General features: G+C 25.2%; 2 protein-coding genes across 2 annotated transcripts; one reads left to right on the top strand and one right to left on the bottom strand.

Annotated features, from left to right (window-relative positions):
* Positions 1-13,472: 13,472 nt before the first annotated feature.
* LOC112598892 (26S proteasome non-ATPase regulatory subunit 4) lies at positions 13,473-16,812 on the bottom strand. Its single transcript, XM_025345556.1, has 7 exons — positions 16,651-16,812; positions 16,037-16,177; positions 15,857-15,968; positions 15,023-15,178; positions 14,733-14,951; positions 14,551-14,668; positions 13,473-13,945 (listed from the first exon to the last, which is right to left on the bottom strand). The coding sequence occupies exons 1-7, from the start codon at positions 16,674-16,676 to the stop codon at positions 13,515-13,517; spliced, it is 1,203 nt and encodes a 400-aa protein (XP_025201341.1). The 5' UTR covers positions 16,677-16,812; the 3' UTR covers positions 13,473-13,514.
* Positions 16,813-19,719: 2,907 nt separating this feature from the next.
* On the top strand, positions 19,720-36,651 carry LOC112599219 (cilia- and flagella-associated protein 43-like). The gene is given in 25 exon segments (XM_025346037.1): positions 19,720-19,804; positions 22,026-22,144; positions 23,092-23,384; positions 24,350-24,515; positions 26,939-27,314; positions 30,072-30,182; positions 30,277-30,435; positions 30,501-30,746; positions 30,979-31,296; positions 31,356-31,624; positions 31,684-31,784; positions 31,860-31,978; positions 32,139-32,369; positions 32,424-32,572; positions 32,626-32,809; positions 32,922-33,063; positions 33,131-33,423; positions 34,024-34,325; positions 34,407-34,610; positions 34,678-35,077; positions 35,142-35,261; positions 35,486-35,575; positions 35,577-35,738; positions 36,092-36,279; positions 36,495-36,651. Coding segments are annotated over 25 exon segments (4,905 nt in total). The 5' UTR covers positions 19,720-19,798.
* The last annotated feature ends 32,781 nt before the right edge of the window (positions 36,652-69,432 follow it).

Raw genomic sequence — 69,432 nt, 5'->3', positions numbered from 1 at the left:
AAATTGTTAAATCTACAGCCTTAATTACAGGAACAATAATAATTTGTAGTAAATATTGCAAAGGTATATTATTGATAATTAGTCTTTCGAAAAAAACTAAATACTGCAATTTAATAACTTTTAATAACCAATTTCATTGAAATATGAATTAGGAAAAAACGCATATTTAAGTTTGTGAATATAAAATTTATATTTATTACTATTTATTGATAAATAGTTGCAATTATATTTTTTTGATTATTGTACAAGTATCTAATATATCTAAATGCATGTTTATCTATAGAATATTCGCTTTATAATCAATTGTAAATACAATTAAAATATTGATTCAAATTATTTTCGAATATACCTAACAATATAGTTTATAAGATATGATTAGTGTATAAAATACAATTAATTTAATGAATGTAAAAAAAATATATATGTTATAATAGTATTGACTATGACTGTCGTTTAATCTACCGAAACAAATTAATAATGCACTCTAGAATGTTTTTGCTAATAGAACGCCCTTCGATTGGGTTTCATGTCGTCGTTAGAACGTGCCCGAATATTGATGGTAGACACGAGACCATTTATATAAATCGGATTGCGTGTACCTGTGTATACCTGTGGAAATTTACTTATATAATAATATTATAATATAGTTATGTAATGTGCTCATGTATAACGATATTCAAATTCACCGAATTGTGATCGATAAATTATGTGTATACAATATTTTATGTTCGCACTTCAAAGTTGACGTCGGAACAGTGCTACAGGCACAATATAATATGTATAGGTAGCATGGGTTTTCGTCGCAAATCGCGATGAATCTAGCAAAACACCTAAATAATATAATATTATATACACTTATTCAGCGTATATATACTCACACGACGACGACGAGCCTCGTCCCAACTCCCGATATATCACACGAGACAGGTACAGCCACACCGCGGGCGGAAATCCATTAAAATTTCACGGAGAGAGGGTCTGATAATAATATGTTTAACACTGAGGTTAGCGGCCCGAAAAATCCGAAAGAATAAATTGCCTTGTATTATACCTACGCGTAAACACGAAAAAAAGAAGTATTTCACTATTTCACATAAGTATATTACTCCCTCGATATGCACTTTTATATATATATATATTTAGTTACGAGCACCACTGCGTATAAACCACGCCGTGCTATCAGTGGTTAAATTTGTGGCGTGGTATGGAACGAAAGGGAATTCATTCCCACACACCTTTTCCTGCTCTTAAGTGGCATCCACTGAAATTTATTTTTAAAAGGCATATACTGATGCCATAAATTTTGAATCAAAAAAAAAAAAAAAATTATTTCGTTTAAAATAGCTAATTATTTATTTTTGAAAATATATCATTTTAGATTTATCAGTATTTATTACAGTAGATATATATATTTTTAGTTTAATAAAAATAATCGGGCTAGCTATTGAGCCTAGCTATTCACGTGCCACGCCCCATATAATATAACATGTATTTCACGTTCGGGTATTGGTGTGTTTATTGCGTTGTTATTAAAGCAAGCAATTTAAGTTTTCAGACGAAGCGAAAAGATTGTTTTTATTTGACAAATTAATGAATGAACTATTCCTTAAACCTAATGAATTGTTGTGCGATATAAAACCGCATGCGTACCGCACCAAATGAAATATATTTTCTGTCATTTTATTTCACTTTAAAATTTAAACTCCGTGTGAATAGTTGCACGTATATAAATCACCATATTGGTCCCAAACAGTAAGATAAAAATATAAAACCAACTTGATATTATTATTTGTTTCGTAGGTTTTCAGACTAATGCAATAACAACGAAAAATCGAAATATTTCAAGATATCGCTGCGTACATGAACATTACAATATACGAGTTATATATTATGAGATGTGTACAATACGACACGACGCGACAAACCCGCCGTGCATGTCCCCTGCATAAATGTATTTTATCTGCGTCGAGATGGTTTAGATCAAAATTTGATATAATATAATTGCTTCGGAGACGAAAACACGTGGGAAATAATACATTCCTCTATTCCGGTATCTGTGGACTTAGATACAGAGTGATTCACCGAACATGCTCTGCAATCCCTTCTTTCTACAATAATCCAGTTATTCAAAATGCGATTTTAAAAATGTTCAAATACACTTTTATACCATTTTTTTGAAACTTTTGAAATTTTATCACGTACTACTTAAGGAGTTACTTTTAAAAATACAAATTTTTGTCTTTCAAACGACAACTAACATTTTCTTAAAAATGTTGACATATCAAAATCAAATTTCCAACGAGTAGTTCTGGAGTTATTTAACTTTGTGTATTATAGATTATAAATCCATGTTGATAGATTTAGAAAATATTTTGAGGAAATGGTAATCTGAACATTTCAGTAGTGAATATTAATCTATCAACATTTATAATTTATAAAAATGGTCTAAGTATAATAAATCCAAAATCCAATATTATGCATCATATTTATAATTTCATAAGATTATTTTTATAGACTATTTAAACTCTGAATTTAAATATATGTTATCATAAAAATTATTTACAAAATTATTTACATTAGAGAGAGGGGAAAGGGTCCTTTAGAAAAATAAATAAAATGTTATCGCTAAAAGATATTTCTTAAATAGTATAAAAATTCTTAAGAATTAGAAAAATTTGTCTTTATAAAAGTATGTTAAATATTTTTTTAAAAAAGAATTTAAATAAACATATTATCAAAGAAAAAATAAGATTAAGTATGTTGATGAATCACCCTGTATAGTTTATATATGCGCCTTAACGCGCAGTCGTTAATATGTGCGTATACCCTTTTGTACCTGTGTATATACATGCACACAATATATGCGTTATATATCTACTTTTATGCCGCACTGTTTTCAAATATTTGTTAAATCGATTTCATGATATATCTCTTTAACAGTAAAATGTTTAATAAGAGCGTTGCAGTATGGAACGCGATTTTTGTCGTAAAAAATAAAAACAAATTAGTCCCAAGTCTGCAACTATAACCATGGACACCACAAATGCTACTTTGGCTCATTGTTGTTATAATATATTCAGTCGCGTAATGTATAAAAAACGCCAAGTATAACAATTTTCAATTAAATGTTTATTTAATTATTATAAACGTTATACGGCGAAAAAAAATATAATTTAATTAATTTTTTTTTTTTTTCATAATTTCTAGCTGTACCGTGCAATTTTATGTTATATGTACGTATATAGCCGCTGTACTGTAGGTCAAGTGGTAATTAAAAATAAAAAAATCCAGAATATATAAAATTTATAATTTTTTCCTGGTTTTTAAATAATTAACACTTTACGGCTTGTATAATATGTACAATTCTTGTAAATTACAAGCGTGTGCCTAGTGTGGGAAGCACCAGTCGACATTTTAAAATCTGACCCCAAAACAGTTCAAAGCCCACGGGACTTATAGTTTCATGTTCTCTCATATAATATCGCTCGATAAAAAGAAAAAAAAACACTATAGTGGACAAAAATATAAGAACAAAGTTGTCAAAATTATCTATTTGAGAAATATATAAAACATTTACATTTGTATGTGTTCAGTTGTGTAGCTATAATTTTATTAAATTTCACCTGCAGAAAATTAAAAAATTATTTATCAAAAGCATTTAAATTATACGGTATCTAAAAAGCCACTTATAATTGTATGCGATTTCTTTACGACAGTCTTATGTCTTTTATCTCCATGATGGCGCAATCGATATTTTATTAATTTATAAAAATGGTACATAATAATAAGCTTAAACTGCCTAATTTAACGCAGAAGCTTATAGTTTACAGCGTTGTTTACTGATTGAGTCTCAATAGCTGTACGGAAAAAAATATACTAACTGAGCCCCGGGTATAAACGAAAAATATACTTATTAAGTCAGAGGATTATTTTGAGTAAAATGTAACATTAACGATAATATATGTATATATAGAGATGGCTATACGTGATATCGTTCATTTCATTTTTATGACTTTTGTCAGATAACATAATATTTAGACCGGGAATTTTGGATTTTATTTCTACCGTAGCTAATATAATGTAATTATAATCTACCTACATCATTATATTATACACTCTTGTTTGCGAGATACGCCAAGCACCATAAAATAACTGTAAGCTGTTTTTAAAATTAAATTAATTGAATACTATACTTGAGAAATCTATAAATCATAATCATGAAAATAGAGAAAACTATTAATAAATAGGCAGAAAATTATCAATTTTCTAAAACGCAAAGCATTAGTTGATCCACTTAAGAGACCTTCAAAATTATTCATCAAGATCTTAGAGAGAATGACACAAATATATTAAATACCTATAACTTAAAATTATTTTGAAAAAATATACATCATAATAGAACATTGATAATACCCAAAATTCAAAATAATATTATTATAATTACATAGGTACAGCTCTTTTTATTTTTAACACTAAGACAAATAAAAATTAATTATTTATATTGATCAATGACGAAACTAAAAATATTATGTTTTTATGTGCTATTAATTTAAAAAATGCAATTACGTATCATACAATATATATTGACGGAACCTTTAAAAGCTATCCAATACAATTTACTCAACTGATTACTGTCCACGGAATGAAAATTAATAATAACATATCTTAAGCATTTTGTTAATTTCAGATTAAAGCTTCAACAATTTATGAGGCTTCTTTTCCATTAATAATAACAGAATGTCAAAAACTTAATTTATGTTTTAATTCTAAGACTGTGTATGCTGATTTTTAAAAGGCAATTCATGTTGATGTAAATAAATTTCAGCCATCAGCTTAAATTAGGAAATGTCGATTTAATTTGGAGCAAGCGTGGTTTAAAAAAATCCAATAAATGGGGCTAGTTAATGAATACAAAGTCCTGAAGTTGGTAAATATTTAAAAAAATATTTTTGGCTTTCATTTTTAAACCCACTATATGTCAATGATTGCTTCACTAATAACTTAACTTCTATTTTATCTTCAGATTATCGAGTAGAATGCTTTACTGGTTATATTTAAAAAAAAGAACTTATCTGAAAGCTTATATTATATTCTAGAAATGTGGGCTTCATTTACATATTCTTTGGCAAAAACACTAATAATTATGAATCCTTCAATTCAAAATACAATACTATTCAGCCCATCCAAACATTTATGAATTTATAAACAATTTATCAAATGTACAATGCAAAACATTTATCAAAATCAGAAGTACTCAAATTATCATTACAAGAAATTAATTTAAAAACAAAGAAAAAGAAATCGAAGAACAAATGCAGCTATTACAATCAAAGAAAATAACACGATGTTTATTACATACATTTTTACCGATATAAAAAATTTAATTTTACTATCGCCAATATTCATTTAATTATAAACAAGCGTAAAACCTAACGTTTTTATAAAAAAAATTTAAAAAAAAACATCGTTTAACTTTTAGCATTTGTTGTTATAAACATTCTGTAAAAATGGTAAGGAAAATTGTTTTCATTAAGTTTAACGGGACTCAGTATTAAAACATAGATTCAATTAGTATAATACTTAAAATTCCATGGAATTCAATTTAAATATTATAAAACAATCCGGGAATCAATTCGTTCTAAAAGGTTTTATGGGACTCAGTTTATATGCAGCTGTTTACAAGTATTTCCTAATCTGCCGAGTCCAACAATGGACGATAGTCGAGCGTGTTGTCATTACATTATGTCGGAGAAACGAACCATTTTATACCTAATGCAAAGTGTTTCTGGTAAAACGGACAACGGTGTGGTAAAATATGATAATATTATTGTAGACCTGAGATATTTCGTGAACAATTTCGAAGGCCTTGTACCCTCCCTAGAATATAGGCCCACGTTAAGAAGTTAAGCCATATTTTACAACAACGTCGACAGGTTAGGCGTGTAGCGAAATTGCATACATATGTCGCCGTGTCATTAAAATGGTCGGGGCTCACTAATTAAATATTTTCAAAACAATTTATTTTCCATTAAGCAGAAACATCATAGATATATTAAACATCAGTGATATATTATTAACTCGTTATCAATATCCTCAAAATATCTCTAATAACTATTCCCAAAAATATTAATTAATTAACCGTATACGAGTATGTTATACAAATATTTTTTGAAACCAACTTTATTTTGATATATTTTATCAGAAAGAAATATCTAATTTACATAAACACCTATAACTCATACATCTATAGAAACATTGACTTGTACAGATTATAAACTATAAAAAAATAAACTTAGAAAATCCACTAAATTTAGACCAATAATATTCACGAAGGTTAATTAATGGACTTTTAAATTTATCCAATATTCCTGATTTCTGACTAATGTATACAGTTGATTTTCGTGATCCTCAGATTGAAATAAATCTTCTTGAGTAATGTTTTATTTAATTTAAATAATTTAACCATAGATCATCATTATAAATACAATTATCATTATGAGCCTGCTTAATTTTCAATATTTTTTTTATCTTTTACACAGTGATTATGTTATGAAAATCTATTTCATAATAGTAACATTATAGAATATCATATGATTTACATTTAGAAGTTGAATATTATTTATTTAAGCTTTCGGCCAGCTATATCCTTCTTCCTTTTCACTACTATGATAAACAGATTAAAGGCATATTGTATCCGAGACCTAAAAAACTAACAATGTAAGTGATAGTCACAATAATATAGATTTATGAAAACTAAATAAATGAATTACAAATCGATTGGTTCATCTCGTCAAACTTTTACTTGTTCAAAACTTATTCAGTTATCGTGAAACTTCATGACTTCGTAATCCATAGTAGTATATATAGCAATATAAAAATTTTAATTTTTTATTATCACTATTATTTTATTGTGTTTATTATTTCTTTTATTGTTTTTACTTGTGTATTACTTTTACTATTAATATAAATATAAGTAAAGTAATTGAGCTTTTTGCAATTAATTTAAAATGATATGTCACTATCCAATCATGTGCTTATTGATATAACAACATTTGAATATAATACATAGAATCATAGGAATTAAAAAATATAGAATACTAAAACTAAGTTATATGTATGATTTACTAAATAAGCTAATTTTTTAGTGGTAGGTAGTAAATAATTTAATGACTGAACTGCGTAACTCTCGTATTTCAAATTATGCATTTACGTGTAAGCGAGTCAACTTAATTGAGATCAAATCGCTTTTATTTTTTAGATTCATACTACATTATTCATGTATAGAAGACCAAAATGTGTATTTGATTGTTACTGTACCATCCAAAAGTATTTTATTTTTTCATTATTTAGTTAAATGGTTTAAAATAATTTTAAATCAGACAGTTGTGCATATTATATTGTTTTTTAAAATTATTTCAAAATAATAGTTACATTATATTATGGTCCTAATTATACGATTATTTATTTTTAAATAGTAAACCATGCTTATTCTAAATACCTACATATGTATTAATTATTTAAGAAGTATTCGCTATTTCTTTATTTTTAAAAGTATTTTACTGTTGTCTGTTTTTTAACAGATTAAATCTCGTCGTGTTCATAAAACTCATTTCAATACCCACTTTACTTATGTATTTTGTATTTTTGTAATCTGATGACAATGTTTTGTTACGTACAAAATTATTTTCGCAATCTGCATCATCGCATCTTATTATTTTCTTAATAAAATTGGGAACACAATTTTATTTATTTAAAATAATAAACTCCGTATAGCTTTTGTTAACACTAGCTATACATTTCGTGCATAAAAAGGACAATTCAAAAACCACAGCCGATCCTGCATGTTACCCCGCTCAGTCCAAACTCCACAGCCTCGCAGCTGCTGAACTCATCGTCTCAAGTCTCACCTACTCACCATCGACCGCCCCCACCACAACCTCCGCCCTTCAAAATCACGTAACCCACACGAACATTGCGTCGCTGCCACCGACCACAGCATCCTCTATTCATAAACGGTCCTAAATTATTATTACTATACTGCATAGAACATAAATTCTATTGTATTTTTGATTAAATTTATCATCTTTTACCATAAATTAATTTAGTTTGGATACACGATTAAAGAGTAAAAACCATGGACGGATACGAAAAAATACTAGGAGGGAGTATGTTTTATTGCACTTTAAAATTATATTATATATTATGTAGTTCAATAGTTCAACGTTCAGTTCATTACAAAACATTTATGTTATGTTGCCTGAAAAATTGAATAATTTCATAATTCAATAAAATTTAAAAAGCTAATCATGGGCTACTAAGCTATGTGTAAGGGACGAGTGATTTATTAAACGATTAATTAGTAAATGTTCATGGTATCCGGCAAAGGGTGCAATACTGTATTTATTTTGTCATGTTTTATTCGGTCACAATTGTCACATGAAAAATGTTCATGATATGTATCAACTATGTACATATATTATTTATTGAATGTTTTATTTATACATTTTTTATTTCCAATAGCTAATTTATTCCACGACGTCCACATCCAAGTGCCCTAGAACATAACATGTCATGAAAAATAAAGGTTGACATTTTTCCGCAAATAGTTATGCCAGATGGGCAAACTGAATTATCAAACCAGCGCTCATAAAGTTTATGAGATAATATCTTCAACTACACGACAGAAATGATTTGGACGGGTAATAATTATAAAAAAAAAACAACGAATCTAAAAAAATCTAGAAAAATAAATACGTGATAATGAATACACTACCTCAGTGATGGTTACTTTAGTATTTAACGGTTGGTGTAAAAATTATTATAGTAAAGTATTACTTAAAAAATACAAATTTTCAACTGAACCATTAATATTTAGAAGAAACTTGAGTCGAGGATACGTTGCATGAACTTTGTGAATAGTATTGTAGAATTTTCAGAAACATTGAAAAATTATAAAATTAATCGAGCCATTTTTAATAAGTGTAAATAACTAAGGATAATAATAAAACACATAGAGAAATCAACAATCGAGACGAAGACGTGCAGGTTGATCGAAATTATTACTATACTGAGACTGGAGTTTAATTTGGTTGTTTGTTCTAATATATTAAGATGAAGTTAGAACTTTGTCTGATTATAAGAAAAAAAAAAATGTTGATGTTTAAACAAGGCATGTACAGTTTTTTCGATTTGTTTACAAGTTCTATCATCAAAATTGCTATGTATAGGTACGCCAGAAGGCAGAAATGTAACAACGGGATGGCAAGACTCGGTAATGCTCCAGGGCCCACGACCCTCGTAAATACAATTTGTATAATATACAGTAAGTCCTCGTTTAACGTCAAGGTTAGGTTACTAGAAGACACGACGTTAACCAAAAAAACGTTAATCGAAACACTTTTTACATAGGTACACTTCATTAATATGGGCTCCTGCCAATGAATAACGATGTACCTACATATTTATTATAATTACACGATCTAATTGTCTGTGTTAAATTATATTAAATTACATAGCATTATATTAAAAATTAACGAACACTTATAATCAAATTTACGTATGTATATACAATTTATTCCTAAAAAAATGAAAAATGATTACGTTGTAACCTGAATTAATAAAAATAGTATCTACTTATGGTAGATGTGTCAATCAAAACGATGACAGACGACAGTATTATCTAGTTAAGATCGATGAAATTAAATTACTCATTATAACGAATTATGCAAAATATATATAAATATAAACAACAAAAATTTGTTGAACACACGTGTTACAATTTACAAACAATGTTAATTGTTATACGGAAATTATTGCATTGCTAAACGAAACACAAAGACCTAAATTTCTACGACCCAAAAGCGAAACCTAACGCTAAATGAGGTGACGTCAAACGAAATCTTACTGTATACAATTTTGAATTTTATTTTAAAGTTTACGACACATATATATGTTATTCCCCGGTAAATTACATAATTTACCTAAAAATTGGTAAACGTTGTAAATGCAGACATTCCCCGGTTATTGTTGTCAATCACCAGTTTAATTGGAGAATGATGTTTAATACTTTTATGTCGGTGTGAACGATCAGTGATAACTGATAAGCGTGTAGGTACCGAATAAGCTTCGTTAATTAAAAATATCATGACGGAAGTAGATAGTTAAACGAAAATCCCAACTAGCAATAACGTCAATTCTTTTAGTTTATTAGTTAGTATAGACGGGCATATTATAGCGAATTGTATTTGCTACAAATGTGTGTTAATATTATTTGTAAACATTTGTGTACTAGTTGTGGTACTAAAAAATGTGCTTGAAATGCAGCGGAAATGTTGTACAGTTAAAAATGTCATGGTAACTAAAATTATTGTACAAATATATAATTTGTAACATGCATGTATTTTAATATTTTTAATTAACCTATTATATCCTTCAAATAAATGCCTAAAATAAAAAATGAAACATTCACCAACACTAAGTCATTATTATAAATAGTACCTATAGAAAAAAAATCAGTGTATTATTTGAGATTTATCATCATTTACCATTAGTTTTGGTAAATGACATCAATGAGCGGTGAAAGATGTACATTTGAATTTAAAATCTGGTTTTTTACATCATTTACCTACAAAATCGAATCATTTTGGTAAAAGATGTCATTTACCGGAGAATGACGACATTCACCAATATTCATCTTTCACCGTAACATATACATACTGCAAAACGAACAGAAAAAAAGAGTAAAACATTTCATATTTTATAAAGAAGTATTGATCGACCTTTTATATTATTAAATAAAATAATTGTTGACAACGAAAAAATTAAGAAAGTGAGGAAAAAGAATAAACATTATGTGAACTAAATTGAGTTATTGGAAATGTCTATACAGCATATTAAAATCGTCATTGTCGATTATCGTATACTACACACATAAGATTTGATTTTTTTTTTTTGTGAGGGGGTCATAAGAATCCACAACGCACATTTTTTTTAAATTTATTCAAATACTTAAAAATCAATGTCACATACAAGTAATCCACATTAGCCGTTAGTACAAAGTATTATACAAAATAGTATATACAAGTCAATAAGATAAAAAATTGTAAAAAAATACGTACCTAAAAGGTTATCTTCAAAAAAACACTTTTCATGCAAAATTTAAGTAAAGGAATAAGTTTTGAATTTCGAAAATGCATATCCATCATAAGATATGATGTCAGAAAATAATGGGTACAAAAGAAAAAAAAGGAAACTATGCAGGTTTTTTTTATGGCCCACAGCTACCTGTTGATTTTATTTTGTTAAAAAACTAATATTACAACTTTTTTAGAGTCTAAAGTATTTTTAAATTTGTTTAAAACAAGGTAGAACGTTTGATGAAGTGTCGCTCTACCTTTTTATATAATTATTAATATTATTTTCGAAAATTTTACAGCCAAAGGCCTCGAAAAACCATTTTTCATGAAATCCACATTTGATGTGAAATCTAAGTGAAGGAATAAGTTTTGAATTTCGATACTTCATACTCACCATATGTTGAGATACCAAACAACGATGGGCACAAAAAAAGAAGAGAAAAAATAAACAATTTTTTTTCGAAATGACCCAATGTTGCTTTTTGTCAGTTTTGATTTTCTTAAATTAAATATTACAATTTTTTAGGTAGTAGAATGTTTAAAAAGCCGTAATATATGGGGCTAGAACGTTTGATGCAGTGTCGCTCTACTTTTTTATGTAATCATTATTATGATTTTCGAAAAATTTACAACCAAAATACCCGAAAAAAAGTTTAAAAAAAAATAAATACTTTTCATGCAAAATTTAAGTGAAAAATATGTTTAGAATTTTGAAACTTCATAATCGCCATTAGATTAAGGGTATAATTTCAACTTCTTTTGGGGTGTTCTAGGATTCAAGCATTTTGAAATTTCACCAAGCCATATAAAAACAGATATAAGATTTACATATATCTTACATGTTTTCAATTATTTCCATACATTGCATTTACGATTTACCGAATTATTTCATCAATATAAATAAAAAAAATCAATTTAAAAACTTACAATATAATAAAAAATTAACAATCATAATAATTAACAGTTAATCAATATTGATTAATGTCAAAATTAAAATTCCATTTAAGAAGATTTATTATTGAACATTATCTTAGCAGAGCGCAGTCCAATTAGTACTATTTTAACAGTAAAGGATGCTACCGTACACTATGTTCCCTCCCCTCAAATTATGCGCCTGAATGAACTAATTTACATTAATATAGTTATTGTCAGCATGTAATAATTATATTTTTCATATTTATAAAGTAAACACTATATTAGATTCACAAGATTCATTTAAACATTAATTTAAGACTCAATACTTTTAAGCTAATTTAATTTATGAACAATTTAAACAGTTTGAATTGACAGGGTTCACTTAGACAACAAGCCAATAGGTAGGTATACTATATAGGTACCTTACTTAAATATTTAAGTGCTATTTAAATGGTTTTAATTAGATCTATTATAGATAATGGTTCAAATACTAAGAGCCGTTATTCTAATTCACAATGAAAATTAAAATCAATTTTAAACTAAATTTTCTCTTAAAATTCCAAAGCCATGGTCCAAATTGTACGCGACGTTATTTGCCCACCATTGTCACTTGAAGCATATTAATGTATATATAATTCTTTATACAGTCTTATCAATGGTTACATTAACTCTTAATATATTTGATCATGACCAGTTTAAAGTCACTTTTTATCATCACATCTATTACTTTTGTAAATCCCAACTCAAAATACTAATTTCACAAAAACTAACCTTTATCTAAATCTATATCTTGTGCAATAATTACTTTGACTGATCTCTTCTTTGCCCCATTAAATATGATAAGTAATTGTCACTTTAGATTCTTATGAACTATGTTTCTTTCTATAATATTACCATTATGTTGTATGTTATTATTTTATAAATAATATTACAAATTAACTATTGTTGTTTTTTTTTTTTCATATACTATATTTTCTTTTTAATCCATTTTGTTTATTAACCTGTTTTATGTAGTTTAAAGACATTATCTTTTATTTCAAATTAAGTACATTATCCTTCATTTTAAATTAGATTTCTGTTCATTTTATTCAAATTAATAAATTATTTTACTATACTAAGATTTCTTAAAAAAAAAAAAAATAATAAAACAAATTATTGCTTAAACTTGAATTATATTTCATAAATAAATGAAATGCAACTTTATTAAATTTAAAGAATTAAAAACTTCAAATATATTTTTATAGATAAGATTTATTGTATTATTATACTAACTAAACATTTTTTAAATTTATATAAACATCAGAAAATTCTAAAATGGATGATTTGATTTAATAATATTTTAATGATTTATGGACTCTGAAAAATTATTTAATTAGGTTTGTTAATAAAAAAAAAGTATATGTAATAATAATAAGAAATATATAAAGTATAATAAAATATATTATCCAATTTGTCTTTCACTTTTTATTTCTTATTGCTTTTATCCTTTTCGTTTTTTTGGTCTTTATCCTTTGAATCTTTACTAACAAGACCAACAGCTTGGCGTACAGCATCACTTTGAGAATCAACACCCGGTAAATTTTCCAACACACTTTGAATAAATTCAGGATCAATCACTTCTGAGTAGTCTTCTTCTACTTCCATAGCTTCTTCTTTAGATTTAGCACTTGATGAAGATGCTTTTTCTTCAGCTGCTGAGTCCTGCATAGACATTTGCATAGCAAATGCTATCTGCTCTTCTTCAGTCATGTTATTGAAGTCCACTTGAGATACAGCTGTGCCAGTAGGTCCAGAAGCTGAAGCACCAGATCCTTCCTGTACAATCATTGGCTCATCTTCAACAGTTTCCATTGACATAGCTAAAGCACGTTCTAACATAGCCTCTTCAGTTGGAGCTGTAATAATTATAGAATAATATATAAAATACCAAAAAGAGATAAAAATTTTAAAAAAAAATCGGTCGTTATAAATATAATATCAAATTATAGCTTCAGTTTCAACCAAAGTTGATATGTATTACCACTACTTCAATTTCCAATTATTAATAAATTTAAGAGGATGCCACAACCACATGTATTGTCTCCATCTTATCAACAGATAACATAGTGATATTGGTGGTTTACTATACAAAATTAATAACTGATGAAATTTGTTATGTTTGTATAAAAGAGAGTATTTAAATTCAAATAACTCGTTCAAAAATAAATATATGAAAAAAATTCTCTAATCAAGTAGTACATATTCTTCTCTACAATTCAGCATGTAGATTTGCTGTGATAATTTTGTGCAAGACAAAGACAATACTAGAAAGTATCATATTGTCTAGTGTTAATATAATAGAAAATAATACATTTTACTGAAATATATTTTAAAATTATAAAATATGTAAAAATTAATGTTCCAAAATTATTCATGAAATGTGTTAGTTGAGAACTTGAAAAGTGGCATGTGACCGCTGCATTCCTAGCAGTAAAAATAATTTTTTGGTAAGTTTACTCACTTTCATTAATAGTTTCCGGACGAATAGTTGAAGTTTCAGCACCAGCAGATGAAGATTGACCTCGACGAGCTTCTTGCTCTTGCCTAGCTCTTTGTTCTTCCATGGAAACACGCAAAGCCTAAAAAAATACAACACATAAGTTTACACATTTCTTTTTTCAAGAGACTAATTTAAAAACTAACTAAAGCTAATTCAGGATCTTCATTAGGATCAACTCCAAATTCATATCCTGTTCCACCAAGACCAGCTCCACCAGCACCATCTTCGCCTTGAATAACTGGTGACGATACTAATGCTTCAGAAAAATGTGAGCCAGGTGGTACAGCAATAAGATGGCTGCCACCACCATCTTTACCATTTAATGTATTAACAAAAGCAGTTAATACATCAGAATTTTCAGCCTAAAAAATGAATAATACTTTTAATACTAAACTGTAAAAAATTGTATAGGTTAATTCAGTTTTATTTTTACTTCTTCGCCAAAAGAAACAACATCCACATTAACTTTTTCTTTCTTGAGCCTTTTAGCTAACTTAATAATTTCTTTTTCATCTAAACCCACTGGACTGCCAATAAATGCAATAATACGCATTTTATGATTTTTTCCTTGACGATGCTTCAGAGCTAACTGTAATATAACAAAATATTCAGGATTAAATATATTATTTTATACAAAGATGACTATAGTACACAACGGAGTTACGTGATTACTATTTATTTTATTTTTTCTATACATTTTAAACTTATTATTTTTTCTAAATATTTAAACTGTTAAATGATGCATGTTAATAAATATTATTAGTAATAACTAATAATATATATTAGACTGTCATAAAATAAAATATATTGTCATAATTATAGAATTATCAAAAAAAAATCAAAAAATTTTATTAAGGTTTTAATGATTGTTGAAATAGTTTAATAAAACTAATCAATTTACCAATAAAAACTATCTGACAAAACTTATTTTGATAAAAACATTTTAAATTTAAACTGTTTTTAAGGACCAAGATCAAATTTTAATTAATAGATACCTAGAAAAGATTATTTTTTTTAAAGTTATTGATGAATTGACACAATCAAATAGACCTAAATATAGTAATGCATTCATTTAAATATATACATATTTAATGCAAAAATATTAAATAATTGAAAACAAAAATTACAGTCTACTTTAATTATGTTACTGATAAATAATTGTTTTAAGTACATGTTTGAATTGTAAAATTGAATAATGCAAAAATGTCACTTTTATTGTTATGTAAATATGTAACATTGAATACTTTATACAATGATTATAACTTACATGAGCAATTCTAATGCCAGTAGGAAAATTGATGACACCATTAGGTTGTACTTGATGCAGTTTTGATAGAATTCGACCAACATCTGCTGTTAAAGTAGCCAATACTCGAACACTAAACCAAAAAAATAAACAATCAAGTATTAAATTCAATAAGTTATTTAAAAATCTAGAACTTCATACTTGGCTAGAGTTAAAAGACCAACATTGTTCTCAGGATTAGAACGAGTCTTAGAAAGACATACTAGATTGACAGCATCTTGTTGAGCTTGCAGACGCGTAGGTACAAAGTCACCATTGCGCATGTAGTCGCTGTTATCAACACTAAAAACAAATGTATTACATAAATTATTATAAAACGATAAAATCTATGATTATGGTAAAACGATAAAACGAGTAAAAAAAAAAAAAAAAATTACACGCATATACCCCAAGGAAGGCCCTGAATACGACGGAATGACATGATGAAAAGAGGCTTAGAAAAAAATCAATGAGAATGTTCAATTCAAAGAAGTGTATCATAGGGAATGATGGAATAGTATAGTGGGGTGGCATTGATGGGACTTCATAACCCGCTAAGTTGGTGAAGAAAGAATATTTATTTTATATGATTATTCGTGTTACACTTAATATTTATACATGATTAGCTACGAAATAAAAAATTAATTTAAAAAAAAATGTGATAACTATGTGTTAAAATGAATTTTGTAGTTGTTATGCTAACTGTGAATACTACACAATAGAAGATAAAAACGGACGAATTTTAACAGAAAACGAACATCGCTGTGCATACTAACCATATCATAGTACTTTCGAGAACCATAATGAATGATGTTTGTTGAATTTAAAGAAATACCAAAATGAACAACTTTAAACACTTAACACTGAGCGAAGAGAATTTTTTAGTTCTGACTTGTGAGTTTTGATTATTGTTCCAAACAAACTGCTAACTCATTGAATTGATATCACAATGAATTGATCAGATATCCCACAACGTGATAACAGCAATTCGATTTTTGAGATATCAGTTATGCCAACATTAAGATTCAAAATTCTCATATAATTGTCTAAATAATAGGTTTTTATTCATTTTATTTTCCTAAAGAATAAAATTTAAATCTCAAACAATTTTTTGGAATTATTTTTTTCAAAACATGTGTTTTTACATGCATAATTTGATAATAATTAAAAATAAATGTGCTTAAACAGAAATTTTTTACATAACTGATTACCCCTTATTTTGCTAATTTTTTGTGGAGATTTAATCCTTTTTTCGTTGAGAAAAATAATTTATGGAATTGGAATTTGTAGCTCAAACGTAAAGCTTTAGCGATTTAAAGTTTTCCATTTATATTACAAACCTTGAATACCCAATATGCCATACATTTCGACAGTGAAGTTGTTGTACATTGATATCATCTATAGGTCAGCAGGTCACCAATTCTCAATCTGTGCACCGTGGTGCCCTATAAGTTCATCATAAATTTAAATCAGAGAAACGGCATTTCTTACAAGAATAAAAAAAAAATGAATATATTTAAAATTTATTATAAACAACCGTATAACATATCAAGTTTGTGTGAAGTAGATCCGATTTAATGTTGTGAGCTTTAATATAATTAGATTTATTTGAGAGAATGGACTTATTATTAAACTCGAAGGTAAAAACATTTTTTATGTAGGTAAATTTTTATGATATTTTAAATTTTAGTAATTTATGAACATTTTCTATTAAAAATATTTTACATATTATGCAAAACTCACTCAAAATTTAAAATATTGTAAAAACGTAGAAACATAGCAGATAATGTCCTTAGGTACCTACCGCATCAAGTTTAATCATAAGTTTATTAACTTTAAAATTTCACTCTAAACAAAATTGATTTCCTTGAATGCAAATTTAGTATGATGTACATTTGTAAGATAGAATTTATATCATAGAAATAACACATTACTGTGAAGCATTAATTTATACAATAAATATAAATATTCATATAATTTCTTAAAATCGTATAAATGTTATTCACTGAATATTTCGAAGACATATACATATAGCATAATATGTAATATGTATGGGATGACATACATTTAGGATTAGGACACTAAAATATGGTCACTGGTCAGTTAAATTATTAATTAATAAATTACAAATTTAATTTCGTCTAACTATAAATTATAAAATGTATAAAATATGTGACCTGATTAATTTGGTGCTTGTAACCAAACACTTTGTCGAAGGTTTATCATCCCTATGATTAAATGCATGCGCTAATGCTATATTCTCGGTATAATTAATATATTAATTATGTATTTAAAACTGATCAAATTAAATTTGTATTAACCAATGTATACCCAAATTATTACAGCGACGTCGGACCTTTATTATACACGACGTAGCTCTATATAGGTATAGCTCTTTTCAAATTGTCACTGATGCTTCACAAGTATTGAAAGTGTTAACTCGCCTGTACGTCAACACGAAAATGTAATTAAGACCCGCCCTTTACCCATGCCTTGTCACTGCAACTCCTCTTGCCCGGAGACCTTTCACACGAGCGAACTGAAATCTTTACATAGTTGTCTTTTACTCTCCGAATCGCTAATAACAAAAGCTTGGGTACTGGAACTAATTACATTACCAGCTCAGGTCAATCCTATTATAATAAACAATCGAAAATCAAACCTTATTTGGTCATGTAATGGATGGAGATGCAAAAAAAAAATTAATAATAGTGATACCAAGCTGTTAATAAAAAAACACCTATGAAATATACTGAAGATTTAATTGGTTATATTGGTTTATACTAATATCTATTGTATGACTAGACTAGAAATAATATATAACTAATTATATTATATGTACGTAAAATTATATTTTTTTATTAATTTTGAATTCTTTTTCAACCGTATTTTGAATAACTAACTTGAAATTTATTTATATACATATATAAATAACAATAACAATACTGGAGGTAATTCCATAATTAAACAAAATACAGCGATGAGTCATAATTGTAATATAAATGTTAATTTTTAAACACTATCTGGCTTAACAAATTTCACATAATTTTTGTCACTCGTCTTCTAAATTAGGTATTATAATAGTAATTGAAAATATTTAAATTTAGACAATAATTTAAAAATAAAAATTATATAGGCTGCCTAAAAATGTGTAATAGCTTAAAATATTTTAAAATAAGTATTTTTTATTTATGTTACCTATCACATTATCTTTTTTTAAATAAGTAAGATATAAGCATCATTTATGACTTTATAAGACAAAATTAAGTTAATATAATGGAAAAGATGTAAACCAGAATGAGAAATATAATAATAAATTACATAAATGAGACCAATTCAATCATAGACCATAGTAATATGATTGTATTAACATTAATATTATAAATATATATAATTTGTATATCTGTTTAAGTATTATTATACTTATACTATATTAGGTGTGAAAAAATGTGTAATGCATAATAGAAAATAAAATTATACCAATTACAAAAAACTATGAAATCGATTTCGATTAAAAAAAAGAAGAAAAGGGGTTTGTACTCTTACAAATTCCCTCATCGCGAATGCAGCAAAGCATGATGAGACATCAAATTGAAAACGTTATTAGATTTTAAACATATTTAAATTAGTTTCAAAAAGTCAGACTATGGATACACGATATTAAAGTCATAGTATTGATCAAAATGAGTTCAAAATTGTTTATGTTTGTATCACTAACAAATATGCTGCCGGTATGGAAACAAACAGTTAGGTTTCCTTAGTTACCTCATCCGTCCTGTCAGAAAAATATACAATACCTAATTTTTATTTAACACATAATTTAAATAGTTTAGTTTAGGTACCTATATGATTGTTATCGATATATGTGCCTATTATATTTACAATAGTTGACATTAATTAATATCTGTTGACCATAGATTCAATATGATGGTAAGTTGAACTTTAATTACTAAATAAAATAATAATTAATAATCAAATTCTATTGAATATCTTTTAATGCCCAAACGCGTCATACGTTCATATTATTATTAGATAGGTATCAATATAATGGTTTAATCACTCTGGTCTTAGTGAGATATAAATTTTATTATTAAAAAAGGAAATTGAATTTTACCTATATAATTTTATTTTTATTTTTTGATGTTTATAACATTGCTCATCCTTAAGTGAATAATTTGTATATTATACTGATTATTTTAATATTAATTTAATTTTTTTGACAAATTTAACAACATTTTACAGAGCATTTTCAAGTCTTGGAGCAATTTTCACAAATTTTAATTTTCTGCTTTACAGGATAAACATAAATTAGGTATCTATTAAGTATAAATAAAGTGTTAATTATTTTATAACTTATTAATAAATTATCATCGATAACCGATATCACAATTTATATAAATAAATAACATAATTTATTGTTGTCTGCTTTAATAAAAATCATCATATTATATTGACTAGATAATGACAATATTTTAAACATACTATTGTGGTATCGGTTGATTTTTTTTTATTTACAAAAATCCATTATCCAACCAACGACTTAATTTTTGTTTGACAACTTTAAACAGCATATACACTATACAGTGCAGCAACAACAAACTTTATATAAGTAATAATTAGTTATGACTAGAAATAGGATTTTAATGACCTAAAAAATACAAAAATGCATTAAAAAAAATATGCAAATATGACCTAAAAACTAAAAATTAACTTAAAAAATGCACTTAGATGAGTGAAAAAATTTAAATTAAAAATAATTTTTTATTATCAATTATTAATTATTATTTATACATTTTTATATTACACAAAATAAGTGAAAAATTGTTTTAAGAAGTAAATTAAATAAATAGATTTAAATTTGAGTTGACAATTAATTATATTAATTTTTCAATATAATTGGACTGGAGTAGGTAATTGGGATTAATTATACAACACATATTAAAAAAGCTTAAAATAAACAAAAATGAGTTAAAATACACAAAATTAATGTAATATTTTGTAAAAGTGACCTTAAAAATTCAATAAAATTAATTTAACACAAAAAAAGAAAAATTAAAATTAAACATTCTAAATTGTTACATAACGAAACAAATTTGATTTCTGATTTAAACTGTATAGCACTTAAAGAAAAAGAAATTCGTAAGTCATCAAAGTTCTAGTTCTAGTTATGACCATCGAAAAAAATAAATATAGAATTGGTCGATTAATTAAAATGTGTTTTTTTAGTTATTTTTTCAAATCAAGTAATCTGAAGATGACCTAATCTTAATTATACGTATTTCATATACTTATTACTTATACTTAAATATTACGTTTGAAAAAAAAAAACAAAAAAAGCTAATGAATTTTAAATACAATTTTTTACTTTTTAAGTTTTGAGAATTACATTTTTGACGTTATTATTAATTTTAAAGTCCTGCCTTTAATTATAATACATAAATATGCAATATTTTAACATATTTGTTTATACAAATTATAATTTATAGTGTTTATAAATATATTTATGAGTATGATATACTTAATATTTTAAGATTAATTATTAAACCACATAATAAAATTATATATTTTTACGTGATATTCATATTTTATACTAAAAACGACTCATCACTCACAATGGCAACCCTATTACACGTTACACTACACCTTGGAGAAATTAATTTGGGGTAATCATGTTAAATGTATAATGATATCTCTATTACACGCGTTCACACACACACATTATATATAACATAATAAAATTATATGCAGAGTAAACCTAACCTATACTCATAGACCAAATAAGCCATCGTAAATAGCTCTCTCGAAATACAAAGTATTAACAAATTAATTATTTAAATAATTTGAACATGAACTTTTAGTACCTAGCTATGTATCCAGTTTATCATATAACAGCTTTTACTATATGATAATATCCATATCATATTATAATTATTTAATTAATTTAAAATATATTTTTTTCTTGGATTTGAATATTTAAATGTACTAATGTAATTATACAACATATTTTGTGATAAAATTGAACTGAAATAAAAACATCAAAATATATTATATTATAGTCAGATAACGTTAGTTTCATAATACTATTATAATCAGTGTACAGATCAAAAACCTGTTATTATACTAAAAATATTAAAAAATTGTTTCTAAACAGATGATGGAAGAATCAAAAGAAAATATTACTTTTAAATCGTTAAGTGAAGAAGAATTGTGCAACCAGGCAGAAAATATAGAAGAAAGTGCAAAGGTATCCAATAACTGCGTATTTGCAAGGTAAATATATATATCTGGATTTGCGATAAATGAATCAAATATAATATGTATTATTATACTTATCTACATTACGCATTATACGTATATATATTTATTGGCAAGAAGTACTATTTATTAGTGTACAACAATTTTTGTATTTTCGCGAATCATCATATAAATATATTATCATATAGTACTTTATCAGGTATTTTAATATTTATAATAAATACAATTCAATTTTGTGTAGTATCTTTGAAACTCAAAAAAATTGTATATTTTTAAGCATTAAATATGTAATACCTTATTGAGTATTTGTATTATTTACACATAAAATTAAATTGTTTATCGTCTCTTTGATACGTATAAAATGTAGTGTATCAAACGTCTTGCACGTTAATATAAAAACACATAATTAGTTACAAGATTAAAAACCTAATTGAATAAATAATGAGTATTATATAATAATAAAAATCTTTTTTTTCTTTTTCTGGCAAATACCTAATACTCTAGCTAAAGCTGTCACTGCAATATCTCGTCACTTTTCTTTGTCTTGCACAATTTCACACCAATTTTCTACATTCATTGCGTTTAGGTCTTTTGTCATTTCATCTATCCACCTCTTTCTGGGATGTCCCCTTGGTCGTTTACCTTGTATTTTCCATTCAAACACCATTCGTAGAAGGTCGCTTTCATCTCTTCTAAAGATATGACCTAGCCATTGAATTCTCTGATCTTTAATGAAGATAGTTACTGAAGCTAAGCTCACCATTTTCTGCATTTCCCTATTGTATTTTCTTCGCTAACTTTCCGCATTTGTGTCAAACACATAATAATAATATATAACTAATTTCTTAAAATTAATAAATTAAGTCTTTTAAATAGGTCAATGTGACAATAAATTTGGTTTCTTATTTTTATTTTTATTTTTAACCGGTTTTTTTTTTTATTCAAAAAAATAATTTTTCCAGATGGTTAAAACCAGCAAGTGTAAATGAATTGAAATTCGTGTCCAAAGATGTTTTATTGATACATGTCGAAAAAACGTTAATATTTTATGACACGAATACGCAAAAAGAAGATATCCTCATAGTAGGCAGTAAATCGACTCCAGGTGGCGGTGGTGATGATAATCTATGTTTAGAAGGTATTGGATGTTTCGATTGCTGTGATATAGATTTACTGGCCTTGGCTGAACATCCACCAATATCCAAGGTGGTTATATGTTTATATCCTGATCTGAAAGTTTTGGTAACTCTTAATGGTAAGTATAGAATATATAATATTTAAATCCTAATATGATATGATTTAAAAGTAAAATGTGATATTATTTGAGCACAATGTAATTTAACCAAATTAAATGGTCGTTAAACCTGGTATGTCTACCTTAAATTTTTTTTTATAAACAATTTGAAAATTGTGATATGTGCTTATTAATATTTATGTTTTATATATTTTAATCAATTTTTTCTTTTTTATTATGTATGACCAATTTATTTGTTATATAGCTACAACTCTGGCAAGTGATAATATCTTGATTATTTTATTTAATATACAATTTTATTACCTAAATTAAAAAAAAATAAGTTTTAACATACATTTATAATTTTTCTACGTAGCTATCATAATTATTTAATAAATATGGATGAATGAGACAATTTTTAATTAATAAATAAAATGAAATCTATATCCATAATATTATGTAAAGTAAGAACATTAAATCTAATTTTTATTTACATTTCCATTGCAGTGATTGTTATTTGGTTTCTAATAGATTAGAAATAAATTACAGGGATATTTCATAATTTTGTATTTAATTTGTAAATATTTTTGATATGTTTTAATTTTTTTTTATTGTATATTAGAATATCAATCCACAATCACCCATAACGTTATAGTGATTTTTTAAATAATTTTTCAGCTATAATCAATAAATTTTAAATAATTTTATACAATAATATAGTAAGGTAAAGATAATAAGTATTTTGGTGTTTATAAAATTGAAAAAACTTCATTACTTTTGAAAATATCAAAAGCTACTACGATGAAAAAATGTAGCTAAAATTAGTTCCATAATAAAGTGTTACAAATTAAATAAACAATTTTTTTTTTTTTTTTTTTTTTTTAATCATAAAAATTAACTGACGAAATCATTTTTATGGTTTTGATGAAGCAATTTGTATACATGCTAAACATTTTTATGTCAAAGGGGTATTTAATGGATTTCAGATAGTAGCTGCTCTGCCCCATACAAATCTATACTGTTCCTGAGGTTGGAATATTTAATCGGCCTGCGTGATTACCCGGCATTCGATTTGATCGTGTGGGCGTGGAGAATTGGAGAAAAACTGTTGGTCGTCGACACCGGATTCATTCAGCCAAACCAATATCTAAAGTAAAAGCACGCTCCGTCTGCTTGGTGTGCCAAGTGCCGCGAGCATAATAAACAATATATGTATATATGTGTGTGTGCGTGTGTATGATATATATACACTACCCAACACTGATTGGTTTTCTTCCGTATAATAATAATAATAATAGCGTGGCAATAGTATTATAGGGCTTTAATCTTTTAGATTACATATTACACTAAAAATATTTTAAAATACACTATTCATTTAAAATTTTTACAAAAATATGCTAAATGAATACAATTAAATACTTGTGTTCATTTCATTCAAGTAAAAAATAAAAAATATTATGAAAATATCAACATCAGTTACTATTGTATCCTTTTTGATTCAAGGTTGACGCACAGATGATGTATCAATTAGTCGGTTTATTTCTATAGAATATATCTAAATTTGGTTTTAATTATTCATCACAAATTACCACTAATGAGTAACTTTTTCACTTCAGATATCTTCAACGTCCATATAATAGAAAAAAAATTACATAAATTATGCTTTTTGTAAACTTTTTCATAGATTGTATGATAAAAAAAAAAAAAAAATTATTCATAGAAATAATATTATGAAATATTATATTTTTATTTATTTATCCACACAGTTCATTAGTTCCTTTTTTTTTTATAGCAGATAATAATATAATTATTTTTAAGCACTACATATTTGTATTGAGTTATAAGTTATAAGTTATAATTATTATAATGTAAAATGATAATAATATTATAATCTCATTCACGCTGCATCCCTGTCATAATATTTATGATATTCTGTTTTCAAATATTTATAACATTGAAACGCCTATACCTAAAATAAATGTCTTATATATGGTTTCATAATGTTCGTAAATTAATATCATTCCATCTCATATGAAAAGAGTACATGAAAAGTATTTTATCAAATTTTGGATGTGTTTAATATGGATAATATATATATATCGTTTTACAAGACCATTTTTATTTATTTATTCCTTTTTTTTTTTGGGGGGGGGGGGTTTTTAAAAGGGGGAATATAAAAATATGTATGCAAAGGTATTAGGTAGTGAAAAAAAAATAAAATGAATAACATACATTGGAAACGTAAATGTATGAAATGATGCACAAACACGTAGGTACTAATTTTTATTTTGTTTGGTCGTACAATTTGTATATCATTATGGAAATATTATTTTCACAGTACAAAAAATAGTATAAATAGTTCATATACTCAATTATATGATTAATAAAAAAGATTTAATGAAAGCTGCCATAATAATTTATATGGTTTTACTGGTATGATATAATATAGATAGTAAATATTGTAGTGCCTTTATAACATTTTTCTAAAACATAATAAAATATGAAAAATGAAATTTTGTATTTTATTTGAAGCATTCAATAGTTATTTAAAAAAAAAAAAACTTTACAAAATATGTAAAGCTTGAATTTTGAAATAGTATAATTATTATAATTATTACTTAATATTTTCAAAAAAAATAAATAAATAAATACTAGATGAGAGTTATAGAGTTAGATTGCATTATTTTATAAAAGTTTTAATAGCACATAAACTAATATAAACAATAAGCTTATGTTAATTTAAAATATATGCATTTACAATACATTATTTTGTATTACAAATGCAGTTGCCATTTTAAGACTTAATCTAAATTTAAATAATAAGTGTCAATTCATAAAAACTTTTTGAGATATCGAGATTTTGAGATTTAGAATTTTTTTAAACTTAAAATCCATAGAGTTCAAAAAGTAAGACCAAGATGATTATACTTATAATCTATTTAAATCATCGATTTAAAGTTCTGCTTACATAAATATACCCTCTAATTAAAAATATACCCTAATTTAAATTTTAGATTTTTTTTTATGTATATATTTAGTCAGATAGTACTAAACATTAATTTATACATGATTATAATTACGGTTTTTAATAAAAAAAAAAAGTTTCTATAGACTTTCACTTGTATATTGTTATTACCCACACAATATAAAATTATTTGTTAATTGATTCATAACTCCATTCATGTAATATTTTAAGTCTCTTAAAATTATGTAGTGTAAACCGTAAACCCTACCATTATACGTAACACACGTACGTGTTTTAATCGTTTATATTGCATATTATTATACGTTGAATAAATAAAACTTTTCGAAAGATTTTAATTTAGACCATTCTAAGCTATAAACAATTACATAATATAATATTGAAAAGCTGAACTAAATACAATAACTCAATACAATGACGAATTACGTTATTTGGTAAAATGCAACAATGGAGTATATTACTCGACCTCTCTTAAACTTGACAAATTTCTGAGTAAATGTGCGTGAAAATATATTCATGAGTCTTTCTTGAAATCGAGTCTAATATAATACAATAAAATTTACAATATATTGATGTGTCACACGACACGCAGTCTGTCGCAGATCACCACCGCCACTGGTCGAAACGACATGTACCTGAGCCAGACGGAACACGATGTTAGGTGTAAGCTCCAGCTGTGGACGTTGTTCGTGAGCTGCAAGACAGTGTACGCGGAGAGGACTCGGGTGAAAGTTCCCTCAGATGCCTTGGCATCAGGCTGCTGGACACCGTATGGATGGTATGTGTTCTGCGACTCGTTGGCGAACGTCTACCGAGTACAACCCGGCGCACCGGAACCGGAAATAGTCGTGGCGTCAATGGATTCTATCTCGGAAAAATGCGGAAATGACGACGGTCTGGGCGCGTTGGTGTGCCCCAGCAAACAGGGTTTCGTATTGTACGCGGCCAACCAAGACAACCGTCTAACGGTGATTATTATTATTGTTATTGATATGGTTATTTCTATGAACATACACGTTGTGTGATGCATGTGTAGCGTGAAAATGAGAGCTTTAAGTGTGTAATACTTATAATATTTTAATGACTGAGATAGTATTAATTTAGAAACTTGATTATGGCCAACTACCGTACAATTGTACAAGAAATATGGACAACTAAAAATGTTGTGACGTGTGAAATGACAATCGAAACAGAATAGATTAATAAAAAACCCAATAGCATCATAACATGTCGATATTATATAATTTATATGTGTACATTGTACAAAACTATTATAGAACTAAACAAATTGTATATCAGTAGCCATTTAACACAAATGTGATGATGAAAAATACAGTATTTGTGTTTATACGTTTGCATTATAAAATCAGAAATGATAATAAATGAAGTAGAGGAATTTTGGTATATGATTTGAATTATGTTTTTTATATTAAAAAGTAAGCTATGAGAAAGTTGAAAAACTCATTACTATTGATTTATTTAACTAACTACAAATTAAATTAAACGGTTTTGTTATAATCAGTTAATACGTACATTTTTGTAAATTCTAGTAAACCATCTTAAATGTCGGTTTTTAATAATTGGAAAATATTTATTGAATCGAGGAATGCATGTAAACCAGTGGTTCTCAATCTTTTTAGGACTGCGACCCAAATTTTTTTCCAAAAATCTATCGCGACACCCATAGTTTTACATTTACAGAATCAAAAAAGTAATTTCAAAAAAACAAATTTTTTTATTAATTATTTACTATTTTATAATAATAATAATTGTAATAATATACTTATAATAATAATATAATACTACTTCGACCCACAGTTTGAGAAACGCTGATGTAAACGTTTTTATTTAAAATTAATTCTATTTGTTATGTAATTTGTATCCCAAAGTAAGTTTTTAAATTATTAGAGATGTTGAAATAACATTCAAACGGATTTTCAGGTATAACATTTTTTTTTTTTTATTGATTGAAATAAGAATGATATACATGATGATTTTAATAATTATAACATTTTCAATTATCTATCTCCTTTAAGCTAAGTTGGTGTTGGAGATAGAGAGTTATAGACTTTTAAATAAAAAAAAATTATAAATTATATAACTTATAAAATATAATTGAATTAGTACAATACATATTACAATATGAAACATATTAATAAGTAAAATTGAATCAAAAATTTAAAAAAAAAAACAAACATGTAGTCGAAAAAAAATATTACATTTTGAGTTCATAAAAACAATAACTAATAATAACCCATCAATTAACAAACAACTGTATTTTATTATTTATAATTTATTAGCATAGCTATTATAGGTATAATGCCGTGAATAGTATGTAATTTATTACTATTATAACAATAAATAATACGTGTTTTTATATAAGCGTAGATGTTCTTGTTACCTACATGAAATTAATATAATTTTTTTACAGATATATATATAATAATTTATTTGTTTTACATTTAAGCTAATTGATGGCTTTACTTTTTATTTTTTATAAGTTTATTAGTTATTATTATGGAGACGTAATTGAATAACGATTTGTGCAAATATTGTAAATAGACTTTGATGTTTATTTAGCTTTTTTGGGTCGAAATCAAATGCAGTCTCCATCCCCAAAACGAGAAGTACAAAAAATTACGTCATTGGCATACACAAAAAATAGTTAATCTGAAAATAACTTCTAATAATAATAAAATATATAATATTATGTAACATATACTATAAAAAACCTTACGATGTTTTCAAAAGATTTAATCACTAGATTGTGTGCTTCAATGACGAACGATTTTTTAACCATCTACAAAATAAATATATATCATAATATTATTGTTATAAATGTATATGATTGTTATTTTTCGAGTTGCAATGACGATCTCTTATGGAATTTTCTATATTTTTCTATATAATAATATTTCTTTTGCTGAATTGCGTTTTCTGTTAATTTGTATATATGTTGTATAATGTGTATAATACATTATAAAATTAGCTGATTATGCATGACTTCCCTGTAACAAATTAAATGCCCGTAAATTTATCCCTTTTAAATTCGGTTAAATTTTGTCTGCATAAATTTTCAATACAGTTTTTTGGATGGATTTTATCAAATAAAAAATACAAATCTAAAATATTTCCGATTAAAAAAAACTATTTTATTCATTAAACCAATGAACATTTTTTAAAAACAAAAATATTCGTTTTTCGTGAGGCAACAAATCCCTGTGCGTCTTCATTTTAAAATGCAAAATTTGAAAATTCGGCACACACATACACACATACACACATACAACCTTGTGTACAAATAACCAAAAATATAAAAACTAAAAATTATTTTTATAGCAGCGTATACTGTAGAATATTTTAAGAGTATATTTGTATATGTAAATATGACAACCATCACTGACCGTACAATATCACTAAAATTACTTTATTTTGTGATATTCACGTGGTATATTGGTATGAGAAACTCATTTCAAAACATCATTAACTATAGTATTATAAATTATAATATTTAGTTAATTTGAATATTGTGTTGAATCTAAAATTAGGTATTTCCAATCTGTGGTGGATTATTGAAAATATATCACTGAATTAATGTTATGCACATAATTTCCATACGTACAATCACATACTTGTCATTCGATATGTGCCTCAGTGATAATAATATAATTATTGCATATAATCTTCCTTAAAATAATCCATTATATATTGTATGCAACCCACAGTGTTTCAAGGATACCAGGGGTATTTTTACAAAAATATGGACAATAGTCGTTGATCACATATTGCAGTGTATGGTAGCTGTAAAAAATGACGTTTACGGATGGTCGGACGAGGTACAAAACACTATCACATAATATTACATTAAAGTATCATGCGCGTCTAAACAATATCAGATAAGTCAATAAATATATATTTTTGATCCTGCAGGGAACCCTGCTACGACTAACACAGAAAAAACAACAAATATTGAAAGTGTACGGATCAAAAATCAAGTATTTTACTTTTATCAAACCGACGGACGAAATGGTGGCTACCATAAACCATACAAACATTTTGCAAGTGTGGGATGCTTCGACCGGAGAATTTGTAAACATTTTTAATATCCATTAAGGCAGGGTAGAATTCTATTATTGTCTCTTGTTGTTTTACAGAAAAGCAAGATGCAACTAAATGGGACCGCAACGGATTTGTGTAGTAATCCATTTTACCACTATATTGCCATTACGTTTAAAAACGGTAAAATAGAATTGCTAAGAACTGCTTCCAAAGCAAACAAAATAGAGTGCATTACGAAAATAGTACTATGTGATGAAGACTTATCTTCGATAAAATTTTTCTCTGACGGAAACATTTGTAATGTCACTAGTTTCCCCACGGGCCGATTTTATTATATTAATGTGAGTAAATATAAGTTAATTTGATATTATCATTTTATAATGTCATTTAATGACCTAATTGACAATTGATTTTTACTAAAAACGTATGGTTTACTATTCAAAAGAATTAATTAACACTTATTATTATTGTCTATTTATGATCATTAAATAATGTTATGGTGATAATAATAATCTAATATTTTCATATTTAATTGTAAAATAAAAATATAATTCACTTATATACATCTATTAGATTACATTAGGACAGCAATGTGCAGTATTAAGAGAACATCAGTTGGAAAAACATGTAATTAATATTGATATAATCGATAATAAAAAATCATCGTTTTTGACAGTTTTATATTCAGATCTAAAAAACGCTGAAAATGCTGGAAATAATATTTTAATATTTGATGTAAATTTTAATATAGTTTTTAAATTAAAAGATATGCAAAATTATTATACATCAGTATTTAAATGGAGTTCATGTAGTGTGCCTGGTGTATTAGACATAGCGTTTACTGTCTTGCTGTCCAGAAGTATTCATTTGATGACTATAGATATCGAAAAGGTATATGATTCAATATTTACCAATTTTTTATTATTTGTTATGATATGTTAACGTTCAAGGAAACAATGTTGAATTTACAAACCATATCATTAGATCATCAATTAAAAAGTATTAAGACATATACGAACGAAAATCATTGTATAACATTTAGTCCGGATGGTTCATACTATGTTTATGAGCTTAATGATGATGATCAATGGAAAAAAATTATTATGGTTAATTGTAGTCATTGGCAAAGTGGAGGGTTGATAGCTGCTCAAATCGATGGCAATGCCCATAACATGCTAACACTAAGTTATCAAGGAAACTTTTTGTGTACAAGCTTTAAGTAAATCGTACAATTGAAATGATTTAAATAAAATATTATTTATTATTTATAAATTTTAGAGGCATATCAAATAATAGTAAGAAAATTGATAAAATCAATTTTCCAATTATTGAGGATAATTTTGTAACAATGGGAATCGGTTTTGAAGATAGACCAGAATGTAGGTTTATTATTGTTAATTATTATAATATATGAAAACATCATAATTTATTGACTAAATTTCACTATTTTTCAGCTCCAAAACGAATGACATGGGAAATGATTAATCAACAAAACAAATTAAATGAAAGCATAGTGATTTACAGTAATCAAAAACAACAAATTATACACAATTTTGAAAAAATAAAAGCAGAAGTAATAATAATGATAATAACAGTTGAATAAATAAACTAAAATAATATTTATAAATAATAGTAATAAATCATAATAGGATAAAATAATCATTAATTATAATATCTAATTTCAGTTTATTATGTAGTTAATCTACGACTTCTTTATGTATTTTAAATTTTAGCTTCGACATTTATTGGAAACTAATGTCAATGGACCGGAAGACATGAAAATAGATATAGAAGAATTCGATTTAAATGTAGATTATAGACAAAGTTTCAGAGAAAAGTGTAAGCTTAAACGTAAAGAGTACGAAGAAAAAATTCTTAGTGACATATATAAGTTTAAAATGGAAACTGAAAATATTATTAAGGAAAAATGGGAAACACTTTATATAAAACCAAAATCTATATATGTATGTATGTCGTATTAAAATTATAAAAACAACTGATTTTAAATGTAATTTTAGTGTTTAAAAAATATATATAAAGTAGATAACTATGCAATAAGTATAATAGACCAAGATATTATTAAAAAAGCAAATGAAATCATCGAAAAAAGAATATTAATCAAAGATATGTCAGAACAAGTATCTAGTGTTGAAGATCAATTTTCCATGTAAGAAATAAAAAATATATTTTATGCAAATGTCAAAAACATTTTTTTTCTAGAAATAAATTTAAGATATCAGATGTTCAATCAAATTCGTTGGAATCCGATTACAAGCACCAAAGTAGTGATTTATCAATGATGGGTTCAATCAGTTATGAGTTTATTGAAACTATCGACACTCTAAATTCTCAATACAGTTATTATAAATTAGAAATGGCCGAAGATGAAATCATTTTACTTAAAGTATGTAAACAATAAAAACATGATGTATTCATGTATATTAAAAATTATTTTAATACATAATAATCTTAATAATCTGTCTTTCTTCTTTACTATAATATATATTTTTTATTAGTTTATGGTGAACAAATTAAAGCATAAATTCAATCAACTATTTGATGATTTATTTATGGAAAAACAACAACAACTGAATAATTTGAAAGAATATAATGAAAGATTGCGTGTAATCGAAATTGAGTTGAGATTGGCGTGCAAAAGTATTGAAACTAAACAAACTATAGTAAAAGCTCGAATACAGTTGTGATGTCTATTAATTTTGTTTAGTTGAATCTACTGAACCGTTACCCATTGATTACGAATGGAATAAATATGAAAAAATCGAAGACCTTTTACATGTCAATGACAATGAAGTTTCCGTAGAACTGTATCGTAATAATATATTATCTAACAAAGAAATGTCGAATGACGTGAATTCAAGTACAGAAAAAAGAAACAATGAATCAGTAAATCTTAACAATTATAGACAGCGAGCATTGATTTTTATGATGGATGGTGTACTGGAAAAAAGGTGGGAAGATGAATTGAAAAAAGATGTGCCAAAACCGCAATGCATTATGGTGTGTGAGTGTATATTTTAAAATTTATGTCAGTTTGAGGTGAAGATCACTTCGTAGGCACTTTTCTTATCGACAAACTAGTTATCATGCATCTACTCGTATAATTACCTATTTACTCGTATCAAAATATTTATTTATTTTTTCTTATAAAATACATTTATAATCTATAGATATAGTAAAATACAATAAGTAAATACGTTGAAAATAATTAGTGTATACTTGACTTGGAAAACATTAGGGGGAGAGCATCTGTCGACACTATTTCTAATAGTAGTATAATAGTTATGAATATTTTAAAGCAATTATATATGATTAAAATTTAACAACTATCATGAAAAAACAATTAGTTTTTGATAAATAGAAATTAATTTTTAGAACATGCTACATACATATTATTAAATATTTAATTTATTTAAAATTAGTTATTTGCATATTTTCCAAGTTAATAATATCAGTTTGTAATACTTATATAAAATAATTAAAATTTATTTCACTTTAAAAAATTTAAAATTTTGAATGGGAATGATGGAAAAACAAGAATTAGCATCAGAAATTTGGCAAAATAATGCTGCATACATCACTGATTAATTTTGTTTATAGTTAAACAAAAATCCTGAGGATTTTACGGAAGATGATTTAAAAGCTATAGATGAGTACAATAAATTAACTTTGAATTTGAATGACGAGAGAATAAAATACAAAAATATTCTCGAAGAAGAAAAAATAAAAATTCATCATCACATTACAGAGATTATAGAAAAATTTGACAATAATGTATTTATGTTGTTTCAAACAAAGTTGAAGTACAATTCAGCTATCGATCAAGAGAATTTGAAAATGCTTAGGCTTTCAAAAATGTTAAGCGATAGTGATCAACGAAGACATCAAATTCAACAACACAAGTAAGTAGTAAATATATAAATTTATTTTATTTTTTTTAAATATTTTATCAAATTTTTAAATTGTTACATTGTTACATGAAGTGAAACAATTTTGGAATTAAGTGAAACTATAACGGGGATTGAACAAATTATAACGGAAACAAATAAAAAAATAGCAAAAACCGAGCCAAATTCTTTGCTCAATACTATAGAAACGTTGAATCACAAAAACAACATTCTTAATAAACGTTTTAAATCTGAGTTTCCGTCTAAACTTATTTATGAACAAGCATTAATAGCATACAAGTAAAATTAAATTAAGGATTAAACTTAAGTAATTATAAAATATTTTAAAATTAATTTCAACTTTTAGTCGGAGACCTAAATTACAAGGTAATATAAATTATTCGCCAATACTCGGTTACCAGTTTGTCAACACTATAATGGATCCAACTGACGATAAGCTTCAACTTTTGACCTCAGAGTTTGTTAAATATTTAGATACACTTAGGGTACATGACGATTATAAATACGTAGATGATTATAAACTAAATATGGACAGAGAAACTTGGCATAAGGTTTGCAATTTTAGACGTATGAAAATTGAATCAGAATTTAAGATTAGTGCTTGTCAAAAAGACGCAACTGACAAGGACAATTTTTTGGATAGTTTAAAGCGCAATAAAGAAGAAAATGAAGCAATGATTGAGAAATTAAAAATGTCTATTATAAAATTAAAAAATCAAGATTTGTATTATGAGGATAATCCTGAGGTAAAAATAGTATTTATAGTAGTGAATACAAAAAATATGTATTCGTTTTTAACTTAAATTTTAGATTCAATTAGTTGTGACACAGGGGAACGTTGAAATCACATTAACAGGACACTTCAGTGATTTCGAAAATACTACACTTATTTCTAAAAATGTTATTGATGAAGTAAACGCTGAAATAAAAGTAAATAATTTTAAATACATTTATATAGATGATATTATATTAGATAACAATTTATAAAATGTGAACATTTTATTTAAATTATTAATTTCATTACTATAAGATTTAATCTAACTTTGTTCTATACTCATTTATAATAAGTTTATAACACTAACTTTTTAAACAAAAAATGTTAATATAAGCACTTAATACTAAATATTAATTATTATTAAATTTATAATTTTTAGAAAATGGGCAATACTAAAATTGATGCTTTATCTAATTTACTTAAGTTCAAACGTAAATGTCGATTTTTAAAATGGGAACACGATATTCTAAAAAAAACACAAAATTCCATTGTATAAATTTCGTTTTGATCTCATAACATCAATGAAAATAACCGAAAATATGCTAAACTATTTGAAGTTTAAGATGAAAGGAATAAATAATGCAGAGCAAGCTGAACAAAACATGGACAAAGAGCTAGCAGCAATTAAATTTGTAAGATATTTAGGAAACGATTTCAATAGATTTACATATTTTACAATAATTAAAAGGTATTGTACATTATATACGTGGGTGTTAAGTATTATTAATGTAATATGAATAATAATTCATACATAATAATATTTAGATACCTATACCTAGTATTTTATTGTGAATAAGGTAACATTAGAACTTCAATGATTATGATAAAAACATGACAATGTGTACAGTTGATAAAAGGTATTCACATTAACTGTAATTTAATACTTAACAGTTCAAAAACAACAAATATACTGTATTGTTATATTATTATTATAAGAAAAGGAGAAATTCATCAGTAGGCGTATGACAAAATGTATTATTTTCAGACTTATACAAAACAGAAAGAAAAGTTAAATGAAAAATTAGATGAAATGTTAAAAATAGTAAGAGATACTAAGAATAAAAATAAAAAGGCAGATGAAGACATTAACCAAATGATGTCTGAATTAATCGAGTTAAAGTGCCTCATTGATTACGGTGTAAACGATAAACTGATGCGTTACAATAGAGAAAAGTAAATATACCGTATTTTTGGTTACACAATTATCAATATAAAATTATATCGTAAAAATACTATTCAAGAATTTATATGTAAATGTCAAATTGTTTAAGCAAACATGTATATAAATAAATAAATTAGTTATTTTAAATATAATTTGTATAACCTTAATAAAAGTAATAGTGACATTAATATTGGGTAATATCATAACACATATTGTTTTGTTTTAGGATGAAAAATATAATGCAATTTACACAGATCAATACCAAAGTGTTAGAATTGCACAAAGAAATTGAAGCGTTACAGATAGAACTAGAATTACTACTTCTCAAAACGTTTCCAACCTTGTATACAAATTTTTCAAAAAACAGTAGAATAAGCAATTAATATGATTTTATAAATTGAAATATTACGTTCAAATTCAAAATTATAAACAGTATAGTATATTTTAAAGTTACATTTTAAAATAAATATATTACAATAAATTAAAAGTTTTTAATTATGTTTTTTTTTTTTTAATTAAATAGGTAGACAAAATAGCTAGTTGATACGTACTTAACATAATGAAACTTAATATATTATGTAATATTTATCAGGTTTTGTGATAAAAATAAGAGTAAAGTTTCGTATATGATTCGTATGTAGGTATAGTCGTTCGACTTGATAAAAGATTATGTTGTAATACTTTAATAAACATAATTAAATTAAAGACATATACGATCAAATGACAAAAATGAGCAAAATGTTTCCATTAATAATAGTACTTAAGTTAATGAATTTATACCATAATGTTTTTGCGAAATTGTTCTTTTCTCGATGCGGATATAGCCGATATAGTTATAATGTTTTATTAATACTAATTAATTCCTTATTAGTTATTATACATGTTACATATCATATTTAGTCAGAAGCTATATTTGATTATATTTTAGGGAATTTTATAATATTTACAAATTGAGAAATTTTTGTTCGATATAATTTTTTTCGAATAACTTTTGTATGAATCAAAAATTATTTCGCCGAAAACACAAATCACAAAGTGTGTATTAATTATACGGTTTTCAAGTTTTAAATACTAATTACTTATTAGTTGAATTAATATATAAATAGTTATCTTTGTCTAGTATAACTACTCATAAAGTCTGTGTTATACATTTTTCCATAAAAAGTATATTTTCTGAAATGAATAAAAAAATAAATAAAATGTTTGTATAGAACTAATAATGCTTGTCAACCCTCGTCAACAAACACTGCAGAGTGGAGTTATTTCAAGATACACCAGACTCCTCATCACTAATCATCTTGTCTAAACTTCAAAACAATTATAATAAATTAAATAATATTCTTATTCTATCCCGTAAAAACGGATTCGCAGTCTTTTATTTTAAATATAATATTTTAAAAACTATAAGTACACTCATATTTTTCAACGAGCATTAAAAAAAAAGTTAAAAATACAAAGTCTTTGGTGCTCACGTTTTAATAAACTACCACACCAATGTGATGTATAAAGTATGTATGTATGTATCAAGTATCAAAAAAACACCGACATGATATTCATAAAAGCACTTGAACTCAGCGCGAGTTCAATATAATATGCGACAACTCAATTGCTATGCAGACCCAAAGGTTATAAATAAGTATTAACCAATGTAGACATGCAATATAATAATTTATGTTGAATGACGAAATTAAAATTATACGCAATAATATATTTACTAGAATAATTATTTCGAAATAACATCGTTAAATGAATTAATAGGTACTATTATAATGTCATTGAAAATTTAAAAAAAAAATTTTTTTTCAACTATAATTGAATCTTATATTGTAAAAAAAAATTAATGAATTTTATTCAAAAAAAAAATATGGATAACATATTAGCGATGGGGATTGTAAAAAGAAACAATAAATAGTTTTTTTACTCTTTTTAAATGGACAGAATGAGTTTTTTCTATGTGTATTATTACTAATTATATTAAGGATATTCTAAAATATTCTATATAATAAAATAAGTATTCATTTTTTAAAATATATTAGGAATAAGATAAATAAAATTTATTCTATGTGTTTATTTTTTGATTTTTAGATTGTAACGTGCAATAATTCATGTAACTTTTTACAATGTGAGTGTTTGATCTATGCACATATTTAAATGCTATTTGGTTTACGCATTCGTTCGCACACTTTGTTTTTGACTTGTTTATTTCGTTTATTAAAATAAGTACTAACGCTTAAAATGGTACCAAGTCGGTGCCACATAAATTACCGAAATGGTGAACGAACACATTAGATATGATAAATAATAGTAATATTGTAACTTTTAAAATAATTATATTAACTATACAGTACACAGTATTATATACTTATCCATGTTTATTTCTGAAAACAATTTTCATGCTGACGTATTGCAATATTTCAAGTACGAGTTTTGATTCTTATTAAGTATTCTTACCTAATAATCTAGGTATCTTACATGACTTAAAGTCCATAAATTTTAATTTTGGAGCATAATACCCAGTCATAAATTAAATCTGGTTAGGGAAAATTGGTAAATATGGAAAATTTATAGATACGTATGCCATAATTTTTCAGATAGCCCCAAATAAAAAGAATATTAGCGTAAGAGGCATACTACAAAATTATTGATAGAATTATTACTAATCGTAAAAGTAGATTTTAAACTAAAAGCTCATTATAAGCCATTTATTTAAAATTTTTTCTCAAAATTAATTTTAAAAATAGTAAATATTTTATGAATTAATATCAGATTTACTTTAAAAACTTATAAATAAATGTATTTAAATGCATTTAAATTTACTGTCTTACGTGTCTTTGAGTTTAAAATTTTTGAGTAAAAAACATACTATATTGCAATATTATATTTATAACGGTGAAACTTTTAAATTTGTTAGAGGCTATAAATCCTTCTCCTAGAATTTCGACCTTATAGTTATGCTTATATACGTTTAATATACGAATAAAATATAATATTGTGTAATAAATAATAATAATAATAATTGTTGACGTAGTAATAATGATTCTCATCTAATACCTACCTATTTTTATGATTGTATTTGGTAATTTTTGATTTATTTATTATTATTAATTCAAAATCAGTTATAATTTTCTGGGTTAGAATACTATATTTTATTCATAAAACTTTTTATTTGCATCAATTCTCAGTTCATGAATGGCGATGTAAATAATGAAATATGTCACAACAAGAATAGTTTTAATTTGATATAGCTTGTTATTTTAAAAAATACTTAATAATATACTACTGCAGAAAATTTAAATACTCAAGTTCTAAAGTTTAAATTATTAGTATTATAGTAGAATACGAGTATATACACACTCGCAACGGCGTGAATTAGTTTACGATATATTGATATACTGTAAAGGTTAAACATTATTCTGGTAAATATTAACAAATTCCGGATGAAGATATTATAAACGGAGAGATTTTCCGCTAGGAAATTCAAAACATATGATAAATGCGACATTGCAAAAGCGAGAGCAATGTGCGAATAATTTTTAGCGTGTAGTAAAATAAAATATATCATGATAAATAAATTATATTGACCTCAGTATTGTGATGTAATAGTTAATGCCTAGTTTTTTTTTTTTTTATAAAAAAACAAGTATTTTTACAAAATGTACAAAATATGTAGATGACACATTTTTAATAATTAGATACTACTGTTTAAACAACACAAAGTTTTTCTTATAGTTTGAAAGTTTCTTATCATGATGGCGTCAATAAGATTCTCATTCTATATATCATATTATCTATTTATTGTTATCATCGATACAATATATTTATAATAGAATAGATTATTCAAAATCTCATATAAGTGCATATTCTATTAAAAAAATATAAATTATATTTAAACAATTTATTATTGCTTATTAAGTATACTTTTTAAATTATGTATACAAAAATAAATATTTTGTTAAAAATGGGTATTTTTTACACTAATTTCACAATATTTCATTACTTTTTTTTTTGATTTTTATTATTAAAGGAAAACATTATTATGAATTTTTTATACAACTCACAGTTTTAAAATTAACTCTAAAATTATAAATATGCATAATATTATATATTTAATTGTTACAACGTTAAAGGATGTATATTGTATAGATATAAAGCCATTGGTTTTTTTTTTAAATTTTTTAATTTGATTATAATATAGTATAATATCGTGAAGTTTTTTTAGTTTTTAAATTAAATGTTTTAATACCATATTGATTTAATAAAAATACTGTATAAATTAATATTTAAGAAATCGGTTTTAATAAATAAAGTTTAAAATTTTAAATGTAATTTGACAATCATGTAATGTGACGCTTGAGAGCATATTACACAAACCACCTTTAATCATTTTCTTGTCAGATATATTTTATTCTCAATCTCCACGAAGTATTATAACTTATAATAATATAATATTATTATGTCGATTGAATCAAGTGAATAAGTAGGTACACGATAAGTTGTCGATAAAATGCTTCTATTTTCAAAAATAAGGGTAGTTTAAGATATCAAATTGAATTTAATTATTGGTACTTTAGAGAGGTCAAATTTAAAAGCTCCCTATACTTGCTTTTATAATTGGGAAACACAAACAAAAAATTAAGAACAAACGGAATTTTTACATAAATCCAATTTTTAACAAAATTGAATTAATTTTTTTGATGTAACTATAAAATGAATAACTGTTTGTAAAAATGTTTGTTTTTATATCTGAGATTTAAGAAATTAACACAATGTTTTTTATTAGTTTTTCAAACTACATATGAAAAAATTCTACTTTAAAGCCAAATTAATTGTATATGTATGATCATTTTAAGTTCAAATCATCCGTAAAATAATTAGTGTCTTATATTTTTATATCAAACGAAAGAACATTTACAGAAAAAATAAAAGCGAATCGCTAAGAACATGTCGCGTTCGAAGTCGACTGGGAAACTTTACTATCGTTTTACATCCGCGCGTCGTAGTCCCGGCAAGACCTTTAAAGGCATTAAACGGAATTAGCACAACCATATTAATTGTATACAAATTATATAATAAATCACGATGAGTACAACACTAGTTTAATAAAAAAAGACGATTTAAATTCAAGTTTAACACATTCATTATAGTGATTTCTCTCGACATCGAACCGTCGTGGTACTACACTCGAAACTTATTGTACAGTACAACGATAGATCTCTAAGTTTTTTATTGGATATAAACCATTTCAACTCAAACAATAAAACATGTAGGCATATGCGATACGAATAATAAATAATTAAATGAAAAACAATTTTTTTTTTTTTTTGTGTAAGTATATAAATAATTTTAATTATGTTATATTATAATACACGGGTAATTTTCATAAAAATAAATAAATATATATCAACCAAAGACTTACAAAAATAAACAAACCTCTTAACAGGGTTTTGCACTCTTGGGGTATATATCAATTGTGCCGAAAATCACAGGTAAAAAAAAAAAATTATAGGATGGGAAAAAAGGTATACATCAATTGCGCCGATCAGTATTTCAGTGTTATAAATTGCGCTGATCGATTCTTAAATATATTATTATATAAACATGTATAATACAATTAACCGACATGACAAATTATTAGACATGGCAAAATAAAATATGATATTTGACCATTTGTTCGACATATTTTTAATTGCCTCACAATCTGATAAAGCTGATGTTGCCAGATAAGTCACTTTTATATCAAATATTTTAAAACTTTTACAGTAATTGACTTTTAGATTATAAATTATGTGTAATGTATATATTTTTGTTTATTGTTGTACAAATTATTATAAAAATAATATTAATAATAATATAAATTAATATTTAATTAATATAATATAATATAATTATTATAAAAATTGAAACCAATTAAGATAGTTTGTGCCATTGTCAAATTCTCCGGCGCAATAGATGTATACTATACAGGTAGTATCCCAAATCCGGCGCAATTGACGAACACCGCACTCTGGGTCACTCTTGGTATCCTTACCTTTTTTTTTTTTTTTTTGACTCTCTACGGCTGAGAAGCCGTATTAGAGGAGACTCTAATCCCGATCTCGATGACACAACGTTGTGAAACTGCGACATATATATGGTCCTGAAGGCCTTCCGGAGACATCACTCGGTTATTCAGTTATAAGCGGACGGAGACAAATGGCACCGTCGCGTCGGTGCCCACGGATATCTCCTTATCGTCCTCGACTGTAAGCTCGGGTAGCACCTTTTCCACGGCTTTGTTATCAGAGTTAAGCCGATATGCCTTAGTTTCCATCGTTGGAGGTTCGGCCAGCGTACAGGAGTTGGTTTCCATTAGCCGATCGTCATCAGTTGTGCGAAAAGCGCCGCGCGGCGTCGAGGCTCGCTCCTTTGGGCAATCCTATAAGTGTAACTCATTTGATGTTTCGGTAGCCGTTTTCTCTGTTAGGCATAAACAATTTATAAGGCTTTTTATTTTTTTTTCTTTATTTTTCTTTCACTTGAGAAGGTGTTTGCCGGAACGTTTTTAACGGTTTTTTTTCTGTGCTGAGATTGTCTTTCGACAGTCCGTCTATTACAGAATATAAAAAGTAAATGATAAATTCAAAATTGTTTCCACGATACTCTGTAAGGAATATAAGGATATTATCTTGACAGCAATCAGGTATGATATAACAAAATACTATAAACAGCCAATTGACTTAATGCAATTATGAAATAAAATCCCGAGCTTTTTTTTTTGATTTATTCATTCATTGTTTTGGTAAAAGTTATTAGAAAAACAATTGTAATTTCGAATTAATATTTTAACTGATATTAATTGAACTATTTAAATGCATGAGCAATTTCTGATTATTTTTCAATTTTTTTTTTTTCAATTAATATTTAAAAATTATTTGCTGGATCAAATTTATAAAAAATTTAATCTATAACCCCACATAAGTTGTTCTTATATTTTTATAAAATACTAAAAAGACATAGTTATTATACACAATTATTTTTTATAACATATTTTAAGCTATAATGCCTATTTATATTATGAGAATGTATCTACGATTCTACTATATTTATAGAAATATATTATTACATTTTGAGTTATATACGTTAATATAATATGATATAAATAAATACTATTAAATAATAATTAAATATTTATAATAGGTACAATAAATGCAATATTTTTGGTAAAAATTATATTAACCTACTGTAATACTAAAAGTAAAATAAACGACTTAAATATATCACAAAAAATGTTTAGTGATAAGGCTGACACTCTAACAGACCATCTTTACTCAAAATTGTTTTCGTATACAATGATAAATAATTGAATTTAAATGTAAGCACACATAACAGTAATCCACTTGACACCTAATGTAGAACAGAACGTTATCCACTTGTCTAGCTTTTTATTATTTATTATTGCATTACTTTATTTTTTTTCCAGCAAAATACATTACTCAGTATTCACTATAGTTACACACTCGCATTTGTGCGCTACTCATTACTCATACGGGTGTCATTCTTAGGTTAAATTTAATGTTCAATTGTTCGTGTACCTACAAAAATGTATTTTTATTTTTGTTTAAATTTAAAAATTAACTAATTTAGTAATTTAATTAATGGTAATTTATGTAAACAGTAAATCATAAATATTTTTTAAATCTAACAATCTAAACAACCTGTATTACAATTTGTTTATTTATATTTATATTACATATTTTCATTTATCACTATTTTTTGTTTAAAGAAAAAAGTTTCATAAATATATATGAGTATATTTATTAATAATATCAACGCTCTAAATTTTTGAGAAATAGTGGTGATGGTGATGACACGTGTATAATTCCCCTCCCTCGGGTAAACGATATGTTTGCTAACGTATAACTCCTCTTGACAAAATCCTAAATACGTCACTGATATCTCAGTCCCATATTAAGCTTATACATAACTTTTTTTCTGAGTGCTAATACATTAACTTATTGTTATTTATTACTTATTCGAGTATTCGCAACTTTCCAAGCTCTGATCAAGAACTGAAAAAGCCGTTTTAATTTTTATAGTATTTTTCTAGATCGATCGGTAGATACTGTTGGATTGAAAATAGGTCTACTTAACCGTTACGGTCCATTTGTAATCATCTTAAGCGTTTGAGTTAGCGGATAAGATTGACTAAGCCAATGAGCAATCACTCGTGACTTCTAATCACGGATAGTCGACTTGTGCAAATTATTTGACCGTGATCAATCGTTGATTTAATATTAATACATCACTTTTAATATTTTGTAGGAATTAATATAGAAGAAGAGTGTGACGTGAAACGAAATATATAAACAGAACGAATAATGAGGGCAAATTTCCAAATGTCCAAACCATACCTACTTACAGTGAATTCAGTATGATGTATACCTACAGTTTTAATCAACTTTATCTTCTAAAAAATATAATTAATATGAGCTAATATTAAAACAAAAAGTCTTCGATTGCAATGCATAATATTGTAATCGGTAAAATGTATGTCTACATAGTACATGACACAACGATTTGAACACAAAATATACAGCGATTTTATATGGATAGGTACGTACGAACTTACTGTATACAAATAGCTATTTTATTACGACCCAATGTTATATTATTTTGTTTTAAAACAAACAGAGCCTAAAGTTCAGAAAAAATTAAAACTTTCCGAGTAACGTGTAATTTTTCCACCCAGATCGTCTGCGTGTTATTCGAATCATCTCTTTGTTTTCTATATACATGCGTTCACGTCGTCGACGCGTTATTGCAAAAGATCAATATTAATAATACACGCTATTGATCCCATTAGTACGAGAACATATAATAAATTGTATACGGTTTTTGTTTCTTTATTCCTGTTTGTATTGCTTGTGTTGTGGGCGCCAGTGTGACGGCTTCAAACCATTTATATGTATATATATATATATATATATATATATATATATACACGAATACGAGTGGTGTATAGGTATATATGTGTACACAATGTAATCCATAGATGTATAAAAATATATTGTGTTTGTGGCAAAAACCGCTCTGGACGTCTGTCCATAAATTCTTTAACAGAATGTTATAACTACGTCCTGTACTTGCATGACGATTTACAAGGATTTACAAGTATCTATGTGTGTACACCGCACTTCAGCACTTGTCCGACATTCAACTGTGACATAAATTACTATATTGTAGGTACTTGGTACTTACACACTTTTTATAAAGCTGTAACGCAGGCCTACCACACTTAAACGCGTACACAAACCGGACGAAAATAAGCACTTTTTTTTTATTATTATTATTATATCTAGAGTTATTTTAAAATATTTAAGCAATTATATACGCAGTTTAATAATAATAAAAACATGCGCTATAATAAACAATAGTAATGTTTGTTATTATACATAGATACGTAGATAACAAAATAATGATAATGATTTATAGTTGATTTACACAGGTAAACTAGACAGAAAGATTTTGGCCCACTGTTCTCAGTAAAATAACTGGTACGATTTTACCCACATTCAAAGACTCAAAATAAATTAGTAAATTATTAAATTTTAATAATTCAACCTTACCTAACTTAACCTAGCTACAGAATTTTTAAATTAGGAATTATTATACTTATTAGGTATCATGGGAATTTAAAACTATATATTTATTAGTTATTATATACCTACTCGATTTACACACAGGCGTCAGATTCATAGTAAGTAGACGGACAATTTTTAGTCCATTCTATTCTCTTGATTTTTCACAAATTAGTTATCTTAGTATTTTCGAAATAAACATAAAATGATATCAGTTGAAAACTAGTCAGTAATATTATATTGGAAAATAAAACTATTTTAATTTAAATCCACTCTTCGCGATCCAAAACCTATTGTGACGTTGCCCGTGTAATCTGATCGCCTCCACGGCTCGCGCTAGTATCGTATCTATTCGAAATTTCCATTAAAATATCCCATGATATAGCTGTTTATTCATAATTTTTCATACGCCGCGAACCACAACCATCGTTTCCCATAGGTTTTTTGAAATCGTTCCGACTGCTTATTTATTATTGCGTATAATACCATAAATTAAAATGTACTATATTATAAACAGACAACGCTAATGCAACCATTTATTTTTCATTATTTTAATTTGGATTCAGTTCATTAGTAACGCAAAGTGACAGGAGACACGAATAAATAGTTATTTTTCACTTTCTTCTTCCAAAATTCACCAATTTTTCCAATTTCTATTAAGCCGAATTCTAATTAAAATAATGAATAACAATTTGTGTAAATTTCTGTTACCTATATATATATATATATTCATTTAAAACGTATAGGTATACAAATTTTAATTTAATACAACTACTAGATATGTACACATTGAAGTGGTGGTGAACAACAAAAAATATTACTGTGACTAGTGAAATTGAACTCGAGGCTCAATTATACATAATAATATTGTTTAGATACTGTGTGTGTTAATAACTATATAGGTATTATAATATTATGGTAAACGTTTCGAAACAAAGTAAGATAGTAGTTACTATATTATACAATTATTTAACCAAACATCTTCTTCTGCACATAGTACGTATATTAGTATTATGCACTGATATGGTATTATTAATATGTATAACTAAAAACCGTAAAAAAATAAAAATAAATGGTTCAATTTTAAACACATTACGAGATTATTTTATTAGTTTATAATCTATATGCTGATTATTTATATTTTGTTATTCTGAGCCACATAAAAACTAGTAAAAATGTATATTGCGGCACGAATGTATATGATGAATTTATGTTGCGGCATAAAAAACCCATATCCAACGGATAGCGTGTGTGAAAATCGAATGTGCCAAATAAGACGTACAATGTATATTTTTACTAATGTGGACTCGACTCTAGAGAAAAATCGAATAACATAATATTATTATGAACATTGTGTTAGATAAAAATTGTATAACGATTGAATAACTGATGTCATCCCACTTTTGTCTGCCCAAGAGGCCAGGACAAGTCGTAAAACCAACAATTAGAGGTGGAAAATTGAAAAATACGCCAAGCCATTTTGCCACTCTCCCCGTTTATTATTATTTTAAAAGTTAGGTTCAATAAAAATGTCTCGATAAGAAAATTTACTAAAATTTATTTCGTATTAATTCCGAAGTACAATGTCGTACCAATGTGACAATAGTTTCGAGTATACCTTGACAGATCGAAATAACAATGAGAAATAGTTGGTCGATGGGTATGTTGAATTTGAATTTAAACTCAAATTTTCTGAAGTTTAGCGTAAAAATTCCATTTTATTTTTTAAATGATTATTTATTGCCCCTCCAAAAAAAGTACCATTTAGATGCAATTTATTCTAAAGTAAAAAATTTAGAATTTTTTTTATACAATAATGCCTTTATAGATCTTTGATCAAGGTCGATCCACTCCAATATTAAATTTAACATAGCCAAAATTAGTTTTATTGAACGAATATTTTTTTTTGTTATACCTTAAGTTTACGTTTTGTGAAACCGAGACAAAGAAATACGGTAGGCCATTTGAGTGGCTTACTTTTATCAATTGATGAATTGTAATTTTTTTGTCTTATAACTATTTGTTAATTGTTTCTTTAGCATATCAACTATTTGAATAAACATTAAAAATAGTTACTAATACAAATACTTTATGATGTAAATTGATTTTTTTTTTTTTAATTTTTCTTAAACGCAGCGAAAAGAGCCATTAGCTTTATACATATTTAAAAGTTTGATAATAATTCGATTACAGTTTTAACATGAGTTATTTAAATATAAGTTTTTTTAAATGGATTGCTTCATTTTAATGCATTTGAGGAATGATGTGATGTTCTCTGGTTGACAGTCGAGTCCAATTATCTTGTATAAGTTTGTTGATATATTGTATGTTTTATTTTCTTCTTCGTTTGATCTGCATTCTGTCAACAAATATTTTTTACTGTGAAGGTAACTCCGCATGATGTGTTTCCGTTTTTCTAGTGGTTTTAAGTTGTTGCCATTTGAATTTTCGTTTTATTATTAATAACTTACTTTCAGTTTTATAATTTTCGTAAATTTTATCAATTAGTCAGTTTGAGAAATTGACACTGATTATCATATCGTGTTAATGATAATAAAAAATGGCACAGAAAAATAAATTCAATTTTGTATCATAATTCATAGATTATTTTAGACGGTTTACATTTCAATTATAAAATAATACTTTCGCTAAAATATTATAACGATATAAAACAACTGTGACGCGACGGTATATTAATATACTACCTATTGTGTCAACAAATAAGTGAAAATTTTTTTAAATGTAACCATCTAATCACATAATTTTAAAGATTTTAAATGTATTTATTTTGTAAAAAATGCATTGAATAAAATTATATTATACTTCAGTAAATTTATATTTTGTTATTCATATCTATTGTGTGGTTAGCTATGCACACATAATCTGAATACATTTTTCACCTTAATAGATTTTTGAATTATTCGTCCAGTAACGTTCATAATATAATAAAATAAAATGAATTAAATTTGATAAACGTATTTTTTATGATACATATTTTAATATCATTCATGACATTCTTTAGTGGTAAATGGGTTTTGAGTTTCAAAACATTACTTATAGATGTGAAAAAACTTTTTGCATTATTCTATCGGGGTTGTAGCAGAATGAATTCCACAGAAAAAAATTGTCAAATACTTTTCTTATTATTTTCAAGCAAAGGGTAGACGGAAACCATTTCAAGGAATGTCACGTTAAGCTCTAGCTGAGCCTAGCAAATCCAACATTATTGTACCTTTTTTTCCCCACAGGATCGGTCATCATAATATTGTTTGAAAGGTTTAAGGGAATCTTTTTTTGTGTCAGTAATACATTTATATAATATTATCATTCATATGCTCCTTCGGGGTTTTTACAAGCGTTTCTATAGACGAATAATGGATCCTATAAATGGATTCCGGTAAAATATATACTGGATAGATATCATTCAAGCTACTTCAAAATTGTATAATATTATATTATCTAAAGCGATACAACAATAATTTTAAAAAAATGAAACTAATACAAAAATAATAAAAATATTTATTGATATAAAATTTATGTTTGAGTTGACGATACACTTGTATTTATTGTCATTGCGGTTGAAACTCTAATTGTAACCTACTGATTGAAGTTCATTACATGTACTGGTATACACTAAATAAGAATAAAAAATCACAACCTTAAAAATTAAGTAGCCAACTTGCATATTATCATTCATATTTTTGTGTATTATATAAAAATGCGTAATTGTATACATTATATTTATTTTTACACCCATTACATAATAATAGTGAACCACGTGTGCTTGTAATCGTATATGTAGGTACCGTCATTCAGATAAGAAAACTATTTTGTTAAAATATAGTTTTAGTAATTTTATAAATTTGTAATAGTACATAAACAATGGCTGCGTTATACGATAAGGTACAATTTATTACACTTTAAGCTTCCAGCATATTACTTGTAAATATTATAAATAATAAGTAATACAACTTACAAGTATTATAAAATGTATGAAACTAAAATGTTTTATCATATTTAAATATTTTTTTTCCCTAGAGGCTACATAGGTGTACATTTGTGCAAATAAAATGAGTCGACTCAAAAATTCATTTTTATAAATAATTAAATAATTTGGTTAGTTGTTTACCATAAACTATTTATTTAGATGCATCTTAACGGTAAATGAGACTCTTTATGAATAAAATATACTAAATAAAAACAAAGAAAAATTACGTTTCATTATGTTTGTATTAATATATAATAGTTATAATCTTAAAAAAAAAAATCTAATTTTCATTTGAAACTGGTTATAGATTTAAGGTTAGTATGAAAAAAATATACTTATATACATAATTATGCTAATATTTAAGCTGCAAATTGATCATTCATCTTGTTTATGAAATGATCACAGATTCTATAATATGTATCTATTATTTCATACCGAGTATTGCGATAAGAAATATGAAATATTGGTATATTGATATTTTAAAACAGTTTACTTGAAAATAACTCTCCCATTATTTAATTTTTTTCAATTTCATAAACATCAGGTCAATTCATTATAAAATCTAATCATAACTATAGTTTATTCTGCTAAATTTAAATTTCTTAAGTGTACATATTTTAGACAAAGATAACCAAATTGTATGCTAAAATTTACAAGATTAAGACCTATCTAACAAAGTGCAGCTGGAATAACTAGATGAAACTGCGCCTAGATTAACATTTCATCAAAAATGCTCAGAAATTATTTTTCTTTTTTTTTTTTTTTTAAACTAAGGCATTTTCTATTATTATGGAATATTTTATTAATTAACTATAGTTGGTACCACTTGAACATATTTATTTAACAGCTAACGAAAATTACTATAGCAAATTTTTCAATATTAATAAAATAGTAGGTACTGTTAAATACTATTAAAACACCAAGTTTTTATTTATTTCAAAAAACTAATAATTATTTAAGTTTAAAATTATAAATACGTCAACGTACGATCATATCTATTGAACATAAAACTCTCACTGTTATTTATTTAAGAAAACATTTTTTGGAGTATTCCTGTATTCCTGTACAATTAGGTACACTTCGCTCATCTAAGTTTTAAATAGTTATAATTCATTAGCTATTCGTTTCAATTAAAAAATATACAGATTTTTTTAGAAAAATGTTGTTTTCTAAAAACTTAAAATAAAATTAGAAGAAGAAAATATTTTTAAAAACGTTAATATTTTTTAAATAATGAGTATTCTTTATTAAATGTATAACACAATATACATATTTAATGCAATTACTCGACTACAGCTTAATCATACCAATAATTCCAATAAGGAACGATAAACTAACTTGTGTGGCCTAGTGTGCCACGCGGTGGTTGACCTCATTCGCTAACTTGTTCTGAGGCCAAGTTTCAGCCGGTATCGTTAGCTACCGGATGTGTGACCGTCCGGATTTTTAGTGCCAAACCCTTGCCACCTATCCACGTATTCCATAACCATACCCTCCTCATAAAAAAAAAAAAAATAAAATAAAATAAAATAACTTTTATATTGTACTAAATAATATAAAAAGTTCACTTATGTATCACTATAGAATTCATATTATATAAGTATTCCTTACCCTTTCAGCACCATTTAAAACGTAATAATAATAATAATAAAAATAATTGTATTTTACCTATGTACTTTATTATTATTATTTAAATATTATAAACAATATAAACCATTAAACCATATAATTTATATTATATTAGAATGTATTTAATTTACTAATAATTATTTTTATCTTTATTTTAAAGTTTAATTATAATCTTATTATTACTATCATTTTATACGACTAGAAATGTCTAGAAAATATTACAATTTGCATCAGATTATAGAAAATTAATATCTAGATACTTAGCATACAAGTATTAAAACTTAGAAGTATCTTTGAGTACATAAATAAATTTAATAAAACATCACTATCGTAATACTTACATAGAAAAGTATATACAATGGGCTGCGTCTTACTACGGACGAAGAGTTGAAAAATACAACAGACAATTGGTACAATGAATAGTTTTAGGAAGACTCGATGGAGACGACAATCGACAGCCGATAATGATGACTAAACATATTGAGTGGGTGGTTCACTAGCCCTGACGCACTGGATTACAATTATTGTGCTAAACTAAAGTAGTAAAGTGTGTATTTTCTAGTGGAGTGTGATAGTGTGAACGTATACGGCCGTGTGGACTACTAACTTACGTCTCTGAGTATTGGAGAGTGTAGACTGAAAAATACTAGAATGTAAACGAAAAACAGAAATATGTTTAAGAATGAACTTATATTTTCAAGTAAAACGGTGACTGTAATAACATTAATAATAATAGAATTTTATTGTTATTTATGTTAAAACACGCCCACCACGCCGTCTCGCCCAATCAACGATTTAAAATTATAATATTATTATTATCTATACTGAAGAGTTGTGGCTAGTGGTGGGCAGGTACCTCCGCTCTAATATTCCGAATAATATCATGAATTAGGTAATACGCTTGGTGTACCCCACGCCGAACAAAAACAATAAAAATTGTCGTTGGTCTCCAAATGTTTATTTGGGAAATCATTATTGTACTCGTGAACAAAATATCAGTGAGCACTGAGCTGCAGATGAAATGTTTTTTTATTCTCCACTAAAAAATAGTGTTTTCGACTTTAGTCGGTTTCAAAAAAAAAAACGTCAAATACTTTCTGTATTCAGTTTAGGGGAAATGCCATGCGCAAATTTATTTGAAGAACTTTATAAATTTCTATTTATAAGCAAATATAACCATGCATTTTAGATTCTGAACGGAGTGATAAATGTATTGATTTTACAATGATGTGTGTTTATTTTTTTTTTTTTTGTCTGTGTACAACATAAGTAGTCGAAATAATGCTTCAATTTCAAACTTCGGGGGTGGTTTCCGATGGCAAAGTGAATATCCTTGGTGCATTAAAAAGGTAAAAAGTAAACATTTTCCAACAGTTTTCAAAAAAATTGAGAAAAACAAAAAAAAATAACGGAAAAACGGGAATTTTTACGCAAAACCAGTTTTCGACCAAATCGATTTTTTTATATAGTTGTAATTCAAAAACTAATCACTGTAAATACTTGAAATTTTCACCAAGTATTTATATTAGTGTTATCTATATACAGTTTAATTTTCAAAAAATGTTGACTTTTTTAAGTTATTTATAGACCACTGAAATTATCGATTTTTATGAGAATTTTTTTTTGAAGTGTCAATAAAAAAATGTTGGATGATCAAAAAATTTTAAAAATGTAATACAAGGTTCCTTATGAGTTGTTCTTATTGTAGCTAAAAAAAATTAAAAATCTTTAGTCACAATTTTTTTTTATAAACATTTATAGTTCAAATATTTACGAAATCTATCAAAAATACGAAAATTTGAAAGTAATTTTGAAGTTGAAAAATCATAAAATGTTTTGTGTTTATAACTAAGGATTAAAAATACTACACTATGTTTTCCCTAAGTTTTTCTTCAAGTAACTATAGTAAAAACTCGAAGCATCATTAAAGAAAATATTTTAAGTTCGTTTGAATTTTAAATTTTTACGAAATAACGTAACGATAACGATTTATCCTCAAACGATTGTAAATATTTGTTAATATTCAAAAAGCATAATTCGTAGATACTTGAAAATGTTACCAGTTGTTTAGATTGGCATTTGCTTTATATGATTTAATTTTTAAAATATTTTGACTTTTTTTGAGCTATTTATAGACAACTGAAATTTTCAATTTTTCTGAAAATGTTTTTTTGAAGTGTCGATAAAATTTTTTCGGCCCAATCAAAATACTTGAACATTTAATACAAAGTTCCTCATAAGTTATTCTTATAGTGATCAAAAATTTTTAAGAATACATAGGCACAATTTTTTTTTATTAGCATTTGAAGTTCAAATATTGACAAAAATTTGTCAAAACCATGAATATTTGCAAACTATTTTGTAGGTATAATTTATGAAACTTTTTGTATAAGTAGCTAAGAGTTGAAAATTTAATACAAGATTTTCCATAAATTTAGCTTACAATAATTATAAAAGAATTAAATTTTGGTGTATTCAAGCGATTAAAACATAAACCACGGAAATTTAGAAATTTAAAATATTCACATTGATTGTACCACAGATTATAATATATATAATAATCCTACAGTAAAATAATAAAATTTATATACCTATATATATATATTATAAGAGATGATTATTGCAGTTACGAACTAGATATATTATATTGTTCTGTGATATTATGGTATTTATTTTTGTGTAATAAGATATCTACAATCATTCTTTTGGTATAACAGGTATATCTATGATAATATATTAAGGTATTGTGAATTATGATAACTATATGCAATATTTTTAGTAAAATTGATTAACCATGACTTTTACAAATGCGTCCTAATTGAAAAATAAAATATTTGTTTTAAAATAGAATATATGACAATATTTAAATATAATATATCCTAGACTGACAAATAATCTCGTATACAATGATACCTATCGTTGCATTCAAATTTAATCTACCTTAGTCTGAGGTTCACCTCACCCCCTAATGTACAACAGAGCGGTACCCACTTGACCGCTTTTTTTTTCATTACAAGTATTACCCGTATGATGGGATAATGCCATAATAATATGTACTCTTGGAGGAATTTCGCGTTATGATTTTAACATAAAATCACATACATGACTAAAAAATTACTGTATTATACTATTACGCGTCTTATTTACCTATGACTATTTTGCACTTTTCGAGTAGGTACCGATTTTCCACTGTTTATTTAACTATAGTCACTCGTCATTGGACAAACATTACGATAAACAACAATTATTATTTTCATTTTTAATGTCCATTGCTTATAAATTCTATATCTTATTTATACTTTTAAAATAATTTGTAACCGAATTATTATATTGTATTTTACAATGATAAAACTGTACAGTTACGATATAATAGGTTTGCTATATTTTAAACTACATTTTGTGATGTAACTTAAAATTTAATTTACACTTAGTTGTATATACGATCTGTAACTACCCAATTTAAAATGTATAACACATTTGAAATATTAACTACATTTTAGATTTCTAATGGAATAAATGTATTGATTTTACAATGACGTGTATTTTTTTTTTTTTGTAAGTATGTATACACGATAAATAACATTTCAAATTTAAGGCTAGTTGTGGATAAGAAAGTAGATCTAATTTTAACTGTAGAGAGATTACATTTTCCAGTATTTTTCGAAATAATCAGCAAGTACAAACAAAAAAGAAATCAAGAAAAAACGGGAATTTTTAATCAAATTCGATTTTTGACAGAATTATTTTTATTTTTTGGTGTAACTCGAAAACAAATAAGCGTAGAAACTTGAAATATTTACAAAATGGTTATATGAACATTGTGTTAACGTGTATTAACATTATTATAAACCATAGATTAATCGATAAATTTATTACCTAATTATCTAATAAAAGTATAATAATAATATATGTATGTTGTAAAAATAAAATTGTATTTTCAGCTCAATTATTATTAATTTATTACTAACAAGAATACCAAACGGTAACTTTTAACTTTTATAAACATATAATAATATAATATAAAACAAGCCATAGCTAACCTTACACTAATGAGGTAACTAAAGTAAAAGAGATTGTTATGAAGTAACTAAACAAATTCAAATAATTAAAAACATAACAAAATCACAGTTTTTACACGAAGTTACGATAAAGATTAAATGAACTGTATGACGGCGTGCGATGTGCGTTTGTAGTATTCGTATGACATACAATACACCAAATGTACAAAAAATAAAAATGAACAGTAGTCCCCACGTTGAAATATTATAAATTAAAAGATAATGTTTTAGGAATTATGGTTATGTTTATTATCTATATGTATGTAGTACCGTAATTACTAGGTACAGTGTGGGGTGGACACTCCGTATTTATAATTAAATATTGAATATAACGATGAAATTGAAATCGATCATTTATTTTAACACCATGCTTAATACTCAATCATTATTCATTATTATTTGGCATTTATGAATATAAATTATGAATAATTTATCAAAGATTTACTTTGAAATATATAAATTATTTATGATGCAACTCATAAAGAGTACATTATACTTAAGCCAACAAAAAACAAAGGATTTCTGGAAGGGGGCACGTATTCTCAATGCCCCCTCTTGCTTACGGCACTTATATTCATAATTTTCTACGCCATATTTATTATTATGTAATCTCATTATTAATAATTTATTAACTTTCGTGTCCTTCGTAGTTATAATCAGTATCGCACAATTTTATTTTTTATATTCAATTTTCTATTTTATTATTATTTCGTATTTTATGTTATTATTTACATAATATATAGATACTAATATGGTACTATACTACTATTATAGTACTATAACTAATTGTAAAGTTACTATAATCTATAGTTTAACACTAGAATCTAAATAAAATAAAACTTATGGTCAACTAAGTATTTTTAGTTAATTTACTTATACTATAAAAATTCGTATTATAATTTGATGATAAAAACAATACAAACTGATCCCTCCAATAAATTATTTGAGAATTCTGTCAAAATATACGACGTTATACATGGCACACTATTACATAGGTACATTAAAATAGGTAGGTATTAGAAAAAAAAATTATCTTTCACGTAATATATTTATATCTCAGTATTATTTAATGTATTTTCTTAATAACTCTGGAATTTAGAGAGTCTAATGATTAATGGTTCACAAAATAAATCACATAATAATAAAAAATATAAAATATATTAAATTTTATATTGATCAAATTTGATGGATGATGGATAGCCACTACCGTCATATTTTTCATTTATAAGCAATTTTTAAACATAGTATTAAATACTATTGTTTTTTATACTTAAGAAAAATTTAAATTTAAACCGAAAACCTCAATCAAATCAAATCCTAAAAATATGCGTACATCAAATAAATAATTTCTATTTTCCAATTCAAAGTATTATTTTAACCTACAATAAATAATAAAATATGTTATATTCATAGTTATAATTAATTGTTTTAGTTTATATATACACTTGCCTAAAAATTTATTAAATAATACATAAATTATAAGATAATTCGTCGAACATCTACTTTTTTCCTTTAATAATGCAGTTATTCAAATTTTAATTTTTAGAATTTATAAATACACATAAACAGACTTTATTTTTATAATTTTGACAATTTCTGTTTTACTTACTAAGTAAAATCGTATGGAGATACGAATTCCTGTTTTTTTAAACGAGGACAATCTTTTTTTATTTTACATTTCTTTGAAAATTTGGACATACTGAATATTTTAGTAATTAATATTAATCTATAACATTCAAAATTTTTAAAAACGATTCAAGTATAATAAACACTAGTTCCAATATTATATCTATTTTATATTTTTAAGCACTTTTATATTTTGTATAAACATTTTAATAACTGAAAGCTACTAGTTCAAATATTGAATAAGGTACATCAGCATTAAAAAATAAATTATCCACTAAATAGTTTAAAGTAAAAGTGGTGGAGTTTATAATTTAAAAAATATAAGTTTGTACTATCGTATATTGTTCTTAAATAATGCAAAAATCCTTAAGTTTTAAAAAAAATGATGTTTGGATATATTTAAAATTTCTAAAATCAGAATTTGAATAAATTCATTATTATAGGAAGAAATTGGAGTGAGCATGCTTGATTAATCCATCTTATATGTATAAATTTATGATAAAATATGTTAAATCTTTAATTTAATATAAAATTTTAGCAAACACGTAGTATGTTATAATTCAGTGTTTCCCAACTTTTTTTGGTAATGGCAACCCATAAATTTACTATTTGTTGGTTATACGCGACCCACCCTCCACCAACACTAAAAAAAAAAAATGTTTGTATTATACTGAACTGCTTGATGGAACTGATTGGCTGGTACCAACGAATGTGATTTTACAAACAATAAATTTATCCATTAGAAAAATTAAGACTTAATAAACATTATAAAAAAATTGAGTATTTAAAAATAAGTGTTTAATCGTAAACTAAAAAAACTTTTCGTTTGTACCTACTCTCATAGTCTTAATGTACTGTTTATTGCTAAACTGTATGGACAATTGATCGATACCACATCGACAGTCATTAGCATATTTACTGATAAGATAAAAATATAATACAAGCTTTACTAAAGATATATTGATATCAACATTGTAGAATCTAAAATATTAGCGAGACTTCACATTATTATTATACATAGAGGTATTAAAAAAAAGACATAAGTTAGACGTTTCTAAATTTTCTGTTAAAATTATTTTCATGCATATTTTAATTATAAGTTTGTTACTGGCGACTCATAGATTGGGAAACTCTGAGTTATATTTACTGCTATTATTTAACAAGTATCTAGTACCTATCTATAATATTTTGAATTCTTTCTCTGTAGACGTGGTTATTGATAAAAATTTATATTCATATTCATTCACCACAAATAACCACATTACTCGATTTATAATACTTATGATCCTGAACACGAATGTTCATATAGTATATGTTCTGTTAGCTTAATATTTTCCAACGCTAGTTATCTCCTGATAAACATCTATAGAGGTCACATCCTATAACACAATAAATTTCAATTATTAATTTTTTTTTTTTAGTTGCGTTATTTCAGGTAATAATTTCATTTTTTTTTTATTATTACTATTTTTTTTTCGTTATTCTGTATACCCGTATACTTTTTTTTCTCTTATTTTTTCACTACTCAAGGCCCGAACAAGTAAATTAGTTGAGGCATTGCATGTCAGAACACGACAAAGGCGTGGTAGGTCATCTTTTTTTTTTTGTGATTAATGATTAGGGACCGTCAACGTTTAAAACACTTCAGCCACAAGGGAAATGCCGATATTGCTCTTTACAAGACACGCTTTAATACCAACAGACAAAACTATTCATTACAGAGGCTTGAAAGTTAAAATTACCCTACTTCTTAGAATTTAATTTCTACTTAAAAAATTGTGAACCTAGGTGTGTATGTCATAGTTTATTACACTATGCAGCATATTGCAAAGCGATTATTTTAACAGTTTTATTTAAAAATCTGATAATTTTATTTTTTAAATGAATATTTAAAAAAATAAATAGTTTAAAACATTGGTGATTGTTTTAAATTAATATTAAAAATTAGAGCAGTATCATAAAAATGTTATCTTAAATTTTCTAAAAGAGATGTTTGAAAAATATTCTAAACTAAAATAATCACCATATAATGTAGAAAAGTCTATATATTTTATACAAATATGTATAGGAATGAAATTTTCTAAGAGATTAATAAACTATAAAAATGCATATTGATACTTAATAGTAGGTGTACTGATGACATTAAAAAACATGTTTCGCTATAATAATAATAATAATAATAAAGTGTTTCCCTGTATAATGAATAAATAAATCAAATTTATTTATATAAATAATTAATTTTGATTGAATACGAGAAGTTAAAAATACAATCATTTATATTCAAATATTGATTTTATATCAATATTTATGAAATAATTTAAAACAAATTACTCATGTAATTAATTAAAATCAGATTGACATTTCAAAATACTTTTTTATACTAAAACGAATACAATTTATTATAGTATTTTAATTTTGTAAAAAAAAAAAAACTTATGAAAGTTATAAGTACCCAAAAAATATTAATATTTTCGGTAATTTGATTTCAGCTCAGAAAGTCAAAACATTTTTCCAATTGTGTCATGATTTATCATTGACTTAAAGTTTTAAATTTAAATACAATCTGAGTAGCACATAAATCTTGTGTTTTATCTTTTCATTTTTTTAAATTATTTATTACTTTTTAAGTACTTTTGAGATAGTTCTTTTCAATTCAAAATAATTTAATACAATATGTTTAAAGTAGTTTTATCCCGACCAATACGTATTTATATTTACGTAACAGAAATATCGTATACATAATATAATCAATTCTATTATTTAATCAAAAAAAAAATTTTTTTGATTGATTGTGGGGTGGCCCTTTACATTATGGATGATTATTTGTTTTTCAATGAAAATCTGCCAATTGTCATACATAGATATATTACACGTTATTGATGAAAATTGAGATTATTTCGATTTAACTTATCCCATTCTGTATAGGAACTAAATTTTATTTTCGAATAATTTTACTCGTAAATGTTAGACGTTGTCTGGTAAATATACGTAAAGCAATATATTATGTTAACACAGTATATTATATTAATATGAATAATATTCATCTATTGCTCGTAAACTTCGTTAATCTGTAGGTTCAATTAATTTAGTTGTAAGTTACTAAGTATATTGTTAAGCTCTTATTACCTATATAAATTATAGTGATAAATTTTCTAGTTAAACCATAATATTTCAAATAATTTTTTCATTTCTTTTTTCTATTGAATTTATTGCATGAAAAAAAAATGGTAATGCAATAATCAGTTATATATGTTACGGGCAATGTGGTCCTTCCCAGGCAACGTGAACCACGAATACAAGCCAATAACTTATAAATTATAATATTGATCATTAATTTTATTAAATTTTAATTTATTACGCATACCTTAAAACAATTATAAAAATATTCATAATTATATTATATTTATAAAAAAGCAAAAAAAAGAGTAATATTATTATTTTATTTTCATTTATAATTGGTTCTTTTAAAAAAGATAACTAATATTATTTATTTTATTTTTACCATAAATTATAACATTTTTAAAACACGCAATAAAAAGTATAAATTTATTTTTATTATACTATTTATGAATTATATATTTTCCATATGAACCGTATAAGGATGATAAAGATAATAGCTATATATTGATACAATCAGTAAATAAACCAATCGAGTTGTTGTACTTTACAAAACACTAATTCACAAGTGTATAGTATGAATTGAATGCGGTTTGCTTTAATGGCTAATCTTTTTTTTAAAATGGAATCTAAATTTTATAAATATTTAAACGAAGTTATCGAGCTAAAAAATAACCAAAAATACTTTTTTTAGTGAATAAATATATTTTGAAATAATTAATCATTTAAAATAACTAAATCAAGAAAAGAAAATAGATTCAAAATTAACGAATAAATATAACTTAATGACAATACTAAAAATTAGAACTAGATACTATGAAATTATATTTTTAATAAAATATAAAACAATAAAATTAGTTAACTTTTTTTTGTTATTACATAAATATCATATAATTATGATTATTATTATAGTTATTGTTTTAACATATGTGTAATATGTTAAAATGTAATAAAATTAATGATCAATATTATAAGTTATTTGTTTGTATTCACGGTTCACATTTCCCGTAACATAATTATCATGATAATATTTAAAATATTGATAATTAAACAAATTATTGCTATATAATTTTAATTTCTTAATCATTATTACAACTAAAGCAGCGATTTTATAATATTTTATTTTTAATTTAATTTATTAATTTGTTTTAAAATCAAGTAATATATATAATAATATATTAAAATAATATAAGTAAATATTACATTATACTATTGTTTATTATAATATATTGTGTAACATTTAAATTAAGCATTTTATTTTATGAATTAAATTTATAGATTAACTTTAAACTATAAAAGTATCCAATGAAAATTTTAACTTACTTAAATTATGATCGTTATTTTTGTTTTTTTATTTTTATAGTGTACAATAAATAAGAATAAATATAACAATTTAATCATTACAATATATTATAGCTACTTAACAGTTCTATATAAATATGTATAAAAATAAATAATGTTAATATATTATTTCCAATTTTCCTAAATGAATACACGGCGTCTTTATTAATAATTTATCGTTTCTGGAAAGATTTTAATTACATATATAAAACATAAATATAAAGGACTTGCATTTACATCATAAGAGATATAATTATGAGCATGTCTGTGTGTTTTTGAGAAACCTGAAAGTGTTCATAAGCAAATTACCGATTTTAATACCTAGTTATATTTATCATTTCACGTCAACAAAATACTTATTATACAATCCAGAATATACAGATATTATTTTGAGAAATATTAAGCTTTTGAATTTTTTTACACGATTTAAATTTAAATAAAATAAAATATATCTCTTAATTTTTTATCGTTATTCAATTTTATTATTTAATTATCATCAACAAAAACATAATTTTTATTTCATTTTCAAAAATAGAATACTTTTCTACAAATATTGATATTACACAATAATTACATTTCTAACAGTACAAATTGTGTATATTATACATATACAATATAAATATTTATAATAATTATAATCACCACTACTTAATTGTCGAAAACAGTTAATAATAAAATAAAATAATATGAAATGTGAATGAATTTTAACATATTTCTAAAGTAACAATGAATTATAGAATATTATTATCTGTGAAGTTTTTCAAATGTTCTATGATAGCATCTTGTGTGGTTTTAATGCATTGATAGGTTGATTAACCAGTAGATCTGATTTTTATTGAACCAAGATTGTTGTTTTAGTAACGGAGAAGGGGAATAATCAATGAAAGGATTTATGCTTTAGAAGTGATTTAGTTTTTCTCTAAAGAAAACCGTTTGAGGATGAAAATGATTGAAGATGTGAGACGTATTAATTGGTTTTTATGTTTCTTAAGAGTTAATTTACGTTTTTCGGAGAAATAATTATACTGTTTTTTGTCTACCAGGTAGTACATTTTTTTCCAAGTATTTTGTACCCAACGTTTTAGAAAAATTAAATTTTGTATTTTGGGAATAATAAAATGTACGAAGTTGTCTTGAATTGAAGCTGTGGTAGAAGATAATGCAAGAGTATCTTGAATGTAGTTTGTGAGGGCTTTTATGACAATGTCTATCTCAGTGGAGTGTTTTAACTTTAAGTTAAAAGTGGAAGAAATTGTTACAACAGTACGAAATTTGTTCCAATCTATACATTTTTAATGAATAGGTGAATATGAAAATTTTTAAATTTTGAAGGTGAGTAGTGAGTGGCGTATAGTTAGACGCAGGATTATTTAGGTTTGAAATATCTGTATATATGTAATTGAGGAGGTAAGATGGAAAAAAACAAGAAAATCAGAGTGGTAATTTGCGTGATAGTAAGAAAGGGGGCTGGATAAATAATTTTATAACGCTTGTTTGTTATGAAATTGAATAGAGTACGACTTCTATTGTTCTTTGAAAAATAGCCCCATACTTGGTGTTTCGCATTTAAGTTAGTACCAATGACATATGTATGATTAAGCGTTTGAAAAAACTAGCGACAGACCTTCTGAAGGGAAGAGTAACTTGGAGATAAGTTGGCTGATATAATATAATCTAGTATAAAGCTAATGCTTATAGATAAAATGACAAACTGCATGTGTTGTTTAGATTTCGGATGATAAAGAGAAGATTGACATTTTAGTGGAAATTAGTTAAGCTGCACCAGCATGTGATGAGTTATCAAGTGATTGGCTTGAAGGCAGTCATAACCAAATATTTTGAATTTTGAGACGGAAGTAAGAAGAGGTTCAGAGAGAAACATCTATATATCTACTATGAGAACAAATTGAATGGTATTTGAGTAGTATTATTGATCAACGCAGTTAAATAATTAATTCAAAAATCAATAACTATTTTAAGTTAATGTTGTCGCGGTATCTAAAAAAAATATACTGACTGAAGCTTTTGAGTTTTAAAATTATTTATTATAACCCGTTTGATAACAAATTCTCATCCCCATTATTTTTTTTCAATTTAAATAGTATACCGTCAAACCTTGACTAAGTTACTTGCATCTACTATTTTCACATTAGGTATTATTTTGAATGAACTATACTCGTCCGATTTCAATAAATTTTAAAATTTTAGTTCTCCAAAAAATATTTTACTTTGGCACATGAAATTAAAAATATATTCAAAAAATAATTGTATTGTATTCAATAAAAAAAAATAATAAGAGTAATAAATAGATTATTTGATTTTTTCAAATCTTGTTTTGTAATGACTTCAATTAATTGAGAAATAAATTACATTATTGCAAAACTGTTAGTACTATTCAACATAATATGACTGAATTAAAATACATGACATAAAAACATGTTAAAATAATATGTAAAAAAAAATATATATATATATATATAATTAAAATTTTAGCTTTAACAATTATACAAAGTATCAAAATTTGTGTAGAAATTTCTTTAAATTAAACTTAATACTTAATAATAAAAGCGTAAACTCATTAAAATTATTATTATAATATATGTTATATTTTATTACTATACATTGACTAAAACTAAATTGAACAATGGAACCATGTTGTACTAATGTGTACGCCATATTGTTTTTATTTTAATATGATTATTACATTTTTTACAACGTGTATTGTCCTTTGTCATGACTTATATAGTTTTTGGGACATAAGATGTATTTTTTTGTTTATTTATTTTTCAGGTGATATTTTAAAAATAAACTGATATTATAATTTTTAATTATAATCGTTTCATAAAAACTTTTCTTCAGAGATTGTACAGTCGTTTTAATTGAAACAATTTTAATTTAAAAATGTTTGTAATTAATTTTTGTTATTCTGACTTCTTGATTTTATTTTTTGAAATTGTATTTATTGTGTTTTGCAATAAAATGTGAGTTATAATTGAAACAGAAAAAAAATAATTTTAGATTAAAATAAAAAATTATTAATGTTATTTTTAACATAAATATTAACAAATTATTATAGATTCGATACGGTTACTCTTCACACTAAAATCTACTTATTGATTGTTATTATCATTCACCATTATTATCAATATTTTCAATAAATTAATGTTCTAATGCGTGGTACACTTTAACATACAATTCCAAATTAATTAAAATCGTTGTTATAGATTAATTAGATACATATTTTATCAATTATGATTTAAATGAAAGAAAGTCATTAAATATATTTATGATTTTGATAGGTATATGGAGATGTAATATATTTTATTACAACTATAATAACTTAATTGAGTTAATACGCATATTTGAAAATATTCCTTCTTTTGCCTATAATGTACTCGTATTTAGGTGAAAATAATAAAAATTGTTTTGTCAGAACATCGAATAACTATGAATATATAGCATGGATAAACCATGGTAGCAGTTAAAAGATAATAAAATAAATCTCTAGAATAATTTTTTTACCGATCCAATACAAGAAAATCCATAAAATTGATTTACATGATAATTTTTAATTTAATTTAAAATTTAAATTAAACATTTAAAACAAGAAAACAAAAATAACGCATTCAATGAGTAATTATTAATTTTTAATCGTTTCACAATACATTGGAATGGCCAAGTTACTTATTAGTTATAACAATATATCAGAAACCGTAAGTTATATGTATATTGTAAATTATAATAAATTTAAGTCTATAAAATCCATGCAGGTATAATGAGCAATAATATACTGTACTTGTTATCAAATATTTAAGAAAGATATTACTATATTAAACAGAAATAATATTCTATGCGTGATGCATAGTAAAATGTCATTACCGCGAATCATCGTAGTTTCAATATCAATAAAACTATAATATATTCGTATTCGTTTCGCAGAATTCGTTCGAGATAAAATCAGTATTTTTTATTTCTATTAGTTTTCAGGATTTCAATCAAAAAATAACTGCACAGCGACATCGTGTCCTATGGTTGTATAATAGTAAGACATTATTTTCCAATTCCCAAAACTGTGATAAAAATATACATAGAAAAAAGTATCGACAAAGTGTACTGTCGTTTTTTTTCTATACGTGGGACATATTATTATTGAATTTCAAAAGGAATCGCCCTTAATATATTCATAAATAAACATTATAATCATTTTATAACGTTTCCGACTTTTTCGTTTCAACTCTTTCATCGTGTGCTGCACAATTCGCAGAAGCCTTAAATCTAATACATATTATAATATATATTATATAACTACAACGTATCTTGTAACGAACACGAATAACATTTTCGATTTTGATTGTAACGTTTGCGTGAACAATTTGAATACACAAATAAAATGAACACATATCACATATGGTCGGGGTGATTAAAAATGTTATCGTGTGTATTATATTTTCTTTTATAGTATAGTTTGGAAAATTGGAAATTCGTCTTTTATGGCTTTTGAAACGAGTAGGGGTATTACTTTTTTACTTAAAAGTAAACGTATATCAAATCAAAAAAAAAACAGCTGTTATTTCAGTCGTTTTATTATCCAACAGACAACTACACAATTACATGAAGTAGAATTAAAATATAAAAGAGTAGGTAATCGCTCTGCTATAAGAAGTTTGAAGTCGATCTTCATTAAGTAGTTCACTATAAGGGATATGATAAATTTTGAATTTAATTATAAATTATTGAATATGAAAAACCTAACCTGAGCGGAAATGATCTATCAACCTATTAACTTATTAATTGAATATATGTCTATTAATATTATTAAAGTAATTTGTTTTATTATTTATAAATTTATAACAATACATTATACAATTTAAATAAACCATCAAAAAATTAATCTAAATTTTTTGAAAAAAAATTATTATTGTGTGTATAAAATGTACTAATATACATAAACGTTTCAAATCTATACAAAACTATTTTTGAATTATATCAAAAACACTAAGAAAATTTTAACTCTTCGTTCAAACACTCATATTTTCACTCATATTAATTTCATATTTTCATCTAAATTTTAACTCAATGAATCTATAACATAAAACTGTGTTTAAATATTTTTTAAGCTTTTTAGTTACAGTATGAAATAGTAATAAATAAGAAATCTTATATTGAATTTTCAATCTTTAATTATACAAATTAAACAATATATAAATTTTTAACTATAAAATAATTTACAAATTTTCATAAATTTGAACTTTAAACGCTTATAAATGTCTAAAGTTTTGACTTAGCGAAATACTTTGTATCATCGTTTATAGAAAATATGAAATATATATGTATTTTTTGTGGTTTTTTTCTTTTAATATTTCCAAATTATACATAACATTTTTTTTTTTTACAAAGTAATACCTATTTTGAAAGAAACGAGTGTTCACCGTTAAAAGTATCATCCAGCATACCTAGTACAATATTTAAAAATAACACATTGTGTTTAAATTAAATGATTGAACATGTAAAGATTGTCTAGACGATTATCAGAACTTTATCAATAAATTTGTTCATTTGATTTTTCTTTGGTATATTTTTATATTACTTTCTAATAATCATAAATATGAATACAAATTTAAATCGCTGATAATTTATTGTTGTATTAAGTTTTCAAATTATGTATAACTTAAATAAAATACCAATTAGAAATATTTTATTATTTTAAACATAGGTTAAGGAAACAATGAAGTAATAAGTGAAATTCAAAAACAAATCATAGAATTGTATTCACCAAGATAAAGCTAAATAACAATATAAAAATAATACCTTCATCAAAACTAGGTTAAGACTATATTTGCAAAATAAAATAACAATTAGAATAATTTTACCCAAAGTCAATAAGTACAATTTAAATAATAACAATAATTAGGTTAAATTTGATTATACAAAGAATATGTGGAGAAAGAAAAAGAGTTCAGGTATGGTGGTCGTGTGAAACAATCACTACTGAACGCTAGTTTTAATAAAGTTCTTATATTTCGTTTATTTATGTATCTCTGAATTTATCAGTGTGTACAACAATATGAATATGATTTTTCTTAGTTTCAGATTATACGGTGAGTGGTACCATGTTTTTTTTTTGTTTTTTTTTTTTATAAAGCAACTATTTAACACATTCATTTATTATTTATTGATAATAATTTATTTGGCAATTTATTAATTAAGTAAAAATCTTTAGTTTCTTTTTTTTGATAAAAACAATATGTTATAAAACATATCACTGGTCTTGAGATTTATTTATTTGTATAAATAAGTAATTGTAAGTAATGGTTTATGATAGGAAAAGTACAAAATAAAATGTTTTTTCATTTGGAAATATTGGAATATGTATTTGGGAATGTGTTATTCAATTATTTTTCACCTCGCAAAATAATACGTTTCAAAAGAAATAAAAAAAAAAAAAAAAACGTTGAATTTTTTTCATTGCACACATTTTTTTTAACTCCCAAAACATAAATTTATCAATGCCAAAAAATTTAAAAATATATATTTATAGTTAGTAAATCAAAAACTTCTTAAGTTTCACTAAAAAAAATAAAATTAATCTCGTCAAAAACTGATTTCCCGTAAGAATTATCGTTTTTTCTTGATTTTATTTTGTTTTCCTGTTATTTTTAAAAGTATTATATTAATATTATTAATAGAATATTTTAAATTTTTATCAGCTACTTTAAATACCAGCTACATTGAATTCGATATTAAAAACCACCTTTAAAATTGAAAACATCTATTGAAAAAACCATAAATTAAATACCTATTATTCAAATGAAAACACCTTCAATATTTTTATTGGTCCAAAAGATAATGGCAGGCAGAAAAAAAATCACCCATCATTATAAAACCAATACATTTATAGCTTTGCTCAAGATATACAATTTAGAAGGTTTTTAATTAGGATTAGTATGATGATATGTAAAAATGAAATGAAATGCATTTAGTAAGATATTCAAAATAAATGTTTAATCAGAAACTAAATAGAACGACTTAGTTATCACTTTATAAGTATACAAAAAAGTGTACAGTTATGTATTTTTTTTATCGTGTGAATACTCTAAGCTAATGAAATAGCTTCAAATGTGTATTTTAAGATATTAAATTGGTTATAAATTATATAACAAACGTATTTTAAATCTCCGAACATATTGATATTGTGAAATTTCCAGGTTTTTCAAACATTATAATAACGTTATGATTATAACGTTATACTTGACAAAAAAACGATTGAAATTTAGTAACTTAATTATAACGGAAAACGATAAACAATAATAATTAAATAATACAAAACAAAACATAACGATTAAAAAAATATATGATATATCATCGGACAAAACAAAACGTTGTAGTAGGTATATAGTATATATCGTATATCTTTAAAAAAAAATAATAATAATTTCCAATTATTTAATAGTTATAAATTATGAAATATATTAAAAACTTTAATTCTGAATAACGATAAACTCAAAATTTGTAAAACGTTTTAATTGTAAATAATGTATAACAAAATATTTTTGTTTAATGCAAGCCCTGGAAATTTCTAAATGATTCGAGAATATTGCATAAAAAATGGAGAAAATTTTTAAGATTTCACGTTATACGTTAAAATTAATTTATGATTGAGTGTGATATTATTATTATGAAACACGTGTTTAATAATATACGCAAATGTCGCAATTACGAATATGTCAACAAAATAGATATTATTATTTTATTTATCTCCAACATTTTATTATTTGAAATTCGTGATCA

The sequence above is a fragment of the Melanaphis sacchari genome, unplaced genomic scaffold (assembly GCF_002803265.2).
Source record: "Melanaphis sacchari strain LSU unplaced genomic scaffold, SCAv2.0 Contig4_pilon_pilon, whole genome shotgun sequence".
Classification (NCBI taxonomy): Eukaryota; Metazoa; Arthropoda; class Insecta; order Hemiptera; family Aphididae; genus Melanaphis; species Melanaphis sacchari.
The sequence above is the reverse complement of the archived record's forward strand: the minus strand, read 5'-3'. Positions and strand labels throughout refer to the sequence as shown.

What these genes read in the sequence shown, in the direction of transcription:
- LOC112598892 (XM_025345556.1), bottom strand. Translation starts at nt 16,676, where the DNA reads ATGGTTCTCGAAAGTACTATGATATG. An exon ending in CTCGAAAGTACTATGATATG is followed by an intron (nt 16,178 to 16,650) that starts GTTAGTATGCAC and finishes ATTTGTTTTTAG; the next exon opens with TGTTGATAACAGCGACTACA. An exon ending in CTGGCATTAGAATTGCTCAT is followed by an intron (nt 15,179 to 15,856) that starts GTAAGTTATAAT and finishes GTTATATTACAG; the next exon opens with TTAGCTCTGAAGCATCGTCA.